At 43.5% G+C, this 70,722-nt stretch overlaps 4 protein-coding genes across 17 annotated transcripts in view; 2 read left to right on the top strand and 2 right to left on the bottom strand.

Annotated features, from left to right (window-relative positions):
- Positions 1-6,418: 6,418 nt before the first annotated feature.
- On the top strand, positions 6,419-26,817 carry RNF139 (ring finger protein 139). Its single transcript, XM_070748266.1, has 3 exons — positions 6,419-6,491; positions 6,639-6,860; positions 24,298-26,817. Exons 2-3 carry the CDS (start codon positions 6,677-6,679, stop codon positions 26,130-26,132), a joined length of 2,019 nt encoding a protein of 672 aa, XP_070604367.1. The 5' UTR covers positions 6,419-6,491; positions 6,639-6,676; the 3' UTR covers positions 26,133-26,817.
- A 67-nt stretch (positions 26,818-26,884) lies between these two features.
- TATDN1 (TatD DNase domain containing 1) lies at positions 26,885-44,164 on the bottom strand. 5 transcript variants are annotated; one of them, XM_070748270.1, is made up of 12 exons: positions 44,045-44,164; positions 42,104-42,169; positions 40,074-40,123; positions 39,849-39,912; positions 37,924-38,054; positions 37,792-37,834; positions 36,837-36,922; positions 36,697-36,737; positions 35,026-35,102; positions 33,775-33,845; positions 28,101-28,227; positions 26,885-27,035 (listed from the first exon to the last, which is right to left on the bottom strand). In XM_070748270.1, the coding sequence occupies exons 7-12, from the start codon at positions 36,874-36,876 to the stop codon at positions 26,933-26,935; spliced, it is 459 nt and encodes a 152-aa protein (XP_070604371.1). In that variant the 5' UTR covers positions 36,877-36,922; positions 37,792-37,834; positions 37,924-38,054; positions 39,849-39,912; positions 40,074-40,123; positions 42,104-42,169; positions 44,045-44,164; the 3' UTR covers positions 26,885-26,932. The 5 variants fall into 5 exon arrangements, with proteins under 5 accessions (XP_070604371.1, XP_070604368.1, XP_070604372.1 ...); XM_070748267.1 differs by having other exon boundaries at positions 37,924-38,067; positions 44,045-44,158; XM_070748271.1 differs by lacking the exon at positions 44,045-44,164 and adding an exon at positions 43,266-44,007.
- Positions 44,165-45,071: 907 nt separating this feature from the next.
- NDUFB9 (NADH:ubiquinone oxidoreductase subunit B9) lies at positions 45,072-58,333 on the top strand. Its single transcript, XM_070748272.1, has 4 exons — positions 45,072-45,204; positions 49,809-50,001; positions 54,830-54,943; positions 58,077-58,333. Exons 1-4 carry the CDS (start codon positions 45,119-45,121, stop codon positions 58,206-58,208), a joined length of 525 nt encoding a protein of 174 aa, XP_070604373.1. The 5' UTR covers positions 45,072-45,118; the 3' UTR covers positions 58,209-58,333.
- A 4,390-nt stretch (positions 58,334-62,723) lies between these two features.
- Positions 62,724-70,722, bottom strand: part of MTSS1 (MTSS I-BAR domain containing 1) — a 207,913-nt gene continuing 199,914 nt past the window's right edge. For all 10 annotated transcript variants that reach the window (XM_070748282.1, XM_070748280.1, XM_070748286.1 and 7 more), the window contains 2 exons: positions 68,274-68,436; positions 62,724-66,202 (listed from right to left, as the gene is read on the bottom strand). In XM_070748282.1, the coding sequence (XP_070604383.1) occupies positions 65,523-66,202; positions 68,274-68,436 (843 nt within the window). In that variant the 3' untranslated portion in view covers positions 62,724-65,522. The remainder of the gene's footprint in view (positions 66,203-68,273; positions 68,437-70,722) is intronic.

Here is a 70,722-nt window from a genome sequence, read left to right on the forward strand (position 1 = left end):
TGGGTCACTGATTGCCCCCCCCCCCCCCCCGACATGCTCCTTGCTGAGTTGGTGGAATTAGAAATAGAATGCGCGGAGGCAGATGCGTTAACATTAAAATTAAGAAATAAAGAAGATTCTGACTATTATAAAATTTGGAATTCGTTTATGATTGGTTAGAAAAAAGGAAGAAATCTTAAAATCATAGTATAATTATAGATGAATTATCAAAATTAGAAATTTAGAATTATAAAAATAATTATTTAAATGTTTATATTTAAATCTGTATGACTTGAAATATTGTACATATGATTAATATAAGGCGGTAGTAATAATTACTGATTTAAAGACAGAAATTAATAACTGAAATAATTAGTTTGGATGCAGACTGTATTTGTTAAAAATATAAGTGAATGAAAAGGAGTGACACCTGCCTCCTTTCCTTTTGTAAGTTTATCTTTAGTGTTATTCATAGGTGTTTTGTCTTATATATATACCGTGTTTCCCCGAAAGTAAGACAGTGTCTTACTTTCTTTTTAACCCCAAAAGCCCCACTACGTCTTACTTTCGGGGTATGTCTTACATTGGGAAAAAAATTGAAAGGGTCGCGTTCCCGAAGGCATCTCCCCAGAGTCCAGAAGGGCAGCCGCGGGACAGGAGCCTCGTGAGCCCTTTTCCAAGTTCAACCTCAGGGCTCCAAGCGGTGTGCACGTGTGGAGCCACAGACGCGTGTCGGGGAAGCGTGTGTCTGGAGGGGAGGAGCCTCTCTGCGCAGTTGGGCAGCCCCACCTGCCTGCCGGAAAGGAGGCGGGCGAAGGAGGGCGCAGCTCCAGCCGCTCGCCTCGGAGCTGGTCGGCCTCGCTGGCCGCTTGCAGCCGAGCCTCGGCAGGACTCGGTTGCTGGGACGAGTGCCTTCGCTGCAAGCCGCCGCCCGCTCGGCTCGCTTCGGACCAGCGCCGTCCTTCGCTTTGCCAAGCCGGGGAAGAGGTGGTGGCGCCGCGGCGAGGCGAAGGCGAGGGGCGCGCGGGGAGCTTGGAAGCGACGTCATCGGGCTCCCCCCGGCAATACCCCCGTGTTTCCCCGAAAGTAAGACATATGTCTTACTTTCGGGGTACGGCTTATATTAGCCGACCCCCCTGAAACCCTCAATACGTCTTACAATCGGGGGTGTCTTACTATCGGGGAAACAGGGGTATATATATTTTCTTTGTTGTGGTGGTGGTGGTCATTTTTTCCGTTTTTATGATTGTTTGTAAATATGTTTGTTTTCTTTGTAAATCTTTTTAAAATTTCAATAAAAAACATTTTTAAAAAAAGAAATAGGATGCCACCATGAACTCATTCAATTCAGTGACTCACAAGATGTCAGAGCAGGGTTTGGTTATTACCCAGACGGGGTGGAACGCAGTGGGGTAGCAAAAATGGAGCTCCACCCCAGAGCACCCAATTTGCACTGAAAAATGTTGAAAGAAAATGCATAAGAAGTGTGGAAGTAAAAATTTTGGTAGCCCTTCACTGTGTCAGAGGCAGTCATTTTGGGGCTTGCGAAGCTAGACAAGTGCATTCCCAAATGGGAAGATGGCTACAGAAAACTAATTTTGAGTATTGGGCCGCTACCTCCATCAGAGAAGCCACCCAGCCCAAGAGGGCCAAGGAGTGAACTATGGCAAGCAGTTAGTGGAAGTAGCCTGCAGTGCTGCACTCTAACCCAGGGATGGGCAATTAATTTTGCCATAGGGCCGCATGAGAAATTGGGATGGTTTTAGAGGGCTGGACTAATATAATTAACTCAGTTCTACCCAATACTGTATATTATTGTGTAGAACTGAGTTAATTATATTATAATTATAAATATTATATTATATTTATTATATTATATTATACTATACTATATTACATTACATTACATTATATATTATACAGTACAGTGATACCTCATCTTACAAACGCCTCGTCATACAAACTTTTCAAGATACAAACCTGGGGTTTAAGATTTTTTTGCCTCTTCTTACAAACTATTTTCACCTTACAAACCCACCGCCGCCGCTGGGATGCCCCGCCTCTGGACTTCTGTTGCCAGCAAAGCACCTATTTTTGCGCTGCTGGGATTCCCCTGACGCTCCCCTCCATGGGAGACCCCACCTACGGACTTCCGTGTTTTTGTGATGCTGCAGGGGAATCCCAGCAGAGGAATCCCAGCAGCGCAAAAACGGGCCCTTCGCTGGCAACGGAAGTCCGGAGGTGGGGTTTCCCAGCGAGGGGAGCCTCAGTGAAATCGCAGCATCGCAAGCACACAGAGGTCCGGAGGTGGGGTTTTGAGGACTTCAGTGTTTTTGCGATGCTGCTGATGCTCCCTTTGCTGGGAAACCCCACCTCCGGACTTCCGTTGCCAGTGAAGCGCTCGTTTTTGCGATGCTGGGATTCCCCTGCAGCATCACAAAAACACAGAAGTCCGGAGGTGGGGTTTCCCATGCAGGGGAGCCTCAGGGGAATCCCAGCAGCGCAAAAACAGGCGCTTCGGCTGGCAAAAGGGGTGAGTTTTGGGCTTGCATGCATTAATTGCTTTTCCATTGATTCCTATGGGAAACATTGTTTTGTCTTACAAACTTTTCACCTTAAGAACCTTGTCCTGGAACCAATTAAGTTTGTAAGACAAGGTATCACTGTATATTATATATTATATTATATATATATAAATATATATTATATATTAAATCTTTAACACCCAGTTCTTATCTAGAAAACTTGGACCAACCTCTGCGGGCCGGTCATAGACAGCGGGTGGGCCGCATCCGGCCCTCGGGCCGCATTTTGCCTAGATCTGCTCTAACCACTGTGCCACCTAGTGGTGTACATACACCACTGGGTGGCACAGTATGTACATTTTCTTATAGGCAAGACCTTTCCAATTGGCTTTGCAGAAAAAAACCATAGAGACGTCTGTACTGATTTCTGAGAAAACAGCAGCACCAGGAGGGCATACAAAATTCCAGTTACGTTGTGATTCACACAATGGACAATAGTCACTGCATGCTAGGCAAAGAGCTCTAAGGCAGTGATTTTCAACCTTTTTTGAGCCGCGGCACATTTTTTACATTTACAAAACCATGGGGCACATTGAGAGGGGGTGGGTGGGTGGGCTAAAAAAGTTTGGACAAAAAATTATCTCTTCCTTTCGCTCTATTTCTCCCTCCCTCTTTCTCTCCCTTCCTCTTTTCTCTCTCTCTCTCTCCATCCCTATTTCTTTCTCTCTTCCTTCTTTCCTCTTTTTTGCTCTATTTCTCTCTCCCTCCCTCTATGTCTTTCTTTCTTCCACCTTCCCTCCCTCTCTTTCTCTCTCTCTCTCTCTTGCTTTCTTTCTTGCTCTCTCTTGCTCTTTCTTTCTTTCCCTCTTATTCTCTTTCTCTCTCTCTTGCTTTCTCTCTCTCTTTCTTTCTCTGTCTTTCTCTCTTGTTTTATTTCTCTCTCTCTTGCGTTCTTTCTCTGTCTTTCTTTCTCTCTTGTTTTCTTTCTCTCTCTCTTGCGTTCTTTCTCTCTCTTTCTTTCTCTCTTGTTTTCTTTCTCTCTTGTTTTCTTTCTCTCTCTCTTGCGTTCTTTCTGTCTTTCTTTCTCTCTTGTTTTCTTTCTCTCTCTTGCTTGCTTTCTCTCTCTCTTTCTCTTTCTTTCTTTCTCTCTCTCTTGTTTTCTTTCTCTCTCTGAGCTTCGCGGCACACCTGACCATGTCTCGCGGCACACTAGTGTGCCACGGCACACTGGTTGAAAAACACTGCTCTAAGGTACTTTGCTAAAACCAGACTGACTAGAGGAGATGGAAAATGAAACAGGAACTCCTCTTCCTTTTTATTGCGGTGCAACAAATCACAACACCAATTTGCGCTCCTGTGCCAAAATCCCAGAGTAATTTCTAAACAGGCTGTGCCTTCTAGACTTTGTTTTGGAACCATGGCAACTTTAAGATGTGTGAACAGCAACTCCTGAAATTTCCCAGCCACTGGGAATTTCTAAATGTGTTGCCTAGTTTCAAAGATGAGTTTTTTGAGGATATGCTTTTGCTTGTATTTTTACCAGCTTGATACGAGAGTCGCCCAGAAAGTAATGCACCACATTTTCCCCTCAGCTTCCAGTAACGGTACGAATGTGAAACTTTAGATATATATTATTTGAATTGTCAGGAGTGTGTGTGTAAATTTTGTGTTTCTTCAGACAGTTAGTGTAGCTGCAGCAGTGTTTGAAAATGGTGTTCATAAGTGTACGTTACAAGCAGCGTGTCGTCATTGAATTTCTCACTTGGGAGAAAGAAACTGTTGGGAACATTCACAAACGTTTGTGTACAGTTTATGGAGAATCTGCAGTTGACAGAAGTATGGTTAGTCACTGGGCACAGAGGGTGAGGCCATTACAGGTGATTCGCACAGTGCAGAAATGGCTTCATGACCAGAACAAGGAGTGGTACCGACAGGACATTCATGCCCCTGTGTCTCACTGGAAGAAGGCCATAGAACGGGACAGAGATTACGTGGAAAAATAGGGAGTGTAGAAGAAACATCATTCTTTTTTATGTGTAAGTTTCATTGTGTTCAATAAATAATTGTTGAAGAAAAAAATGTGGTGCATTATTTTCTGGGTTATATATATGCTGTATATGCTCTCTCAGTTGTAAGAAAAATAGTTTCATGTGAATTGGCCAGCAACAGTTGCACTCTTGTTTACCACAAACAACTGTGCAAGATATCCTCTGTATAGTCTATAAGTGGAAATGTCAAGACAAATGACAGATTCTATTCTGTTCTAAATTCTGGACAGTTTTGGTTGTAAGTTAAAGACTACATGTACATCTTTATCTTTCTTTTATGTACACTGAGAGCATATGTACCAAAGACAAATTCCTTGTGTATGTCCAATTACACTTGGCCAATAAAGAATTCTATTCTATTTTATTCTATTCTATTCTATTCATATACAGTATCTACAAGGGTTATTTGGAAAATAAGGCACGTAGCTCTCACCAGGAAGGTTCGTGTGGGAAGTAGATATTACTATTGTGTAGTAGGAAGCCAGCGGAAGAGAACAAGCAGTGCCAGTGGTCAGTAGATCATTGACTGGCGTTGTGGTGACAGTTACAGAGGAGCATCCTCATTCTGTTTCCCTCCAAGGGCAAAGTGCGCTACCTGAATGCTAAGGGTACGAACGCTGCTGCGATTCATTGTGAAATAATTTCAGTTTATGGAGGACATAATGTCAACACAGCATGTCACAAAATGGGAATGGAAGGATGGAAATTCATGGAAACGCTTTTCTGATGACGATGTGAAAATTAAAGTTATGAACTGGCTGAAAAAGGTGGCGCGAGACTTATAGAATAGAATTTTATTGGCAAAGTGTGATTGGACACACAAGAAATTTGTCTTGGTACATAACACAGGCATCAAAAAGCCTCATCCCACGGATGACAGAACTGAATGGTGATTATGCGGAAAAATAATGTAATACCAATGCTAATCCATGTAACTTTTATTACAATATATTCATTCATTCACCTGGATAGGCCTGGGGCCGCGAATTATAACATCTTATCATGTCTGACTGCAACTGTTCTGTATAATTGCGGATTTGAGTGGTTAATTCTTTTTTGGTTTATTGTGGTTTTTTAAAAAAAATGTTCTTATTACTAATCATTTGACTTGTTTATTGTATGTACTACTGTATTTTTATTGAGAGCCGCCTTGAGTCCCAATGGGATTGGGTGGCATAGAAGTCAATTAAATTAAATTAAATTCTTTGTAATCTTACTTTCTGGATAACTCTCATATATGTATATGTATTAGGGCAATTCCATTAGGTTTCTTTCGAGGTGCCTTAGAGGTTCACAAATAACAGAGGGAAAACCTTCCATTCTGCGCCCATTTGTTGCCCTGCAAATGGAACGGGGGAAGCGACCGGAGCACCTCCACCCGAGAGTAAGCCTTAAGGTTCCCCCGAATGTGTGAGGAAAGCTTTTAAGGCGGGTTCGGGCGGAGCACGCTCAGCAACAGCCGGACCGAGAAGGAAAACAACGACCACCACTGAATAAATATTTCGTTATCCTGAAAAGTCCGTTTGAGAGAAGCATAGGCCAAGTTGGCTACTCTATGACACGTGAACTTCAACTCCCAGAATTCCTGAGCTAGCGCGACTGGGCCAGGAATTCTGGGAGTTGACGTCCACAAGTTCAGCCAAATTTGCCTATCGCTGGTTTAAGACATCCCTGCTGCTGCTCCGCCTCCTCCTCCCCCCCGCCTCTCGGGAAAGAGGGTGGGGCCTGTGTTTTGTGACGAGGCCCCGCCCCTCCCCGCACCGCAGGGGCGTCTCTGGGACGCCGCCGGCGACGTCATTAGCGCCGCCGCCGCAGGTGGCGCACGCTGGCTGGTCAGGGTGGGCGCGAGGCGGAGGCGGAGGCGGGAGAAGAGGAGAGGAGAGGAAGAGCAGAACCGGGCGCAATGGCGGCGCCGGCGTCGGCCACCCCACGCGCCACGGCGACCACGCGGCTGGGACCCCACGCGGCTGGCGGGGAAGCCGAAGCCGGAAGCAGCAGAGGCAGCAGCGGCCGCTAAGAAGCAGCAGCCGTCGCGTTCTCCACCGCCGCCGCCGTCATCCCCTTTCTCTCCCGTTTCCCCCGCCAGCCGCCCAGAGACGGACAGGAGGCGGCGGGGACTCGGGGATGGCGGCCCCGGGCCCCCTTCAGCCGCCGCCGGAGCTGCTGGGCCCGCGACTGCGGGCCGCCACGGAGGTGGTGCTGCGGGTGCCCACCCTCTTCTTCATCGACATCATCTTCAACTCGCCTCCGGTCTTCCCCGGGGATTCCTTCTGGGCCGGCCTCCTGGGAGGGCTCCTGCGACTGCTGGGTAAGCTTCTGGGAGTGGGACTCACCCTGAATTCCTCCCCCCATCTGTCCTCCCCCACCCCCCACCCCCCACGCACCCCTCAACTTCCACCCTCCCGTGGGTGAAAGTGGCCCACTCTCGCTGGCCCCTCTCCCCTTCTTCACTGGGGCAGAGGAGTGGGAGCGAAACACCTCCCACTTCCCTCCCCACTTCTCCCCCTCCTCCTCACTTTTTCCCTCCCCACTTCCCTCTTCTCCCCACCTTTACCCCTTCCCTCTTCCCTTCTCCATCTTCCCTCCCCACTTCTCTTCTCCTCCTCCCCATTTCTCCCCTCCCCACCTTTCTTCTCCCCACTTTTCCCCTACCCACTTCTCCCCTCTTCCCATCTCCGTCTCCCCTCCCCACTTCTCTTCTCCCCTCCCCACTTCTCTCTCCCTCTCTATTTCTTCTCTCCCTCTCCCCACTTCCCTTCTCCCCCTCCCCACTTTTTCCCTCCTGCTCCCCACTTCTCTTCTCTCCTCCCCACTTCTCCCACTTCCCTTCTCCCCCTTCGCTCTTCTTCCTCTCCCCATTTCTCCCCTGCCCACTTTTTCCCTCCCCCTCCCCACTTCTCTCCCCCACCCCAGGCACCTTTGGTCTGGCTGGCACCAGCATCCCCTCCCCTTTCTCCCCCCCACCCCTCCTTATATTTCCCCATTGCCAGCAACTCCCTATAAATAGGTATTGAAAAAGGCAATGGACAAACAAGCCTGCAGAGACTGTCAAGGGTTTTCAGCCTTTTGTGTTTGTGAATGTCAAGGGCGCTCAAAGGATGACAACCCCAGGAAGCCTCATCTGTGACACGTTAGTTGTGTTTAAACCACCTTTTCTTAAGCCAAATCCGCCTTCGGATCTCCCTATAAATCACACTTTGGTTTGGTTTTTCTTTTGCTTGAATCTAGGGTCATGGGTTAGGCCCCAAAACTCTTTTGTGTTGAGTCTCGGTAATGGGTAGTAGGAAGGAGGAAGTAGAGGAAATTATAAATCTCATGGCATTTTTGTACCATCTTGGAAGCTTTGTGACCCAAGAGCTTCGAAATGAATTTGTGGGGTAAAATGATGCTTTGCTTGGTTGGTTATTTGGCTCCTGATCTTGGTTAGGAGAGTGGTGTGAATGATTAGTTGCCCCTTATGAACTATGAGCGGATGGCTATTTTCTTGAAAGGGTTGGGAGAGAAATAGGATCTATCTGCAAAGCCTTTGTAAGAGACATGAGTAAGGAAAAATGGATGCAGCTTCTGTTGATAATTCAATTTAATAGGCCTCATGCAAGAGATGTTGGATAACAATTTTTTCTGAAGTGGTGTGGGGTTTCCTGCCTAAGCAGGGGGTTGGACTAGAAAACCTCCAAAGTCCCTTCCAACTATTATTATTGTTGTTGTTATTAATACAACAGAGGAAACGAGATCACTATTTCGTAATTCATCACCAGTCGGGCGCTTCCCAAGCGCCTAGGACTGCGTGATGTAGCGGCGAATTATGTGTGTAAAGCGGCCTTTTGCAATTGACAGATGGAGATTTTGTCAATTCTGATGGTTTTCAAATGCCTGCTGAGATCCTTGGCCCTGCGACCAGCGTGCCAAGTACCACTGGGACCACTTTCACTGGCTTATGTCAGAGTCGTTGCAGGTCGATTTTTAGATCTTCGTATTTCACTAATTTCTCTAGCTGCTTCTCCTCAATTCTGCTGTCCCCTGGGATTGCGATGTCGATGATCCATGCTTTCTTTTTCTCCACAATCAGGATGTCTGGTGTGTTATGCTTCAGAATTCGGTCAGTCTGAAGTCGGAAGTCCCACAGTAGTTTTGCTTGAAAAAGTGGTCAAAAATGAGCAAGCAAAACTACTGTGGGACTTCCGACTTCAGACTGACCGAATTCTGAAGCATAACACACCAGACATCCTGATTGTGGAGAAGGAGAAAGTATTATTATTATTATTATTATTATTATTATTAATATTATTATTATTATTATTATTATTATAGAATTTCTGAAGGTAAATACAAGAAGCTTCTCGTTTCATCCTTTTTTAAATTTTTAATTAATTTAATTTGATCTGATTGAGTGGATATTTGAGAACTGGTATCCTTGTTTCTTGGAAGGCAAAGATTGTGGATAGTTACATAAGGAAATAAAATAGAAAGGCATAATTGTTTACTCCACAAAATATTCTTGCTCTGCTTGAATTAAGAGGTTGACTTTTTCTCAGAAGCCCCAGAGGGGAGGATCAAAAGTAATGGGTGGCAGCTTCTTATATCAAACTTATAATTAGGGGGGGAAATTTTGTCAGTGAGAACAATTAATCAGCGGAATAGTTTGCCTCCCAGAGTTGTGGGTATTCTATCAATGGAGGATTTCAAAAAGAGACAGGATAACCATTTGACCCTCATGATTCAAGATCTCCTGCTTTGTGTAGGAGCTTAGTTCAGAAGATCCTTTCCAGCTCTACAGTTTTCTAAATAGGCCGTGTAGTGAATTAAGTAGAATCAAACTATTGTTTGTCTTTTACAAACTATCCAAGCTATTTGTCTTTTACAAACTATACAAGCTACATAGTACCATCTATGGCAGGGATGGCGAACCTTTTTTCCTTCGAGTGCTAAAAGAGCGTGCATATGCACAATTGCACATGCACGAGTGCCCATGTCCATAATTCAATGCCTGGGGAGGATGAAAACTGCATCCCCTGCTCCCCGGATGCCCTCTGGAGGCTGGAAACAGCCTGTTTCCCAACTTCTGGTGGGCCCAGTAGGCCCGTGTTTCACCCTCCCCAGGCTCCAAAGGCTTCCCTGGAGCCAGGGAAGGGTAAAAACGTCCTCCCCAGGCTCTCTGGAACCCGGAAGCGCCCTCCCAGAACCTCTCTGCGAGCCAAAAACCAGCTGGCCGGCACACACATGCACGTTGGAGTTGAGCGAGGGCAACGGCTTGGGTGCCAGCAGTTATGGCTCCATGTGGCACCTGTGCCATAGGTTCGGCATCACTGATTTATGGCATTGTCACTTAAGTAACATGTGCAGTGGGTTGCAGTTGTGTTTGAATGTAAACCCTGTGTCAATGAGAGGTCTTATTGCAAAACCTAAGCATGTTTTGCTAACCTCTGAAATGAAGGGGGAAGGGCTGAAGCATGACTAGCTTTCTCTGAATTTAGATCATGATCCATAAACTAACCGTGGCAAGTTTTGTTGCTGAAACTTCAACTTGGGGTGGAGGGGGCAAATAAATGGTACTAAGAGCCAGTCCTTAAAGTTAACGGCTATTGCAAGTGCCGGCAAAATCAAATTATCAAAACCTGGCAGCCCACCCGCACTTAACAATCATAGGGATAGTTGTTGCTGTTGTTGTTGTTGTTGTTGTTATTATTATTATTATTATTATTATTATTATTATTATTATTATTAATTAGATTTGTATGCCTCCCCTCTCCGTAGACTCGGGGGTGGTTCACAACAGTAATAGTACAATATATAACAAATCTAACAATTAAAAGTCACTAAAAACCCCTTATTAAAAAGAAACAGACACGCAAACATACCATGCATAAACTGTATAGGCCTGGGGGAGATGTCTCAGTTCCTCCATGCCTGGCGGCAGAGGTGGGTTTTAAGAAGTTTACGAAAGGCAAGGAGGGTGGGGGCAGTTCTAATCTCCGGGGGGAGCTGGTTCCAGAGGGTCGGGGCTGCCACAGAGAAGGCTCTTCCCCTGGGTCCCGCGAGACAACATTGTTTAGTCGATGGGACCCGGAGAAGGCCAACTCTGTGGGACCTAATTGGTCGCTGGGATTCGTGTGGCAGAAGGCGGTCTCGGAGATATTCTGGCCCGATGCCATGAAGGGCTTTATAGGTCATGACCAACACTTTGAATTGTGCCCGGAAACTGATCGGCAGCCAATGCAGACTGCGGAGTGTTGGTGTAAAATGGGCAAATCTTGGGAAGCCCATGATTGCTCTTGCAGCTGCATTTTTTTACGTTCCTCCACCACCCCATACCCATAGATGGGCTGCAAAGGTGGAACTGTGACGTGTGCTCGCCCCCCTGACTCTGAGTGCTAGCGGAGTCCAGCGCAATTATGCTACTGCACCTGGGCAGGTAGCGAAATTGTGCGCAGATACGCAGGTGCACCTGTGGCGTGTCCACACGTAGTTTCGCTACCTGCCCAGGTCCAGTAGTATAATTGTGCTGGACTCCGCTAGCACTAAGAGCCATGGAGACAAGCCCACATCACTGTTCCACCTTAGCATCTCACCTCTGCCCCTACCTATTTCACCTCCAACGCTTCTGACCGCCCTGTTGCCCCCAGCTGAGTTTCATTATTTTCCTCTACCGTTGATGTTGTACCTGGTTTGGACCTTCACAAGCCAGCTGCTGCTGCTCAAGGACTTCTTGAGGCCGACACCCAGAGCCTTCTCCAGGTCTCACATGGCCTTCTTACTTGCTTCGGAAGATACAGGCAACCTCACAAGGAGGGTGTGTATGACTAGGAGAAGGCATGCAAGACTTGGAGAAGGCTTTAGGCTGGGCTCATCCCAACAGCAGCAGGAGGATGAAGAAGATGGCAGGGTAGCGGAGGTGGCTGGCCGTGGTACAGGCTGGACTTAATCCCTGGATAGTTCAATGGATTTGCAGCTGGCTGAAGCGTAGACATCAGAGAGTTATTGTTAATGGCGAGTATTCTGAGCAGAGTCAGGTTACAAGCGGTGTGCCACAAGGGTCTGTTCTGGGTCCTATTCTTTTTAATATGTTTGTGAGTGACATAGAGGAAGGTTTGTTAGGAAAGGTTTGCCTATTTGCCGATGACTCTAAAGTGTGCAATAGGGTTGATATTCCTGGAGGCGTCTGTAATATAGTAAATGATTTAGCTTTACTAGATAAATGGTCAAAGCAATGGAAACTGCAGTTTAATGTTTCCAAATGTAAAATAATGCACTTGGGGAAAAGGAATCCTCAATCTGAGTATTGTATTGGCAGTTCTGTGTTAGAAAATACTTCAAAAGAAAAGGATTTAGGGGTAGTGATTTCTGACACTCTCAAAATGGGTGAACAGTGCAGTCAGGCGGTAGGGAAAGCAAGTAGGATGCTTGACTGCATAGCTAGAGGTATAACAAGCAGGAAGAGGGAGATTATGATACCGCTATATAGAATGCTGGTGAGACCAAATTTGGAATACTGTGTTCAGTTCTGGAGACCTCACCTACAAAAAGATATTGACAAAATTGAACGGGTCCAAAGACGAGCTACAATAATGGTGGAAGGTCTTAAGCGTAAAACGTATCAGGAAAGACTTAATGAACTCAATCTGTATAGTCTGGAGGACAGAAGGAAAAGGGGGAACATGATCGAAACATTTAAATATATTAAAGGGTTAAATAAGGTTCAGGAGGGAAGTGTTTTTAATAGGAAAGTGAACACAAGAACAAGGGGACACAATCTGAAGTTAGTTGGGGGAAAGATCAAAAGCAACATGAGAAAATATTATTTTACTGAAAGAGTAGTAGATCCTTGGAACAAACTTCCAGCAGACGTGATAGGTAAATCCACAGTAACTGAATTTAAACATGCTTGGGATAAACATATATCCATCCTAAGATAAAATACAGAAAATAGTATAAGGGCAGATTAGATGGACCATGAGGTCTTTTTCTGCCGTCAGACTTCTATGTTTCTATGTTTCTATGAACCACTGGTGGTGCTCGTGGCGGCAGGGTTGAAGTAGAGGGTCAGTAACAGTGGCAGGTAAGAGTGTTGGACCTTTAATTTATTTATTTTATTAATTAGATTTCTATGCCATCCTTCTGAGACTCAGGGCGGCTTAAAGACAAATACAATATGCGAGAAATCTAAAATTTAAAATACTCAGAAAGCATTAAATCTAAAAGCATGTAAAAAAACCTAACAAATGTCATATTCTATAACCCCAATTCATTTAAACACCAATCATTCATATCACATTTCATACTAGCATACATTATCAATTCAATCATCGGCTGTGGTTGGTGTTAAAATTCAATGACCCCAGGCCTGTCGGCAGAGGTGCATTTTTAAGGCTTTACAAAAGACTGGGAAAATTTACTTGAACCCCAGCATTGCAAGTACCACAATCACTGTAAAGAATGCCAAACGGGCAGAGATGGCCTTAACTGTGGCTCAAGGCTGGGACAGCTCCAAACTGGGGATGGGTTGGATCAGGTCGGGTCTTCACCTAATGACTGGATGGGATTCCCTTACAACAACGAGTCCACGAGAGGGGCGGCATACAAATCCAATAAATAAATAAATAAACAATGGGGACTGCTATGATTGCAACCCCAGGGCGCTCCACCCCCATTGCTGTGGTTGTGTAATGTTGTGCTGCATTGCTTAGCAATGGAAATTCCACTCCCAATTATTATCAATTGAAGGCTGCTGCATCTAATTATAGATGTTTCAGCAGCTTTGATTGAGATGGGTCATCCCTGGACTTATTTATTTGTTATTTATTTATTAATTTGACTTCTATGCTGCCCAATATCGCAGCACTCGGGGCGTCTTACGACAGTATAAAACAATGTAATACAATAATAGAAGATGTATTAATACAAAGCACATTAAAATAATAAAAACAATAAAATCCTATTATAAACCCAGAACAATCCAATCAAACCAACAAACAAACATACATGCGGCCCTATCAGGATAGGGAGTCACTTCTCACAGTCACTCACGCCCTTATCACCTTGAGGTTCAATGCTCTCTACATGGGGCTGCCTCTGAAGAGTATTCGGAGACTACAAATTGTGCAAAATGCAGCCGCGCAAGCTATAGTGGGGCTACCAAGATCTTCCCACATATTAACATCATTCCGTGAGCTGCACTGGTTGCCAATTGGTCTCCGGATGCAATTCAAAGTGCTGGTTATGACCTATAAAGCCCTACATGGCTTAGAACCAGACTACCTTCGGGACCGTCCTCTGCCTCATGTATCCCAGCGGCCAGTTAGGTCCCACAGAGTCGGCCTTCTCCAGGTCCCGTCGGCAAGATAATGTTGACTGGCGGGGCCTAGGGGAAGAGCCTTCTCTGTGGCGCCCCGGCCCTCTGGAACAAACTCCGTCCGGAGATACGTACCGCCCCCTCCCTCCTGATCTTTCGTAAAGCTTTGAAAACCTACATCTGCTGCCGGGCATGGGGGCCGTGAGTGATGAGACTGTCTCCAGCCGATATGATATATGATTGAATTGGATGAATGTGTGTGATTGTACATGGGGTTTTAAAAATATTTTTTAGTAAATTTCTGTAATAGAAACATAGAAAAATAGAAGTCTGATGGCAGAAAAAGACCTCATGGTCCATCTTAGTCTGCCCTTATACTATTTTCTGTATTCTATCTTAGGATGGATATAGGTTTTTCCCAGGCATGTTTAAATTCAGTTACTGTGGATTTATCTACCATGTCTGCTGGAAATTTGTTCCAAGGATCTACTACTCTTTCAGTAAAATAATATTTTCTCATGTTGCTTTTGATCACTGCCCTACTGTTCGAATTCTTTCTCAAATATGTTTTTAATCTTTTATATTTATTTAGATTTCTTACATATTGTTGTATTTAATTTGTACGCTGCCGCCTCAAGAAGGGCAGCATAGAAATCTAATAAATAAATACCTAAGCTATCAACACATTTAATTAGTTGTAAAATGCATTAATCAGTCGTAAAAGACACTACTGAATTAAATTGGGAATGTTTGGGTTCCACTAGTTGACGGTTCAAAGTCACGATCGACCCCCACCCCACCAAAAAGATACTTGCAAACCTTGATGTTCCAATGGCCACCCCTGGTCAGCGATCATTCGATTGCATTTTGGATTATTGCAGCCTCTCATGATCACGTGACCACAATTTATAACTTTTTTTCCTTCAAAAATTGACATTTATTCCTGACTTCTGACAAAACTGTCCCTTGCAAACATTAGGTTTGCTTACAACCACTGTTGCAACAAAAAAGATTGCAAAATCAAGTTGCTCTCATGATGATTCGTTTTATCATACCACTATGGCTGTAATTGCCAGCCTCCATGGTGGTCTTAAGCCAAATCCTACCTGGGTACCACCCTTTTTTGGGAATTAATGAAATGTTCTGCAACACTGACTCATGAGACAAGCCTGGATAAATTCCATGTAGATTTTGTTCAGTCCATATTGAGATTATTTGAATTGGCATTCACAAGGCAGAAATATTGTGCAATGCAACAATACTTGGTAGTATCCGTTCTCACCTTTACCAGGAAATCAAAATTGCAGCACCTTTCATACTCTAGTGCAGTATTTCCCAACCTTGGCCCCTTGAAGATATTTGGACTCTAACTCCCAGAATTCCCCAGCCAGCGAATGCTGGCTGTGGAATTCTGGGAGTTGAAGTCCAGATATCTTCAAGAGGCCAAGGTTGGGAAACACTGGTCTAGTGTTCGAATTCTTTCCCAAATGTTTTTAAAACATAAACCGTGTTCTTGTAGTTTTGATAGATAGGGAAGGCAAGTTTAAAGCAAAAACTTTTGAAATGCTTCCTTCTGAGGCAAGATCCAGATTTTCAACTGCAATTATGTATTAGGAAATCGTGTTCTCTTCAAAGCTTATAGGAAATCTGAGTATGTTGTCAAGTGTTTTGCGTTGCAAAACTCTTGTAGAAATATATTCTTCCTGCTTAATCCTGAACCAGTTTATGATTGCCATGTTCTTCTTTCTCTTTTAGCCCTTTTTAAAAAAGATTTGTCTTTTATGTAAAATCTGTATAAAATCCTCAGTAACCATAAATTAAAAAAAAACATGTAAGTGAAAGTTATTTTAACTGAGAAGTGCTAGCTTCCTTTATTTTCCAACCTTTATATTCTATGTTCTGTTATAGTTTTATTAATGTATGACTAAATTGACTTACGAACTGCAAGATAAGGACATGGAGGACTTTCACAAAAGCTGGGACAGATGGTATATCTGGGTTGCAAAAAATAAATTAAAATAAAATAAAGTAAAATGAAAAGAAATTAGAAACCCCAAATCCAAATTTAGAAACAATAAATTTAAATATCATCAACAAACATTAACAAACTATAGCACCACTATACCATTGAAGAAAGAAGGATATATGATTGATACAATAATATGGAGATTATAAGATTGTACTTATGTACTAAATGTATAACAACTGTAAAAAGGAAGATTTTCCTTTGTAAATTAGACGTAAGCTGCACATAGAAACATAGAAACATAGAAGACTGACGGCAGAAAAAGACCTCATGGTCCATCTAGTTGCCCTTATACTATTTCCTGTATTTTATCTTACAATGGATATATGTTTATCCCAGGCATGTTTAAATTCGGTTACTGTGGATTTACCGACCACGTCTGCTGGAAGTTTGTTCCAAGGATCTACTACTCTTTCAGTAAAATAATATTTTCTCATGTTGCCCTTGATCTTTCCCCCAACTAACCTCAGATTGTGTCCCCTTGTTCTTGTGTTCACTTTCCTATTAAAAACACTTTCCTCCTGAACCCTATTTAACCCTTTGACATATTTAAATGTTTCGATCATGTCCCCCCTTTTCCTTCTGTCTTCCAGACTATACAGATTGAGTTCATTTAGTCTTGCCTGATACGTTTTATACTTAAGACCTTCCACCATTCTTGTAGCCCGTCTTTGGACCCGTTCAATTTTGTCAATATCTTTTTGTAGGTGAGGTCTCCAGAACTGAACACAGTACTCCAAATGTGGTCTCACCAGCGCTCTGTATAAGGGGATCACAATCTCCCTCTTCCTGCTTGTTATACCTCTAGCTATGCAGCCAAGCATCCTACTTGCCTTTCCTACCGCCTGACCACTCTGCTCACCCATTTTGAGACTGTCAGAAATCACTACCCCTAGATCCTTCTCTTCTGAAGTTTTTGCTAACACAGAATTGCCAATGCAATACTCAGATTGAGGATTCCTTTTCCCCAAGTGCATTATTTTACATTTGGAAACATTAAACTGCAGTTTCCATTGCTTTGACCATTTATCTAGTAAAGCTAAATCATTTACCATATTACAGACCCCTCCAGGAATATCAACCCAATTGCACACTTTAGAGTCATCGGCAAATAGGCAAACCTTCCCTACCAGACCTTCCCCTATGTCACTCACACTATTCTTTGAGTAGTGCCAATTGTAAATAATGATACCAAATATGCTATACATAAAGCAGAATGCTTTTTTTTTCTTATCCTCCTTTCCTCTTCCCTTTTTTCTTTCTTCTCTCCTTTTTCCATATCTGTTTTATGTGTATATATCGTATATGTTGTCTTTTGTTGTGTAATTTTATTGTAAATATTTAATAAAACTTTTTTCAAACAAAGAAGTACAGAGATAAAAGACTAATCAAAACTTAGGAAAACATATAAAAAAAGAAGTTGAAAGAGATAAAAAAAGAAAATTATGAAAAATGTGCTAAAAGATTACTGCCACTTCCCTCCCCCTAGATAAAACAGCTTCTCTAATATTTTTTAAAGAATATCTTCTTTTCATAGCTCATCCCTTTTCAATAATCACATTATAAAAACTCAGGCAATATTAATCCGTAAAAGTCCAGCAACAAAAATAGTATATATATTTTAATCTTAAATAAATCCATGTTACCATCTAATTTATCACTTTCTTTTAAGAAATTGTTGGAAGAGTAAAAATCCCTATCATACACCAAAACACACACTTATTTTAACCAGGTTACATAATCACCCCAGCCGCCTCTCACCTACCTGCAACTTTAAATAAAGAGATGAAGAAACCTTTTTACTAGCATTATTGGTTGGGCTGCAATTGATTAAGCCTGGTCTCTCCAGGAAGCCAGCAAGAACTAATAATGAAACATGAAAGGAATCCCCTCAAGATAGGGGGGAATATTTGATCACAATGCTGCACCCTGATACCAGATCCCCCATAAAATTCCAAACCAAGGAAGAATATCTCTGATCACACACAAACATATGAAGAACAAAATATTATTTCACTGTAAAGAGTAGTAGATCCTTGGAACAAACTTCCAGCAGACGTGGTTGGTAAATCCACAATAACTGAATTTAAACATGCCTGGGATAAACATATATCCATCGTAAGATAAAATACAGGAAATAGTAGAAGGGCAGACTAGATGGACCATGAGGTCTTTTTCTGCTGTCAGTCTTCTATGTTTCTATGAACAGTTACAGCAACTGGGCATGGCTGGTCTATTGATAAGAAGGACCAAGGGAGACATGATAGCAGTGTTTTAATCCTTGAGGGGCTGCCACAAAGGGGAGGGAGGCTCATGTTATTTTCCAAGGCACCAGAAAGTCAGAAAAAGGAATAATAGATGGAAACTCACCAAGGAGAGATTCAACCAGGAAATAAGGAGACAATTTCTGACAGTGAGAGCGATCAACCAGTGGAACAGCTTACCTGCGGAGGTTGCGAGAGCTCCAACAATTGAGCCTTCTCAACTGTTCTCAGAAATGGTGTAGGGACTCCTGCTTTGGAGGATGAGGTTGGACTAGATGACCTACAAGGTCCCTTCCAACTCTGTTACTGTTACCCCGCAGGACAAGAAACCACTTTCTCCCCTACCCCCACGACTCCACACATCCCCAGGGCAGGAATTCCTCAATTTATCCATTTAACATACTTCATATCAAAGTCTATTTACTTCACGATCAAAATTCATTGTTACTATAAGTAGTACCACTCTCAGTGTTCTACTTCGCGAGCCCACTTTTCAACAGCTGAATTGTGAGTTTTGTGTTTCTGCTGTCAAAATAAATGCTACCGCAGTTTTTCTTTATTTTATTTATTTATTTATTTATTTATTTATTTATTTATTATATTTGTATGCCGCCCCTATCTGAAGACTTGGGGCGGCTCACAGCAGTAACAGAAACAATATAACAGTGAAACAAATCTAATATTAAAATAAAACATATCTAAAACCCCAGCAATTTAAAACCGTACGAAAGACAAGGAGGTGGGGGCCGTTCTAATCCCTGGGGGGAGTTGATTCCAGAGGGCTGGGGCCGCCACAGAGAAGGCTCCTCCCCTGGGGCCCGCCAAACAACATTGTTTGGTCGACGGGATCCGGAGAAGGCCAACTCTGTGGGACCTTATCGGTCGCTGGGATTCGTGCGGTAGAAGTTCCTTATTAATGGGCGATTATCATTTTAAAAGGTTATTAATTTATATATGAAAATTGACATAGAAGAGATATGGAGAAACTTTGAAATTTTACAGCCTAATCATCTTGAGACAGCTTAAAAGAGGTTTTAGCTAATAACATTTTTTGTACAACGTAAGAAACTGAGCAGCTAATTTTTATCCAGATGTCAAAAGTTAAGGAATTGATCTTTGCATAATACAATTTGTAAAATTGAACTGTTGTAAAGCAACTCGATGTGTTTGGTATTTTTTCAACTGTACTGTGAATGGAGAGAAAAATAAAAAATTATTTGCCAATAAATAAGCCCTTCATGGCATCGGGCCAGAATACATCCGAGTCCGCCTGCTGCCGCACGAATCCCAGCGAACGGTTAGGTCACACAGAGTCGGTCTTCTTCGGGTCCCGTCAACTAAACAATGTCGTCTGGCGGGACCCAGGGGAAAAGCCTTCTCTGCGGCGGCCCCAAGCCTCTGGAACCAGCTCCCCCCGGAGATCAGAATTGCCCCCACCCTCCTTGCCTTTCATAAGTTCCTTAAAACCCACCTCTGTCGTCAGGCTTGGGGGAACTGAACTACCCTTTTCCCCCTAGGCCTATACAATTTATGCATGGTATGTTTGTGTGTATGTTTGGTTTTAATAAGGGTTCTTTAATTATTTTAAACATTAGATTTGTTACATGCTGTTTATTACTGTTGTTAGCCGCCCCGAGTCTACGGAGAGGGGCGGCATACAAATCTAATAAATAAATATATTTATATATAAATATATAAATATAAATAAATAAATAAATGCTGCCACCATTTCAAGCTGGCATCTTTGGCTCATTTACCCAGCTATGGAATGGATCACATTTTTCTTCTAACAAAATCAAGAGGATGACATTTCTTTCTCCCCCTCCCCCCATTATAAAAAGATTTTTAAAGCTGTGAGGTCCTTATTCTCTCCTATCTTGTTTTCTTGTAGAAATTTCATTATCAAACTTGATAACTTCACTGATGATGTTACCTAGTTTGGTAATGAAACATCAGGCAACAGACAACCAAATTCTGAGAGTACCAAGGATTCCCTGATCCTGAACTGCAAATAATTCTCTCCTACTGATCTTTAAAGCGTCATTGTTTTCAGTTGCTCAGAAACATGTCCCATTAATAACTACAAGGAATCGCAGCATATCTATATTAACCCTGGTCAGGTAATTTCACTGTGTAATCATTCTGTTTACTTTTTAAAAGCCTTGATCTTTAACCTTTACCTAAAATTCCAGCAATTGTTTTCTTATACTTTTCTCCTCTTCTTTCAGGAACAGCTTCAGTAGTTTAACGTGTCCCTTTTGTAAATGCAAGATAAGAAAGCTTTCCAAACCATTTATTATTTTTATCCTCTTTTGATTACAGTATGCAGACATCAGCTGGCTTCATTTGTAAATCCCCTGTGTCATCCTTTTCCATTTCACTTTTATATTCTGGCATTTTAAAATCCATTTTTAGATCCACAGCATCTTTTTCCATGTTAACTTTTGCGATCTGGGACATTTTAAAAAACCCACATTCAAATCAGCTCAGTCTCGGTTTATCAAATAAAATTTGTTCTTCTGTATCCTCTATATACCTTTATATAAGGCAATCTTGTAAGTACTTTCTGAATATATTGTTCGCAAACAGCTTTAATTTCTTCTGCAGTTAAGTAGTGGTGCTCTGTTGTATGAATGGGTCACTTTTTCTTTAATTATATTTAATTTTCTCTGGTTCCTTCTGGTTGATCTTCAGAGTCTCCTCTTATGATCTGTTTGTTTTCCAGCCAGGAAAAGAAATACAGGAATATTTCTTACAGTGAATTTCAAAGTCTTCTGAAGATCAACTAGAAAGAACTAGAGAAAATTAAATATATTTTTTTAAATTAAATGCCCCTGAGAAAATATTCATTCCGGTCTGCCTAGTCCCTTAACTTTCCACATTCTAGTCCTCTTTTGCTGTTTTACAAAAATTAAATATTTTTTAAATCCTTAGACTTACAAAGAGCTGCTTTCATCCTGGGTAAAAGGAGATTTTCCCCACACTATGGGGGAAATATAAATAGGAAGGGACCTTGGAGGTCTTCTAGTCCAGCCCCTTGCCTATGGTAGGAGAGCCTATACCATTATGGATAAATGGCTGACCAGTCTGTTCTTGAAAACCTTCAGCAATGGAGCTCCCACAACTTCTCGAGGCAAGCTGTTCATTGATAAATTGTTGTCACCCTCAGGAAATTTCTTTAGGTCTACGTTGCATCCCTCTTTGATAAGCTTTCACCTATTTACTTCTTGTCCTTATCCAAAGACGGGCTACAAGAATGGTGGAAAGTCTTAAGCGTAAAACTTATTAGGAAAGACTTAATGAACTCAATCTGTATGGTCTGGACTGGAGGACAGAAGGAAAAGGGGGGGACATGATCGAAACATTTAAATATGTTAAAGGGTTAAATAAGGTTCAGGAGGGAAGTGTTTTTAATAGGAAAGTGAACACAAGAACAAGGGGACACAATCTGAAGTTAGTTGGGGGAAAGATCAGAAGCAACGTGAGAAAATATTATTTGACTGAAAGAGGATTGATTGATTGATTTGATTTGATTTGTATGCCGCCCCTCTCCGTAGACTCGAGGCGGCTAACAACAATAATAAAAACAGCATATGACAAATCTAATATTTAAAATAACTAAAAACCCTTATTAAGAACCAAACATACACACAGACATACCATGAATAAATTGTATAGGCCTAGGGGGAAAGGAATATCTCAATTCCCCCATGCTTGATGACAGAGGTGGGTTTTAAGGAGCTTACGAAAGGCGAGGAGGGTGGGGGCAATTCTGATCTCTGGGGGGAGCTGGTTCCAGAGGATCGGGGCCGCCACAGAGAAGGTTCTTCCCCTGGGGCCCGCCAAACAACATTGTTTAGTTGACGGGACCCGGAGAAGGCCCACTCTGTGGGATGTAACTGGTCGCTGGGATTCGTGCGGCAGAAGGCGGTCCCGGAGATATTCTAGTCCGATAGTAGATGCTTGGAACAAACTTCCAGCAGACGTGGTTGGTAAATCCACAGTAACTGAATTTAAACATGCCTTGGATAAACATACTGTATATCCATCTTAAGATAAAATACAGAAAATAGTATAAGGGCAGACTAGATGGACCATGAGGTCTTTTTCTGCCGTCGATCCTCTATGTTTTTATGTGCTCTTCTCTGTGACAGCTATTCCTCCACTACTGGAAGAGTATCTTGTCACCCCCTAATCCATGTCTTCGTTAGACTAGACCCGTGGTGGCGAATTTATGGCACGCAAGCCTTGCTCTAGCTTAGCTCCAGTGCACACCAACCAGCTGGTTTTTGACATGCGCAGAGGCTCTGGGAGGGCGTTTTCGGCCTCTGGAGCTTGGTGAGGATGAAAAATGGGCCTATCGGGCTGACTGGAAGTTGGGAAACGGGCAATTTCCAGCTTTTGCAGGGCCTTTGGGGGGAGTGAGAGGCCGTTTTCACCCTCCCCAGCTCCAGGGAAACCTCTGGAGCCTTCGGAGGGCGAAAAATGGGCCTACTAGAAGTTGGGAAATGAGGGAGCGGGGGCAGAGAATCGGTTGCGCATGCACTGGGCAAGGCAGCAGGAGGGATCAAATGCGCAGGGGCAGGGCATGTGGGGGGCACTGAACTACAGGTGTGGGCACATGTGTGTGCGCAATACTGCGTGTGCGCGCTTGCTTTCATCTCCCGAAGAAAAAAAGATTTGCCAGCACTGGACTAGACATACCTAGTTCCCTCAATTGTTCATCATATTATATGGAAGGTTCTTAACTTCTAGTAAATAGGTAATGTTGTTGTTGTTGTTGTTGTTATTATTATTATTATTATTATTATTATTATTATTATTATTATTATTTATTAGATTTCTATGCCGTCCCTCTCCAAAGACTCGGGGCGGCTCACAACAGTAATACAAAAACAATATAACAGTGAGATAAATCTAATATTAAAATAAAACATATCTAAAACCCCAACAATTTAAAACCATACAACACATACATAGCAAACATAAAATATAAAAGCCTGGGGGAGGATGTCTCAGTTCCCCCATGCCTGGCGATAAAGGTGGGTCTTGAGTAATTTGCGAAAGACAAGGAGGGTGGGGGCCGTTCTAATCTCTGGGGGGAGTTGATTCCAGAGGCCCGGGGCCGCCACAGAGAAGGCTCTTCCCCTGGGGCCCGCCAAACGACATTGTTTGGTCGACGTGACCCGGAGAAGGCCAACTCTGTGGGACCTTATCGGCCGCTGGGATTCGTGCGGTAGAAGGCGGTTCCGGATGTATTCTGGTCCAATGTGTAACGAACAGGGTCCTAAATTAGTTAAGGAAGGAAGTATCCGAAGACTCTGGACTGTGGACTGTGGCCTAGGCAAGGTGCTTCCCTCCCCTGCTCCCAGAACCAAAGGCAGCTATTGTACAAACATTTTGCAAGGAGATTTTGCATGGAGTAAATTCTTGTGTCTGATCCTCCTCTTCTCTTTGATTTTGGGAAGTAGTTCAATCAGATTACAAAAGGAAATGCTTTAGTAATTTGGCATACCTGATGGCCTACTGAATGCATATAAAAGATGTTGTAATTTATAGACATAATCAAGCTGGGTGTCCCACAAAAATTTGTAGAATCTGTTAACCGTAGTAGGCAATTAACAGGATGCACTATGAATCACAATATAATTACTGCCTTGGACAATTCATTCCAGTTTCCTATTTACCTTTCTGTAGAATCATAAGGTGTACTGTGTTGTGTGTAATGCATATTATAGCAGCCTGTCATTGAGTGATTTGTACAAAACCTTCGGCAGTTGTCTCTTTTAAAATCTGTTTAATTTAAGCATCATCTAACCCCCAATTCACTCTAGGTGGCTCAGTTTGGCCAGAGAGAGGTCCCAGATTCAAACTGCTGAACCGTTTTCTTCTCTTTTCATTTTTACCGCAGCAATTGGACTTGTTAGATCGGGCTATCGCAGCGGAATACGTGTAATTACTGTACTTAACAGCTGCCGTCCTCTTGTTGTTCAATCAGTATCATAGCTTGGGAGAGAGCGCATACATAATTTAAAATTCTGGTCTGTTGGGATTTGCTTCCCTGTTTGTTCAAAGCGAATTAAGCGTTCACTAACTGAATAATTACTGTTGAAATAAGTGCACGTAAGCTTAACTATTACTTTCTTTTTTTTTCTCCCCCCTGTAGGAATCTTGGTGTCCAGCATTGTCCTGATTCTGTCGCAACGGTCGCTTTTCAAGTTTTACATGATCAGCTGTGCTTTCCTGCTAGCTGCAACGTCAGTGTTGGTGAACTATTACGCTTTTTTGCACATAAACTTCCACAGTGCCTATTACGCAACACCTTTTGGAGTCCAGCTCCTTCCTCATAAAGGACCTTCCTTGTGGATGGCGCTTTCTGTCCTTCAGCTTGCCTTTGGGATCGGCTACGTCGCTCTTTTAAACATCGAGCCCGTATATTCTCAGCTGATCATCTTGGATTTATTGCTTCCCATCGTAGGCTTGATCTTCGACTTACCTTTACACTACAAGCAGGTTTTAGTGTTCGCCTCAGGTTCCATTTTGACGTTACACAGCTTGGTTATTTTATTTACTAAAATGAAATGGGTCTACTACTCCACCAGGTACGTCTATCTTCTCATTAGGCACATGTATCGCATTTACGGATTGCAGCTGCTGCTGGAAGACACCTGGAAAAGGATCCACTTTCCAGATGTGCTGCGGATTTTCTGGCTGTCGAGGCTGGCCATTCAAGCCGTCGTGCTGCTGTACGTTATTAAAGCCACCGAAACGGACCCGAGCGTGAAGTTCTACATGATTTCTTGGGACAATTTCTGGGAGTTACTTTGCAGCCTTATCATCAGTGGATGCGATTCCACGTTGACCGTGTTAGGCATGAGCGCTGTGATTTCATCCGTGGCTCATTATTTAGGGCTGGGTATTTTGGCCTTTATTGGGTCCACAGATGAAGACGATAGGCGGCTCGGTTTTGTGGCGCCGGTCTTATTTTTTATTTTAGCTCTCCAGACTGGCTTAAGTGGGCTAAAGCCAGAAGAGAGACTGGTCCGCTTAAGTCGAAACATGTGCCTTTTGCTGACGGCAGTCCTGCATTTTATCCACGGGATGACCGACCCTGTACTCATGTCGCTGAGTGCCTCCCATGTCTCCTCACTTCGCAGACATTTCCCCGTGCTTTTCGTCTCCGCTTGCCTCTTCCTCCTCCCGATTTTGCTCAGCTACGTCCTCTGGCATCACTATGCACTAAATACATGGCTGTTTGCTGTGACGGCCTTCTGCGTGGAACTCTGCCTCAAGGTCATCGTCTCTATCACTGTGTACATACTGTTTATGATCGACGGCTATTACAATGTTTTATGGGAGAAGCTGGACGATTATGTCTACTACGTTAGATCCTCGGGCAATATCATTGAATTTATCTTTGGAGTAATAATGTTCGGCAATGGTGCTTACACCATGGTCTTTGAATCAGGAAGCAAAATCCGAGCTTGTATGATGTGCTTGCATGCCTATTTCAACATTTACCTGCAAGCCAAGAACGGCTGGAAAACTTTCATCAATCGTAGGACGGCTGTCAAGAAGATCAACTCCCTTCCGGAGGTCAAAGGGGAGCGGTTGCAGGACATAGACGACGTGTGCGCCATCTGCTACCATGAATTTACCACGTCTGCCCGCATTACGCCGTGTAACCATTACTTCCACGCCCTTTGCCTACGGAAATGGCTCTACATCCAGGAGACCTGTCCGATGTGCCATCAAAAAGTTGACATTGATGAGAAGGAGAACTCCAATCTTTCAAACAACAATGCCTTCGTAGACCCCGATGAAAATGACCCTGATGAAAATCCCGCCGGGGAAGGAGGAGGAGGAGGAGGAGAAGAAGAAGAAGCGGATGCTGTTGAAGACGAAGTCAACGATGAGAGTACGGAGACCGAAGAAGAGACAGAGAGTTCGACTCAGTCCAGTACCACGCTAACCGAACAGCCCTCTGAACATCAGTCCTGACCTTGTGCTCGAGTTAAACTGGCAGATCTCCAAACCCCGCGGGGTGTTTGTGGAGTTAGGCATTGGAATAAAAGCTTCACTTCGTCAGCTAAGCACAAGAACGCAATGTCCAAAATTGTTGAATCTGTGAATGAGTTGTCATTTTACTGTGATGTGCTACTGTAAATATGGCTGGTATTAATACTGGTCTCTTTTGCGACCACTTTAAAACTTTATGTACATTATTGTACATGGAATAAAATGTTTTCAACTATTTTTTTAAGAAGTCGAACAAAACACTCCTTAATTAATATAAAATTACGGTGTGTACATTATATCCAAAACCTTTCACCTTTTGATAGTTTAAAAGCCAGGGGCTTTTAAGATAAGAATTGAATGCCATATGAAGAGGGACATTTCAATCCCTCTTCACTTCAATCTTCTGTTTAAAACCATTTTAGTTTGACTGCTAAAAATGAAAACCTAGGTTTCCATAAAAGATACCATTCCTTCTAGTATTTATTTATAGAGAAAAAAAAATGTAACTTGGGAAATGAAGGAAATACATTTATTTATGGAACTTTGTTATAATCTTTTTAAGCAGAAATCTGATTATTGTCAGTTACACAATGAGATTATCTGAATTCCTTGAAAAGAAAAACATTACTAAAATGCCAATAAATTCATAATAAAGGCGATTTCCACACACGTGTGTTTTTAACTATACCATCCTGTATGGCAAACCTACTTTAAAATAATGATTTCAGAATTAGTGAGTAGACTTAGATTTCATTTTATTTTATGAAGAGAATTAACTGGATTTACATATCTGGAAAGAAAGTTTTAATAGTGTTGTTATACATAATATTGGCCAGTTCCAATGGCTCCTCTTCACGCACTGTTGCTAGTATTTCCAGTATCTGGCTGCAACGAAATGAACAAAAGTGTTATAGAAAAAAGAGAAATTTATAGAAATTCATGACAACATGAAAGATATGTAAGCCATATTTGTGATGTAAAAAAAAATAGCAGTTTTGGAGTGGCATTCACTAAATGCCACACTAAACAATAATCTAACGAACAACAATGAATCTACTACCCTAACTTGAATTCTTCTCGATTTTCCTGTTACTGGAAAAACAGGCTGGACGTTTTGGTTATGATTGATCAGTTTTTATCACGGAAGCCCAGAATGGTGGGTAATAGTGGTTAATTTAAAAGTACAGTGTTCCCTCGATTTTTGCGGGTTCGAACTTCGCAGAACGTCTATACCACGGTTTTTCAAAAATCTTAATTAAAAAATACTTTGCGGTTTTTCCCCCTATACCCCGATTTTTCCTGCCCGATGATGTCATATGTCATTGCCAAACTTTTGTCTGCCTTTAAAAAACTTTTTTTTAAATAAACTTTAATAAATAAACATGGTGGGTAATAATCTAAATGGTAGCTAAGGGAATGGGAAATTGTAATTTGGGGGTTTAAAGAGTTAAGGGAAGGTTTGGGATACTGTTCATAGCCAAAAATAGTGTATTTACTTCCGCATCTCTACTTCGCGGAAATTCGACTTTGGCGGGCGGTCTCGGAACGCATCCCCCACAAAAATCGAGGGAACACTATGTTTTATCAAGCCGTTTGAAGCAAATTTAAGGTTAGCCTGAATTTGTGGGATCGATACAATAGCAGATTACTTCTCACTGCCATCTTGTTTGGCCATTGTTAAATTGCAAACACAGGTGCTATCTACATATGTTCCAACATAATAAATCTCACGTTATGTTGCACTGAAGAAATGGAAGTTGAAATACATTTTATAAAAGTAGTATATTCTTCCGCTGTGACCTAGATACAGTTCAATGCCAGCAAGTCCCATTTAAAGCTCTGTAATTTGAGCCTGTCATGGCTAACTCATTAGATCAGCTTCAAGGGGACTTAGTCATGACTAATCTCTGCTGGACTGAATCTCTGACAGCAACAGCAAACACTACTTACATTATATGGCAAAGTTCATTTCTGTCCTTTAGGCAGTGTCCCTCTTCCCATTTCTTTTTGGTTGGAAATGTGGTTTTTACAAATTTTGAGCCTGCGTGGGTGTTTTTCACTCCACACCAGGGAGCATCTAATCGGAGAATAATAATAATAAAAAAGTGGTAGTTTTAGAACTAATTTCAGAAACCTAAACCCTTGTGTCTTACATTCCTGCTTGCCTAGAATGTAAAAGCAACATGAGAAAATATTATTTCACTGAAAGAGTAGTAGATCCTTGGAACGAACTTCCAGCAGACGTGGTAGATAAATCCACAGTAACTGAATTTAAACATGCCTGGGATAAACATATATCCATCCTAAGATAAAATACAGAAAATAGTATAAGGGCAGACTAGATGGACCATGAGGTCTTTTTCTGCCGTCAGACTTCTATGCTTCTATGTCTCATTTCCTCATTTATTTATTTATTTGGATTTTCAGGCCGTCCTTCTCCAGGGGACTCAGGGCGGCTTACAACATAAAACGAATACAAATTAGACAGTTATAAAAATCCAACCATAAAAGCTACATTTGAAAATCCAAACATTTAAAACCTAATCGTAAAAACCCAAAACATTTAAAACCAGTCAACCGACTTCATCCCATCACAGTCATACTATTCAACCAGGGCAAAAGGTCAGCGCTCAACGGCTCCAGGCCTGCCTGGACAGGTGTGTTTTTAAAACCTTTTGAAAGGTCAGGAGGGTGGGGGCAGTGCGAATTTCCGGGAGGGAGTTGGTTCCAAAGGACAGGAGCCGCCACAGAGAAGGCCCTTCCTCTAGGCCCCACCAGGCGACATTTCTTGGCTGACAGGACCTGGAGAAGGCCAACTCTGGGATCTGACCGGCCGCTGGGATACATGAGATAGGAGACAGTCCCAATTATATATACAGTATATACAGTACACTGCTCAAATAAATAAAGGGAACACTCAACACATTCTAGATCTGAATGAATGCAATATTCTCATTGAATACTTCGTTCTGTACAAAGTTGAATGTGCTGACAACGTGAAGTTGAGTGTCAATCAGTGTTGCTTCCTAAGTGGACAGTTTGATTTCACAGAAGTTTGATTTACTTGGAGTTATATTCTGTTGTTTAAGTGTTCCCTTTATTTATTTTTTTGAGCAGTATATATTTCAAATGACACTTTGGAAATAAATTAAAAAATTCTCATTTGTATTTCTTAAAAATTGTTACAGGCAGTAAACTCAGGTAGTTCCAGATTCAAGACCAGAATTGAGCCTAAAATTTTCTGTTGTTAAGTGAGACATTTGTTAAGTGAGTTTTGCCCCATTTTACAACCTTTCCTGCCAGTTAAAACACTGCAGTTGTTACATTACTGACACAGTTAAGAGAATCTGGCTTCCCTTGTCAGAAGGTCGTAAAAGGTGATCAGATGACCCCCTGGGATACTGCAACTGTGAATTGTCATTAAATGAATAGTTGTAAGTTGAGCTGTATACAAGTGGATTTTACTAGTAACTGCTATTGCAGACTGAATATAAAACAGCAACATCAATACAATTATTCCAAAGACACGACACTCCTTCATAGGGTGGCATGTTCAAACCCTGCTTTAATGAAGCATTTGGGGGCAAAGATGCCTGTTAAAACTTGGTGACATCCAAATGAAAATGTGCCTTATTTATCTAAAGCCCGTTAAATGAAGGTTTTACCATATCTAATTTTGGTGACCGATACTTGAAGAGATTGGTTGAAATACTGTGTTAACAAGTTTCCAGTGAAACCTGTCTGACTCTTATTACCCATCCTTTTTGGAACAGTCTTTAATTAGAATTTTGTGTCCTTAGAATGCAAAATAAATAAGAAGGCACTCCTATTTGGTAAAGCTTGTTCCACCAACTTATTTAAAATGTATTACGTACGTAAACAGTCCCTATGGGGAGGGGAAAAGATTACCAAACACAAAGTTTGATATATTTTTCTGCTCTTGCCTAGCTTACAGCTTGTATGTAAGAAGGGCTGCATATAGCTAGTTTATTGATGGAAAGATTTAAATCCCACCAGATCATTATGAAGCTATAGAGCCGCGGTGTAGTTAGAATGCAATACAGTAGTCCCTCGCTATATTGCGCTTCACCTACTGCGGCTTCACTTCATCGCGGGTTTTCAAAAAATATTAATGAGAAAAATAATTTGCGGACCTTTGCTGGTTCGCGGGTTTCTGAGGAAATCGATCGGCAGATTTAAACAGCCCGCTGAACTCGATCGGCGGGTTTTTCAAAAAAAATATATCTAAAATTTTGTAAGAGTGTGGGAAGGGTTTATAAACACTTAAAACAATGAAAGCTTACCAAACAATTACAATATAAATACTTAAATAAGTACTATCAGTTGATAAATTCCCCATCGCGGATTTCACCTATCGCGACTGGGTCTGGAACGTAACACCAGCGATAGGTGAGGGACTACTGTACTGCAGTCTACTTCTGCTGACTGCCTGCAATTTGGCAGTTCAAATCTCACCAGGCTCAAGGTTGACTCAGCCTTCCATCCTTCCCAAGTGGGTAAAATGAGGACCCAGATGGTTGGGGGCATGATGCTGACTCTGTAAACCCCTTAGAGCAGTGTTTCCCAACCTTGGCAACTTGAAGATATCTGGACTTCAATTCCCAGAATTCCCCAGCCAGCATTTGCTGGCTGGGGAATTCTGGGAATTGAAGTCCAAATATCTTGAAGTTGTCAAAGTTGGGAAACACTGCCTTAGAGGGTTGTAAAAGCACTGAAAAGCGGTATATACGTCTAAGGGCTATTGCTATTAAACCTTTGTTTCATTTACTTTGGGGAAAGAGTAAGTAGCACACAAGGGTAACCCTGTTCTACCAGTATTATGCTCTTCCTCAAAAGCCGCCTTCATAGATTGCTGTCAAAACAAGCACAGTGATGTCATGGTACAAAGTTTGCACTTGTATATTTGCATCATGAGCCTCGGAGGTGCAGTGGCTAGAACGCAGTACTGCAAGCTATTCTGCTGATCACCTGCAGTTTGGCAGATCGAATCTCAGTAGGCTCAAGGTTGACTCAGCCTTCCATCTTTCCAAGGTCAGTAAAATGAGGACCCAGATTATTGGAAGCAATATGCTTACTTTCTGTAAACTGCTTAGGGCTATAAAGCACTGTGAAGCAGTATATAAATCTAAATGCTATTGCTATCACAAAACGGATGCAACAATTTACGCATGGGGTTGTACTTGCAGGATGAGACAGGTTTTGCCACTTGTCTCCCCCCAAAATGTTACTTTTCAGATACCTTGGCAATGCAAAATCTCAACTTCAGCCTTGTTTAGGGGATTATGAAAGTTATGGTGTAATATAAAGGGTATCAGGCTGGATTTTGCTGATAACAGAAATGTATAATCCAATATTTGACAAGTATCTGGCAAAATGCCAGGCTTGGGAGCAGAACTATTTGGAGTTCCTATTCTGCATCATGCCGTATGAGGCTGGTGCAACAGTTTTCTGGAAGTGTCTGGGGCACTTTTTTCTTTTAAAAAAAATATTTTTTATTACAATACAAAGATTTAAAAAGAGCAGATACATAGTATTTTACATATTACAGTGGTCCCCCGAGTTTCGCGATCTCGATCATTGCGAAACGCTATATCGCGATTTTTCAACCCGGAAGTAAAAACACCATCTGCGCATGCGCGCCCTTTTTTCTATGGCCACGCATGCGTAGATGGCGCCGGGCAGATCAGCTGCTGGGCGGCTTCCCTGGGTCTTCCCCCTCTTGCTGGCGGGAGGGCGAGTGGCAGGCATCAGCGAGGAGTTTGCGTGGGCGGCGGGGAAACCCCAGCGCCGCTTCCCAGCTGAGTCCTGAAGCCAAACGCGGAAGTTCGCTTCAGGACTCAGCTGGGAAGCGGCGCGAGCGAACGGCGTGGGCGGGCGAATGGCGGGCGCGCGGGTAGGCAGGCGGCGGACAAGCGGAGGGCGGACAAGCGGTGGGCGCGGCAGCAGCGAGGAGTTTGCATGGGCGACGGGGAAACCCCAATCTTCGGCTCCTCGCTGCTGCGGCGGAAGTAAAAACACCATCTGCGCATGCGCAGATGGTGTTTTTACTTCCGCACCGCTACTTCGCGAAAACCCGATCATCGCGAGGGGTCCTGGGTCATTTCAGAGGAGAATTATTTGTATGGTTGTTGTGCTTAAATTCTAAGATACTTTATACAAAGCTGCCCCTAGTTCCCCCTCCCTCCCTGTTGAACTGTTGACCTAACAGTTCTATTTTTTCCTTTTGATATCAATATGCAGCTTATTGGCATCAGCGGTTGTCACACATTTGTTCTATCGTACAATTAATCTAAAGTCAGATTGGATTGATCTTGATTTTGTGTCTTGGAATGATTTTAAAAACATCTTGTTTATTTACTACCATTATTGTTATTGTTTTTGGGTTTTTTTTCCCCTTGTCTCTACCCAGTCATAATTTTTTTTCCAGATTTCATAATATTTTGATTCTTCTTTATTTTTGAGTTTTTGGGTTAATCTGTCCATTTCTGCACAGTCATATATATTTTTTTATCATTTCTCTTTCTGATGGTGTTTCTTCTTTTTTCCAATTTTGTGCTATTGTAATTCTTATTGCAGTAATCATATGCTGTATCAGATAATAATAGTCTTTTTTAAGTTTTTGATTTATTATGCCTAGAAGAAAGGTCTCTGGTTTTAATTTCAGTGTAATTGTGGTAATATCGAAAATCCATCCTTGGAGCTTTTTCCATGTCTTTTTTATATGGGGACATGTCCACCATAAATGAAAAAAGGTCCCATTTTTATTGTTACACCTCCAACAATTTGGAGCACATTTTTATCTACCAGGCTTCACTTCCAGAAACCCACCAAACTGTCCACAGAGCCAGAACAGGAATGGAAAATTCTAGGTTTCTTTGGAATATTTTATTGCTAAATCTGTGTTTTGCACATAGGACCAAAGAACTGCCAGGCTCATGATACAAATATACGAGTGCAAACTTTGCACCGTGACCTCAACAGGCTTGTTTTGACAGCAATCTGTGAAGGCAGCTTTTGAAGAAGAGCATAATATTGACATACAGTGTTTCTCAGCCTTTCTAGTGCCGCCACCTCTTAATACAGTTCCTCATGTTGTGGTGACCCCCAACCATAAGTAGCACCAATTCTCCCAACAGAGGTTTAAGCTTATTGGCAGGAAGGTCAGAGGGACACTCCCACTGTAAATGCCTGATTGGTTGGATTGTAAAAATATGTTCCAAGGCACCAGAATAAAATCTTTAGTTCCTAACACCATGGGAAATTTGTCTTTTCCCATGGTCGTTCAACCCCCACAGGGTCCCGACCACCAGGTTGAGAACCACTGCTCTAGATCATGGTTGTCCAAAATGGCTTTTCCAAAAGTCAAGTGGACTGTCTTTTTTTCTTTGAAAACATTTCACTTCTCCTCCAAGAAGCTTCTTGAATAAGAGAAACTTAAAAAAACAAAAAACAAATTGCCTTTTGGAAAAGCAGCTTTGCATTAGTCTGGCATGATTATCCGGAGAACTAATTCATCAATAAAATGATTGCAACCCAATATATATATATCTCAGATCTGAAAGAGTTTTGAAAACGATAAATTAGCGGAAGCAAAGCGACTTACCTGTCTCTATCATTAACCTTTCACTGGGAATTGACTTCACCGTTTCTAGGTTGGCTTCAGTTTTCAGAGAACTGGAAATAATTTTAGACCTTTGTTAAATAAAATTGTCTATCACTTACTATGGTTGGGGAGTTCATAAAAAAGAAATGGCTCCCAAAATTCTATTAATAATTTTTGGTTTTATAAACCGGCATTCAGTATGCTCCAATATTGTGCTTCTAATCCCATCGACATTAGACTGATTTACCCACTCCAAATAAAAACTAGGAGAGCAACAATGCATGAAATGTAAATTTAATTGAAGTTGAATTCTACTGCATCTGGATACACTCTAAGCTCTAAGGCTTCTAAAGTCACATAGTTTTATAATTCACTTTCCATTTTCTATATTTTTAAGGGTGTGTGTGAGATAGAGGCGGATAACTTCGTATTCAAAATTATTTCTAACTCTTTGGTGAACAGGAGAATCTTTCAAGCTCTTGAACTGGATACTTTATCTGGGAATTGCAGATAAAGGATTTTTCTGAGCTAAGACTAGTATGGCTGATAGAGATATGGATTGTTGTATATTATTGACCGTTCTCTTTTTTAAATTCTTAGTTATGAGTGTAACATTACAGTGCTTTAGAAAGCTAATGCAGCCCATCAAATACAACCAAGACAGCCTACTAACATCTTTTGTTCTTGTTTCCTGTCCCAAGTTTCAAAAAAAATACGCTCTTTATATTTTTCATATCTCTGGCAAGACAAACTGCAGCATTTTTTCAGAACATAAGATGCACTCCTCCCAAAAGAGTGGAAATATTGGTGCGTCTTATATACTGAATACAGCCCTGTCCGTGTCCCATTTTTGCAAAAAGGGACCTGTTTTCATAAAAATAGAGTGCAAAGAGGGCTTGGGAGGCCTGCAGAGTGCTCCTAGTGGCCGTGGAGGACAAAAACTTTTCTTACTTGCCTCTTCGAAATCTTGGTGCATCTTATACACGAATGCGTCTTATTGTTTGGAAAATATAGTACATCCAGGTGAACAACTCTGGCAACTTTACAACCTGTGGACTTCAAATCCCAGAATTCCTGAACCATCTGGCTCAGGAATTCTGGGAGTTGGAAATCCACAGGTCGTAAAGTTACCCATCACTGCACTACGTGGTTAATGATCTACCTTTTACTTTAAAAAAAAAAGTCACAAAAAATACCTACCAAACTAAAAAGGAATGATTGACAGATGACTTAATGCTTAAAATAACTTACCAACCGTTAATCCCTATATAAAGATCCAGATCTATTAGAGTTGCCGCTTCTTCTTTGGTGCCATCAAAAGAGTGAACCTATAAAAAATTGAAGCACAATATATATTTATATATATATATCTAATAAGAGACGGAATATTACACGAGGCAAAACCCGAACTCAGAACAATCTACATATATATATATATATATCTCATAAGAGACGGAACATAAATATTAATGTGGGCAGTCCTCAATGTATGACCATGATGGACTCTGCCTGTCACAATCATTGTGATAGTCATAAAGCGGGTCACCCCATAACCTGATCAGATCTTAATGATCATTTTTGGTGGCAGATTCTGCCGAAACCTGGAAATGCTGATCACGTGACTAGGGGTTGCTTAAGCACCTGAAATGTAATCATGTGACTGCGGGAAGGAGGGATGGCCATCGGAACTTCAGATCTCAGTATCCCTGAAGAAGTCTGTCTTAACTTCGAATGTCACTAAGGGAGTGGGGCATAAGCTGAGTACTATCCACACTCAAGTCAATATAGTTCCCTTTAATTATTTTTGTTGATCTTCCTGGATGTCAGATCTGGCAGCTGTAAATGCAGGAAAAATGTGAGAAAAATCTAGCAATTCCGCCTGGGAAGGTGACATGCCTGTTGCCTTTTTTTACAGCTTCATCATTCTTTGTGTTACCCTACCAGATGCAGCTATCCCAGTCTATCTGAGTTCAACTTCTAAACATGGCCAGCAAGGTCTAAGGTCAACCAGTTCATAGAATAGAATAGAATAGAATTTTATTGGCCAAGTGTGATTGGACACACAAGGAATTTGTCTTGGTGCATATGCTCTCAGCGTACATAAAATAAAATATACATTTGTCAAGAATCATGTGGTACAACACTTAATGATTGTCATAGGGGTCAAATAAGCAATGAAGAAGCAATATTAATAAAAATCTTAGGATATACGCAACAAGTTACAGTCATACAGTCAACATGGGAGGAAATGGGTGATAGGAATGATGAGAAAAACTAGTAGAATAGAAGTGCAGATTTAGTAGAAAGTCTGACAGTGTTGAGGGAATTATTTGTTTAGTAGAGTGATGGCGTTCGTGAAAAAACTGTTCTTGTGTCTAGTTGTCTTGGTGTGCAGTGCTCTGTAGCGACGTTTGGAGAGACACTTGCCAAATTTAAAATAAAAAATGATAGCAATAGCATTTAGACTTATATACCGCTTCATAGTGCTTTTACAGCCCTCTCTAAGCAGTTTACAGAATCAGCCTATTGCCCCCAACAATCTGGGTCCTCATTTTACCCACTCTGGAAGGATGGAAGGCTGAGTCAACCTTGAGCCGGTGGTGAGATTTAAACTGCTAAACTACATCTAGCAGTTTGCTGAAGTAGCCTGCTGTGCTGCACTCTAACCACTGCGCCACCCCTGTTCTGAGGTTCAGGGTTAGGGTTAGGATTCACAGAAACCCAATTCATAACGAAAAGAAAAACTTGGCTTGATGATCCAAACTGCTATTTTTTCCCCACTAGAGTTATAGAAGGCGAGGTTTGGGTGAAGAACGCAGACGCAAAGATAAATCTCTAACTTATTTGTACTGCAAATATAGCAATAGATTTTAAATCACAAAAAGATGTAGCACTGGAAAATATTAATTGCATTGAACCTACCACTCCTCCCGTACACCTCTCTCTATTTCGTCTCATTATATCTATGGGGAAAAAAAGAATTTTATTTTAGAATCTTAAAAGAGCTTTCGTTCCCCTTAAAAGTATTCATTTGTTTGTTCTAATTTTGTAACAAAACTCACCTAGGAATTCTGGGTGCGAATTCCTACAGTGCAAAAACATTGGCAATTTGGTTTGCTCAGATAGATCAAACTGTTTTTCAAAATACCTGAAAGAAAATAAAAATGGTATTTATCAGTCACGGAATCCATAGTGTTTGTAAGGCTGCTCAATTCTAACAATATGATTCTGGATGACAAGTCAATACATCACCTGTATGGGCGAACCCCCACCCCCAACGACCTGTTTGTATGTATGTATGTATGTATGTATGTATGTATGTATGTATGTATGTATGTATGCATGCATGCATGCATGCATCATTTATTTATTACATTTGTATGCTGCCCCTCTCCGTAGACTCAGGGCGGTTCACAGCAGTGATAAAATAATATACCATAACAAATCTAACATTGAAGTCCAAAATAACAGTTTACATTAAAAAGCTAAAAAAAAGCCCATTATATAAAAAGCATACAGACGAACATACCATATGTAAAACTACATAGGCAAGGGGAGATGTCTCAGCTCCCCCATGCCTGACGGCAGAGGTGGGTTTTAAAAAGTTTACGAAAGGCAAGGAGGGTGGGGGCAGTCCTAATCTCTGGGGGGAGCTGGTTCCAGAGGGTCGGGGCCGCCACAGAGAAGGCTCTTCCCCTGGATCCCGCCAGCCGACATTGTTTAGTCGACGGGACCTGGAGAAGGCCAACTCTGTGGGACCTAACCGGTCACTGGGATTCGTGCGGCAGAAGGTGGTCTCGCAGATATTCTGGTCCGGTGCCATGAAGGGCTTTGGTGCTAGAAGACTCAGCAGGCTTTAGGGAAGCCTGATAGCACCAAAACGAGGGGTGAAAAAGTTGACCTGCTCTTTGCTTTTCCTTCAGCTTAAAATAGGCTGAAGAACAGTACACAACACGGAGGTTAAAAAGACAGGGTGGATAGTACAACGTATTTGAAACAATAAATTACATTTCTTACTTGAGTTGGATGTCTTTGGGGCAGAATTCTAATCTGTCGAAATCTGGAAAGGGGAAAACAAGACAGTGAAAGAGGACTTCTAAAGCCTGCCATGAACGAACAATGCACTTAGGTCGGGGAGTTAATACCTACCCAAGCCACACTCCCCAATTGCGACCACTTTCCCTTTGTTCTTCTCAGCTAAATCTCGCAACTCCTCTAAGTACAGGTCAGGATTACCCTGATTGAATTCTCCACAGCGAGTGGGATGGCAGCCGACGGTACTGTAAAACATTTCTGAAATCAGACCACATGAGAGGGTTGATGTAACCGATGCAGACTCTATTTAAGCATAAAGGGGAAACAATCTCCTGCTCTGTCTGCACACCCAGATAGTCCTCGACTTAGAACCACCATTTCTGTTGCTTAAGTGAGTTTTGTGTCGGGTTTTGTTCCATTTGACTTTTTTTGCCACTGTTGTAAAGGGAACCACTGCCGTTGTTAAATTACTTACTTACTTACTTACTTACTTACTTACTTACTTACTTACTTACTTACTTACTTACTTACTTACTTACTTATTTATTAATTAGATTTGTATGCCGCCCCTCTCCGTAGACTCGGGGCAGCTAACAACAATAAAAAGACAATGTAAACAAATCTAATATTAAAAATAATCTAAAAAACCCCAATTTAAAGAACCAAACATACATACTAACATACCATGTATAAATTCTATAAGCCTAGGGGGAAGGGAAAATTTCAATTCCCCCATGCCTGACAACAGAGGTGGGTTTTGACGAGCTTACGAAAGGCAAGGAGGTTGAAAGGGACCTTGCAGGTCATCAAGTCCAACCCCCTACTTAAGCAGGAAATCCTACAGCACCCCAGCCAAATGACAGTCTAATCTCCCCTTGAAAATGTCCAAAGTTGGGGAGTTTACAACCTCCGCTGGCAGGCCATTCCATTGGTTGATCGCTCTGACCGTCAGGAAGTTCTTCCTTATTTCTAGGTTGAATCTCTCCTTGGTCAGCCTCCAACCATTGTTGGTCTGGCCCTCTGGTGCCCTGGAAAATAGCGTGAACGCCCTCCCCTCCATGGCAACCCCTTAAGTACCTGTAGACTGCTATCATGTCCCCCCTGGCCTTTCTTTTCTGTAGGCTATCCATGCCCAGTTCCAGCAATCTCTCTTCATAAGTCTTGGTTTCTAGTCCCCTAATCATTTTGGGTTTCATTTTTCTTTTCTGCACCTTCTCCAGAGTTTCTATGTCTCTTTTGAAGTGTGGTGACCAGAACTGGATGCAGTACTCCAGATGTGGTCTGACCAGGGTGTTATAGAGTGGTATTAATACCTCTCTGGTCTCTGAGCTTAGGATTGTGTTGGCCTTTTTAGCCGCTGTTGCACATTGCTGGCTCGTATTTAGCTGATTATCCACCAAGACTCCGAGATCCCTTTCACAGTCACTACTGCTAAGTAGGGTTCCTCCCAGACTATATGCGTGTCTAGGGTTTATTTTACCTAGGTGAATAACTTTATTCTTCTCGACATTGAACATCATTTTGTTAGTTTGGGCCGACAGCATTAATCTATCTAGGTCTTTCTGTATTTATTATTATCATTAATATGGATGTTAAGTGAATTTGGCTTCTCTGTTGACTTTGCTTGCCTGAAGGTTGCAAAATGCGATCAGGTAAGCCCCCCCCCCCCCCCCAAATTTGCAATGGTCATGAAGGTGAACCAATTTTCTTTTTTTTAAAAAAATATTTATTTTTTAAAAATACAGTAAAAACATCATTGATCACTTTTTTCATTGTCGTTTTAACTCTGAAGGTCACTAAATGAATAGTTGTTAAGTCAATAACCACCTGTGTTTGCCATCTCCCTATTTCTCTCTTCCCACACCGAGCCCTTGCTTTCATTATGTGACCACTACATCCTCCACATATTCTTTTCTTACTGGCCCAATTTGCAGGTGCCCAAAAAGTTTCACTTCCCTTTTAAGCAAACAGGGAAAAGTGTGGGATATTTCAAGCATCCCACTTAAAGGGGGTGGTGCCTGATTTAAGGAAAGAAATACCATTGGTTTGGGCCAGCTTCAAGGCATCTTTGCTGTCTTGTAAATTTCCACCCGTGATGATGAGCTGAAATAAAGAAGAAGAAAAAAGATGTCAAGGCTAATTTCCCAACACCAAGTTTAACCTTCTTTGGAGAGCAGGGGAATAAATTGAAAGTCAACAGCAAGGAAAAGGGACAGTTCAGACAATAAAAATGAATATATCTGAAAACATTCAATGTCAGTTACCTTTTGAACCCCAATTTTCATTGCTCTGTCTATTACATCCAAGAAATCATCTGCAAATATATACATTATTATTATTATTATTATTATTATTATTATTATTATTATTATTATTATTATTTATTGGATTTGTATGCCACCCCTCTCTGTAGACTCGGGGCGGCTAACAACAATAATATAAAACATCATGTAAATCCAATACTAAAACAATTAAAAAACCCTTATTTGTGAAACCAAACATACATACAAACAAACATACCATGCATAAATTGTAAAGGCCTAGGGGGAAAGAATATCTCAGTTCCCCCATGCCTGACGGCAGAGGTGGGTTTTAAGGAGCTTACGCGCATATATAAATGTTAAATTTAAAATCCATATTTTTAAAACACAGTGATGCTCAAACTTATAAACCGTTCACAATTTCTATTTCCCAGTACAGTGGTATCTCTACTAACAAACTCATTCGTTCTGTGACCAGGTTCCTAAGTAGAAAAGTTTGTAAGAAGAAGCAATTTTTGTCATAGGAATCAATGTAAAAGCAAATAAGGCGTGCGATTGGGGAAACCACAGGGAGGGTGGAGGCCCTGTTTCCTCCCAGAAGATTCCTAGAGAGGCCCCATGGAGGCTTCTCCCCACCTTTTCCGGCCCTGTTTCCTCCCAGAAGATTCCTAGAGAGGCCCCACAGAGGGTTCTCCCTGCCTTTTCCGGTTACAGTTTCGGAGGCTCGGGTTTGTAAGTGGAAAATGGTTCTTGAGAAGAGGCAAAAAAATCTTGAACACCCGGTTCTTATCTAGAAAGTTCGTAAGTAGAGGCGTTTGTAGGTAGAGTTACCACTGTATGTGTATTTTTGTTGTTCAAAGCTTCGTAAGAATACACATTGCAATCGTCTTATGCCATCTGAATTAAACAGTAAAACCAAATTTAATTTAATTTAATTTATTTGGTTTATAAGCCACCCATCTCCAGATAGACTCTGGGTGGCGTACAGCAATAAAAAAAAACAAAATACAATAATTTAAAAACCCAGTATTAAAAGACATTCATCCATATATCATTCATCACTTCTGGATGGAGCAGGGTGCTATTGCTCAACGACTCTAGGCCTGCCGGCAATGTTTTTAAGGCCTTTTGGAAGGTCAGGAGGGTGATGGCAGTGTGAATCTCTGGGGGGAGTTGGTTCGAGAGCCGGAGCCGCCACAGAGAAGGCCTTTCTCCGTGGTCTAACCAGTCGGCATTGCTTGGCTGATGGGACCGAGAGGACTCGGTGGGTTCTGATCGATTGTTGGGAAATGTGAGGCAGAAGATGGTCCCATAATTAAGAGTTGGTAGACCAAAACAGTTAGAAATTACACTGACAGTAAAGATACATTTTGATCAATTTTTTTCCCCTGCTGAGCTACATAACTGACAGAGGGATCACAAGGAATGCTGAACAAAGAAAAATGAATTGTGGCATATACCACAAAAATAGTTACAAAAACATAGAAATTCATGATTTAGTGTTAAGGGGTGTCCAACCTTCAATAATTTAGTTAAGGGTTGTCCAATCTTCAATCAGAACTTTAATCATTCAGTTCAGAGTTGTACAACCTTGACAACTTTAAAACTTCCGGATTGTCCACATGTTGGCTGGGGAATTCTAGGAGTTGAAGTCCACAAGTCTTAAAAGTTGCCAAGGCTGGACACTCCTTAATGAGTTGATGAAACAAAAGCAGATTGTTCTCTGGAGGCACTAATACAAAAGCTAACACTTAAATATTTTGGACATCTAATTGGTCAGTGGAGAAGACCATGAAGTTTGGGGGGAAATGGAAAGCGTTTGAAAAAGCAACTGATAGTATAGAAAGTTCTTTCTCATCAGTGATCAAATGAATGAATATCAAACAAAATACATGGAGGCTTCTTTCTTAGAGGTTTCTTTCCTTTTCAGGGCTCAGAGAAAATACAGCATGAAAAGCTCTACTTATAGATATTATTCTGCATCTATATACCCCAACATATGGTGTTGGGAATAAACCAATAAAAAGCTTTACCTTTGTGTTTTTGAGTGCCTCTGTATATACCTCTGAACATAGGATCGGTTAAGTTAACACCAATATCTAGTTAAAAGAAGAAGAAAAAAGCAACAATTAGTTGCTAATTGGTTGAGGGCAGGTATATCATTTTGCTCCCTGTGGCAAAGATCATCTTTGTTTTCCAGCATTTTCTCAAGGCATCTCTCACTGCAACTCAGCATTGACGGAAGAGACCCTTCCTTAAAACCCTATTGGCTTGATTCCTATGATCTCCTTCAAGGTCCAGAAAAAAACGACTATTATCGTTAACTCTTGTACCTCATGATTCTTGATGAATGTATCTTTTCTTTTTATGTACACTGAGAGCATGTACACCAAAGACAATGACCCTTTGGGTGAAGAAATATTTCCATTTATTTGTCCTCACTTTCTTACCCATGAGCTTTAGGGCAGTGATTTTCAACCTTTTTTGAGCCGTGGCACATTTTTTACATTTTAAAATCCTGGGGCACACTCTCCTTTTTTTTTTTTGATCCCTGTCTCCTCCCCACCCTTGTGTGTGTGTTTGTATACACACTTTTGAACCATTTCCAAAAACAGGTGAGGGCTGGGGGTTTTTCTCTCTTATTCTTTGGGTGCTTTTTATCATATGCTTTAAATCAAGAATCACTTCTCTCTCTCTTTTGTTTCTCTCTCTTTCCTCTCATTCTCTGTCTCAATCATTTTCTCATTTCTCCTTTTTTTCTTCCCCTTTTTGCTCATTTCTCTCTCCCTCCCTTCCTCTCCTTTTCTCTCTCTCGCTTTCTTTCTCTCTTGATTTCTCTCTCTCTTGCTTTTTTTCTCTGACACTTGCTTTCTCTCTCTTTTCTTTCTCTCTTGCTTTCTCTCTCACTCTCTCTATATATATATATCTTTCTCTCTTTCTTTCTTTTTCTTTCTCTCTCTCTCTCACACACACTCTCTCTCTCTGCAAAAAGTTGCGAGACCGGAACCTGAGCTTCCTTCTTCGCGGCACACCTTACGATATCTCACGGCACACTAGTGTGCCACGGCACACTGGTTGAAAAACACTGCTTTAGGGAGTGCCCCCTCGTCCTAGTATTGTGTGATAGAGAAAATAATTTTTCTCTATCCACCTTTTCTATCCCATGCATGATTTTATACACTTTGACCAAGTCACCTTTTAAACGCCGAGGCTGAAGAGACCAAGGCGTTGCAACCTGGTTTCATAAGGGAGGTGGCTCCATTTCCTTGATCCTTCTTGTTGCCCTTTTTTGCACCTTTTCCAGTTCCATTATATCCTTCTTGAGGTGTGGTGACCAGAACTGTTGCTTGAGAGCCCAATCTCATGACAGATTTGAAACACAGGGCACCCTGCAGCCAAGAAGGCTCCATACACATTTGCACTATTCAGTGAGGATACAGATAAACCTTCACGTGTTTCAACTACCCTCTAAAAAGCATGCAAATGAGCAGCTATCTGCAAGGAATATAAATCCTTCCACTCTCCACCATCCTGTTAGGACTGAAGAGGCTTCTTGGATGAGAAGTGAAACGTCTTCAAAGAAAAAAAGAAAAGTCCAGCTGCTTCTTGAAAAAGCTCCTTTGGGACAACCCTTTATCAGGGGTAGACAAAATAGGCTCGTCTATGACATATGGACTTCAACTCCCAGAATTCCTGAGCTAGCATGACTGGCTCAGGAATTCTGGGAAATGAAGTCCACAAGTCATAGAAGAGCCAACTTTGCCTACCACTGCCCGAGATGACTGAGAATCTCAACAGACCAAGCTGGGACCATTAAGAGGGAGGGGATCTCCAAGGGCTGTCACCCTGCGCCTGTAAAACGGCTATTCTCCCCCCCTAGTGCCTGCCCGTCTTATTCCCACGGCCACCCAACCCCGCATTCTGGCCCAGGACGCCCGAAGGCCGCGCCGAGTTGCCAGGGCAACCGCCCTCACCAATGAACTTGAAGCGACTCATGATGACAGCGACAGGAACCCGCGCGCACCTTCCTCGCCCGCCCCAAAGAGACAGAGGAAGAGGAGTCGTTAGGCGCCGCCCTTCACTTCCGGTTGTCTAGGGACTGCGACTCTCTCTTACCCACCCACCCAGCCGTAGGAAACGGAATGCTCGGAAACAGAACGTTCCGGTGAAGGAAGTGCCCGCCTTATTAGGATGCTTTGGTGGCATTCTTGCCGCCAGGTTACCAACGAGTTGGTTTTGGTCTGAGAAGCAATGCTCAATGCAAAAGCAATTAAAAAAAAACAGATTCTAAATCTTATAATAACTATATATATCTATCCTAGATCTGAATGAATGAAATATTCTCATTGAATACTTTGTTCTGTACAAAGTTGAATGTGCACAACAGCAAGTGAAATTGATTGTCAATCAGTGTTGCTTCCTAAGTGGACAATCAATTTCACCTGCTGTTGTGCACATTCAACTTTGAACAGAACAAAGTATTCAATGAGAATATTTCATTCATTCAGATCTAGGATGTGCTATTTGTGTGTTCCCTTTATTTTTTTGAGCAGTATATTTCGGTATACTATATCATACTATATACGATGTTATATTTAAATATGTTACGATATAAATTTTCCACCACTTATTCTATTCTCTCTGAAGTCGCATAATTGCCGGCAGAGAGTCCCCTCTAATTATTATCTCTATGAGTCCACATCAAGCGGACAACGTCATGTCCTCCCCAGGAGGAGGAACGAGGAGGTGGGAAGAGGATTGTTCGTAGAGATAGGAAATTGAGATTTATACACAGAAAAAGATGGTTATAGATTACCGAGGGTTAGAAAGAAATGGCCTCCTCGAGACCTTTTCTTCGCAGCCTTCGATTGGGCCCATTCGTTATCTATTGCGGTTTCGGTCACTCTACACTTTTCCTCTCTCTCTCTCTCTCTAGAGACCGGAAGTCCTCCCGGTTCCCGTCAGTCCCTGCGGCGCAAAACAATCTCTCGCTCTCTCTCGCTGCCCCTCCCCCCCCCAATCTGAAAGTCGACCGGGGCGCAGCCAAGATGGCGGGCTACCTGTCGCATCGGCAGAAGGTGCTGCGGCTCTACAAGCGAACCATGCGGCACCTCGAGTCCTATTGTATCTATCGGTGAGTTCCGGGCCTCTTCGGCTCCTTCCCGCAGCTCCTTTTAAGGAGGCTCCGCTCCCTGTGCTTGTCTTCGCAGGAGGACTCCCAGCCCCATCATCCCCAACGCAGCCTCCAGCTCTGTGCTTTAAAATTCGGAAGGGGTGGGAGGAGTCCCAGTCTGCATATTGTTGCATGTAAAATCACATCTGTTCTTTTCCATAAGGAGTCTTCCAGCTGTCAGTGCAGCATCATGTGAAGAAGTGACATTTCAAGGAGGGAATTCCACTCATCTTCACTCATCTGGCAGTTCTGTGTTAGCAAAAACTTCAGAAGAGAAGGAAATAATAATAATAATAATAATAATAATAATAATATTTAAGATTTAATATTTATTAGATTTGTATGCCGCCCCTCTCCGAAGATGATGATAATAATAATAATAATAATTTAATAATAATAATAATAATAATAATAGTTTATTTATAGTGCCCTTTTCACAAAGGGCATAACAGCATGTTAGCAATAGCACTTTTTAACAGAGCCAGCATATTGCCCCCACAACCCGGGTCCTACACTCTCTATTATTGTTATTGTTATTAGATTTTTATGCTGCTCTTCTCCCAAAAACTCGGGGTGGCTCACAGAATAAATATAGAAACAAAGCATGCAAGACAAACCTAATACATTTTAAAAACCCTACAGCTATTAGTTGTATTATTGTTCTTCTTCTTGTTGTTGTTGTTATGAGAAGGATTTAGGAGTACTGGTTTCTGACAGTCTCAAAATGGGTGAACAGTGTGGTCTGGCGGTAGGGAAAGCAAGTAAAATGCTTGGCTGCATAGCTAGAGGTATAACAAGCAGGAAGAGAGAGATTGTGATCCCACTGTATAGAGCGCTGGTTAGAACCCATGTGGAATACTGTGTTCAGTTCGGGAGACCTCACCTACAAAAAGGTATTGATCAAACTGAACGGGTCCAAAGACAAGCTACAAAAATGGTGGAAGGTCTTAAGCGTAAAACTTATCAGGAAAGACTTAATGAACTCAATCTGTATAGTCTGTAGGACAGAAGGGAAAGGGGGGACATGATCGAAATATTTAAATATGTTAAAGGGTTAAATAAGGTTCAGGAGGGAAGTGTTTTTAATAGGAAAGTGAACACAAGAACAAGGGGACACAATCTGAAGTTAGGTGAGTTGGGGGAAAGATCAGAAGCAACGTGAGAAAATACTATTTTACTGAAAGAGTAGTAGAGGCTTGGAAAAAACTTCCAGCAGACGTGGTTGGTAAATCCACAGTAACTGAATTTAAACATGCCTGGGATAAACATACAGTATATGTTTATCCGTAAGGGTATAAAGTACGGGAAATAGTATAAGGGCAGACTAGATGGACCATGAGGTCTTTTTCTGCCGTCAATCTTCTGTGTTTCTATGTTGCAATAACACATGATTCTTTTTGTGTCTCATGCCAAAACAGTTGAACTACAAATATATCAGCAATTGCTTATAAGGTCCATAATAGAGAAAATCAAGAATTGGAGGGCTTGCCTCTATTTAATATTATTGCAAGAAGGATCATGTTAATTTTATAATAGATCATGTTTGGGACATGAAAATGTGTATTTTCAGTGTGCGTACATATTTTTATGTTAATTTTTGAATGGTTTTTTGTCATTTTTTGGTAGCACCTGTTAGTTTTATGTGTGAATCCGGCTTTATGTAAAACTCATGGGGAAAAACCCTGCCCTGAGTCCTTTGGGATTAGGCGGTATAGAAGTCAAAAAGAAAGAAAGAAAGAAAGAAAGAAAGCAAGCCGGGTGTGTCTGGGTCTTGTAGTCTTAACCCAGGAGGACAATTTCCAAGCTCTTGAAGAGCTGGCGCTTCTTAATTCTTGCATCGGTGGCCTCTCTTTGAGTGCTCTCTTTTGTAGGGACGCCTGCTTGAGAGGGGTGGGTGGTGGGTGTTTGACTAGATGACCTTAGAAGGTCCCCTCCAACTCTAGGAATCTAATCTTAATCTAATTTGAACGGCAGCTCTGAGGATTCGGTCAGGACGGTTGAGTGAGGACTGGGCTCGTCAATCCCACAAGGCGAAGCCATGGTGGGGATATCGCTTTGCTTGGGGGGTGGGGGGGTGGACTAGATGACCTTAAAAATCCCTTACAACTCTAGTAATCTAATCTTAATCTAATTTGCACAGCAGCTCTGGGGATTCGGTCAGGGAGGCTGGATATATAATCTATTTAAAATATAATGTAATTAATGGATTTATTATATCTGGGTATAAATCATGTAACTTGAGTCACCATAGTACAGTGGTTGGCAACTTTAAGACTTGTGGACTTCAACTCCCAGAATTCTCCAGCCAGCTATGCTATGTTATGCTGGCTGGAGAATCCTGGGAGCTGAAGTCCACAAGTCTTAAATTTCCCAAGTTTGGGAACCACTGCTATAGTACAATATCTTATTTAGGGCCCTCTAGTGGCCATTCCACGTCATTTTATTTTAGTTTATATTAAATTTGTTTGTTTGTTTAGATTTCTTTGCCGCCCTTCTCAACCGACTCAGGGTGGCTTACAACATAATAAATACAAATACAACACGTGTAGAAATCCAGTATTAAAAATGAAGAAAATTCTAAAACCCCATTTTCTTAAAAATACAATCGTCCACACTTAACATAGTTTCCCCACTTAACACGTTTTAAAGGAGTGTGTTCTTGCTGTGTTTTTTATCCCACTTATATTTATGTTCCCACCTGCTATTTTCCCCACAAGAACAACCTTTTGAGATGTGTGGAGCTTGAGTGACTGGTCCAAATGTAGCAATCCAGTTTTGAAGAAGTGAGTGGCAAACCTCTTCCATGTACTCTTGACATGATAGCAGTATTTGAAGGACTATCACAGGGCAGAGGGGGTCTTAATAATAATAATAACAACAGTTGGAAGGGACCTGGGGGGTTTTCTAGTCCCTACACTAGTTTAGACAAATGGTTATCCAACATCATCTTAAAAACATCCACTGTTAGAGAATCCACAACTTCTGGAGGCAAGCCCGTCCACTGATCAATTGGGTCAATTTATTCTCCAAAACAGCAGGAGATAGGACAAGAAGCAATGGGTGGAAGCTCATCTGAAGGAGAGCCAACCTAGAAACAAGGAGGAATTTCCTGGCAGTGAGAACTCTTAGCAGTGGAACCATTAAGCAATGTCTTTGGGGAGTTGTTATAATTTATAATTCAATGCCTGGGGTGGGTGAAAACACCTTCCCCCACTCCCAAGGGGCTCTCTGGAGGCCAGAAACGGCCTGTTTCCCAACTTCTGGTGGGCCCGGTAGGCTCGTGTTCCGCCCTCCCCAGACTCCAAAGGCGTCCCTGGAGCTGGGGGTGGGTGGGTTTAAAAACGCCCTCCCCCAACCCCCCCAGAGGCTCTCTAGAAGCTAAAAACACCTTCCCAGAGCCTTTATGTGAGCCAAAAACTAGCTGGACGGCATCCCCATGCACATTGGAGATGAACTAGGGCAACGCCCGCGTGCCAGCAGATATGGCTCCGCGTGCCACCTGTGGCACCCGTGCCATAGGTTCGCCATCACTGCTGTAGGGTGAGGGTGGAAAAAAGTAGTACATTGCTTTCTGGGCAACCCTGGTAGAAAACCTCCAAGATCCCTTCCAGCTCTATAATCCTTACCAAGAAAACTGAGCAGGTGTTCCTTTGTAATGACCAGTTGTAGGGAAAAATAAATGAAATTCTCCATTAAGGGAGAATATGAAGTACTGTATTTTTTGCACTGTAAGACGCATTACCTCCCCTCCCCCAAAAAGTGGGTGGAAATATCTGTGCATCTTATAGGGCGAATATTGCGGTGGGAGGGAGGGGGTCGCTGCTGTCGCCATTCACCGCCACCAGGGAACATTGGAGCCTTTTGCTGCTGAGCAGCTGATCGGTGGTTGGATCGGCCTCCCGGATCTGCTGTGCAAATGCCGCCATCTAGAACAGCTGATCAGCAGTATTCCGGGAGGCTGATCAATCGCCAATCGGCCGCGAAGACTCCAGCGTTCCCTGGCAGGCGACAACAGCTCAGCTCAATTGACAGGTGATGGGCGCAATGGAGGAGTCCTGACGAGTCGTGTGCTGGCGCTGCGGGAATGTGCTGAAACTGACCAGATTGTTTGCTGCAAGGACGCTAGCCAGATGGATGTTGGGAGGCAGAGGCAGATTTATTTATTTTCTTTTCCTCCTCCTTGCCTTCTGAAAGAGTTTAAAAACTCATCTTTGTCGCCAGGCCTGAGGTTACTAGATCTTCCCCCTGACCAATGAATGTTTTTTAGTATGACTTGCTGAATGAATGTTAATGGAAGTTTTTAAAATTAGAATTTTTAAGGATTGTTTTTATGTATATTAATTGGATTGATTTACTACTATCTCTTTGTATATGCCGTGAGCTGCCCCAAGTCCTCGGAGAGGGGCGGCATACAAATCCAATAAAATAAAAAATAAATAAATAAAACTTACGTGTGTCTTATGGTCTGGTGCGTCTTGCAATATGAAAAATACGGTATTTGTCAGTTCTAAAGAGAGCAACGGTGTTCCTTTCTTGGAATAAAGACTATCTTTTAATATTCTCAGGGATAAGTATAGATACTATGCCTGTCTGATGAGAGCAAGATTTGATGAACACAAGGATGAAAAGGACATGGTTAAAGCAACCAAGCTGTTGATGGCCGCGGAAGAAGAATTTTGGGAAAACAAGCATCCCCAGCCGTACATCTTCCCAGACTCTCCAGGTGGCACAAGCTACGAGAGATACGAGTGCTATAAGGTCAGGAGGTGGCGTGGGAGGCATCACAAGTAATCGGTCCCTCAATCTGTTGCAGACATTCTCAATCCCAAGAGATATCAGTAACTCTCAGTAGTAAGTAGGACAGTGATGGCGAATCTTTTTTCCCACGGGTGCCGAAAGAGCGTGGGTATGTCCGAGTGCCCATACCTCAAATTCAATGCCTGGGAAGGGCGAAAACAGCTTCCCCTGCCCTCCGAAAGCCCTCTGGAGGCCAGGAACAGGCTGACTTCCCAACTTCTGGTAGGCCCAGTAGGCTTGTGTTTTTACCCTCCCCAGACTCCAAAGGCTTCCCTGGAGCCTGGGGGGGGGGGGTGTAAAACCGCCCTCCTTCATCCCCCTGGAGGCTCTTTGGAAGCCAAAAATGCCATTCCGGAGCCTCTGTGTGAGCCAAAAATTAGCTGGCCAGCACACACATGCAGGTTGGAGCTGAGCTAGGGCAACGGCTAGCGTGCCAGCAGATCCATGTGCCATAGCTTCGCCATCACTGAAGTAGGCGATTCCCCACAAAATGCAGAATTATTATTTAGTTCCAAGGAAGAATCCATGAATGAAGATGTTTTTGAAGATGAAGCTGTCCCAAAATACCCAGTTGGTTGTTTCCACCTCATCTTTGTTTGGGTGGTTTTACTATTGCATTGTATTGCCATTGCGTTTTTATTTTCAAACCGCAGATTTTTTTATTTTATTTTATTTTATTTTTTATTTTATTTTATTTTATTTTATTTTTTTATTTTATTTTATTTTATTTTTTTTTATTTTATTGTATTGTATTGTATTGTATTTTATTTTATTTTATTTTATTTTATTTTATTTTATTTTATTTTATTTTATTTTATTTTATTTTATTTTATTTGTATGCCGCCCCTCTCCAGAGACTCGGGGCGGCTAACAGCGACAATAAAACAGTGTACAATAGTAATTTGGTATTGATGATTAAAAATCAATTAATATAAAAACCAAACATACATACATACATACATACCATGCATAGAATTGTAAAGGCCTAGGGGGAAAGAGGATCTCAATTCCCCCATGCCTGGCGGCAGAGGTGGGTTTTAAGTTGTTTACGAAAGGCAAGGAGGGTGGGGGCAGTTCTAATCTCTGGGGGGAGTTGGTTCCAGAGGGCTGGGGCCGCCACAGAGAAGGCTCTTCCCCTGGGTCCCGCCAGGCGACATTGCTTAGTTGACGGGACCCGGAGAAGGCCCACTCTGTGGGACCTAACTGGTCGCTGGGATTCGTGCAGCAGAAGGCGGTCCCTGAGATAATCTGGTCCGGTGCCATGAAGGGCTTTATAGGTCATAACCAACACTTTGAATTGTGATCGGAAACTGATCGGCAACCAATGCAGACTGCGGAGTGTTGGTGTAACATGGGCATATTTGGGAAAGCCCATGATTGCTCTCGCAGCTGCATTCTGCACGATCTGAAGTTTCCGAACATTTTTCAAAGGTAGCCCCATGTAGAGAGCGTTACAGTAGTCAAGCCTCGAGGTGATGAGGGCATGAGTGACTGTGAGCAGTGACTCCCGGTCCAAGCAGGGTCGCAACTGGTGCACAAGGCGAACCTGGGCAAACGTCCCCCTCGCCACAGCTGAAAGATGTTTCTCTAATGTCAGCTGTGGATCGAGGAGGACGCCCAAGTTGCGAACCTTCTCTGAGGGGGCCAGTGATTCTCCCCCCAGGGTAATGGATGGACAGATGGAGTTGTCCTTGGGAGGTAAGATCCACAGCCACTCCGTCTTGTCTGGGTTGAGTTTGAGCTTGTTGACACTCATCCAGGCCCTAACATCCTCCAGGCACCGGCCCATCACTTCCACTGCTTCGTTGGCTGGACATGGGGTGGAGATGTATAACTGGGTATCATCGGCGTATTGATGATACCTCACCCTATGCCCTTGGATGATCTCACCTAGCGGTTTCATGTAGATATTAAATAGCAGGGGGGAGAGGACCGACCCCTGAGGCACCCCACAAGGGAGAGACCTAGAGGTCGACCTCTGATCCCCTACTAACACCGACTGCGACCGACCAGAGAGGTATGAGGAGAACCACTGAAGAACAGTGCCTCCCACTCCCAACCCCTCTAGTCGGTGCAGAAGGATATCATGGTCGATGGTATCGAAAGCCGCTGAGAGGTCAAGAAGCACCAGGACAGAGGACAAACCCCTATCCTGGGCCCGCCAGAGATCATCCATCAACGCGACCAAAGCAGTTTCCGTGCTGTAGCCGGGCCTGAATCCAGACTGCTGAGGACCTAGATAATCCTGTGTAAGTCTCAAAAGTTTTGGTTTGATACTGCATAGAAATATGCTACCTCAGTAATGAAGTATCCAAAATTAGAAGGAAAAGTATTATGAGCATCTAAATACTCATCACCCTTATGTTAGTCTACAAATGGGAATAACTTTTTCTTCTAAAATGTCCTCATTTTGCCGTATTAAGATGATCCAGTCATTCTCCAGAACTAAGTCTTCTAATGCAGGAAATAGTATCTTTAGCCGCCCCGAGTCTACGGAGTCTACGGAGAGGGGCAGCATACAAATCTAATAAATAATAATCATAATAATAATCATCATCATCATCATCTTTGGAATCTTATCATTTTGATTTTAAACTGTTTCTTAATACAGTGATCCCCTGGTTATTGCGTTCCCGACCATTGCGAACAGGGTAATTTGCGATTTTTCAACCCGGAAGTAAAAACACCATCTGCGCATGCGTGCCTTTTTTTTTTTCCTATGGGCACGCATGCGTAGATGGCGCCCGGCAGATCAGCTGCTGGGCGGCTTCCCTGGGTCTTCCCCCTCTTGCTGGCATCAGCAAGGAGTTTCCCCAGCGCCCACGCAAACTCCTCGCTGCCGCTCGCCCGCCCTTCGCCCGCCCACGCCGTTCGCTCCCCCTCTTGCTGGCGGGAGGGCGAGAAGCCCTCCCCAGCACCCGCTCGCCCGCCCTTCGCCCTGGCCCGGAGCAGCCGACAGAGGTAGACGGATGATCCATCGCCGCTTCTTCCCAGCGGAGAAATTCCAGCCCCCACCTGGTCCCGCCCGATCCTCCTCCCTGAGGCAGCTCGCCCTCCCATGGCCGCTTCCTCCACCCTCCATCGCAAGCCCTCGCCACCGCAGCCAACGCGCGCTGCGATCTTCAAGCCCGGCTCCTTTCGGCCCAGCATCCCGGGCCAAGCAGCTGCCTTCCGTGACTGAGCCTGGCTCGCCCGGAAGATCGTAGCGTGCGTTGGCTGCAGTGGCGGCGACGTTGCTGCCGGCTTGGCTTCCCTCGCCAGCGCAGCCAACGTGCGCTACAATCTTCCGGGCGAGCCAGGCTCAGTGACGGAAGGCAGCCGCTTGGCCCGGGATGCTGGGCCGAGAGGAGCCGGGCTTGATCCGCTGAGCCTGGCCGGCTTGGCTTCCCTCACCGGCGCAGGCAACACGCGCTGCCATCTTCCGGGCCAGCATCCCGGGCCAAGCGGCTGCCTTCCGTCACCGAGCCTGGCTCGCCCGGAAGATCGTAGCGCACGTTGGCTGCGCTGGCGAGGGAAGCCAAGCCGGCAGCAATGTCGCCGCCGCTGCAGCCAACGCGCGCTACGATCTTCCGGGCGAGCCAGGCTCAGTGACGGAAGGCAGCCGCTTGGCCCGGGATGCTGGGCCGAGAGGAGCCGGGCTTGATCCGCTGAGCCTGGCTGGCCCAGAAGATGGCAGCGCGTGTTGCCTGCGCCAGGGCGAACTTCTGCGCTTGGCTTGAGGGCTCAGTTGGGAAGGCGCGCGGGTGTTTTAAAACGTCCCCGCCGACATGGGGGGCTCGCTAGCACCCCCCCGAACCCCCAACCCGGGTTAGGGGGGGTGCTAGCGAGCCCCCCATGTCGGCGGCGACGTTTTAAAACACCCGCGCCGCCCCCAATCTTCGGCTCCTCGCTAGCGCTGCGGAAGTAAAAACACCATCTGCACATGCGCAGATGGTGTTTTTACTTCCGCAGCGCTACTTCGCGAAAACCCGCTCGTTGCGGGGGGTCCTGGAACGGAACCCTCGCAACGAGCGGGGGATCACTGTACCAGCAACTTTTAAGATGTATGAATTTCAACTCCCAGAATTTTTCAGCCAGCATGTTGGCAGAAAATTTCTGGGAGTTGAAATCCATTCATCTTATAAGTTGGTGAGGTTGAAAAACAATGGTTTAAACCAGTGGCCCCCAAACTACGGCCCGCGGGCCGCATGCGGCCCACTGAAGCCATTTATCCGGCCCGCGGGTGAGTGACACAGTGTTCCATTTAATTTTCTATGAATAAAATGCATTATTTTGTTAGTAACTAATATCAATTATCAAAAAAGTTGCAAAAGGGTTTTTTTCTAATTTTGTCATCCAGCTACATTCATTTTCTTTTAATTAAATTCCCTCCTTAATGTTCCTTCAAAAAGTACACCAATTATATTTCTAACTTATTAACCATTATGCCAAAGTGCTTCCTTCTTTCTTTATACATTTTTCTATAAACCAAGAAAATCTACAATCAGATGTTAACCAAAAAAAATTAAAAACAAAACATAAACATATATGAATTTCAGACTTCTTCCCCCCCTTGAAATAGTACATTCCCATTTTGTTTTTTACTTTAAAATAAGGTGTGTGCAGTGTGCATAGGGATTTGTTCATAGTTTTTTTTAAACAATGCTTTAAACAGACCAACGACCACAGTCTAATTCGATTAGTTATTAGATGGAGAATATACAAAATAAGTCTACATAAAAGAACAGAGAGACTATTATTCTTTTAAAGATGCAATGAATAACCTTTTGTTTACACTTCTGCCCTGCAGACACCTGAATGGATGCTAGATTTGTGGCACCCATCAGAGAAAGCCATGTACCCAGATTACTTTGCTAAGAGAGAACAGTGGAAGAAGCTGCGCCTGGAAAGTTGGGACAAGGAGGTTGGTTATCGGATTATGTTTTACAATTGCTTTTCCATGAAATAATTTTGAAGCAAGTCAACAAATCTGGAGAAAAATGGGTGCCTTAGGAGAAAAAACAGTGTTTCCCTCTTAAAAGCCTCATCAAAATGGTTGTTTCCCAAAGAACCTTAATCATTGGCATGCTATAAATTCTTTTTTCTTTTTTCTCTTCTTTCTTTTTCTTCCTTCCTTCCTTCCATCCCTCCTTTCTTTCTTTCTTTCTTTCTTTTCTTTCTTTGTCTCTTTCTTTCCTTCTCTCTCTTTCTCTTCCTTCCCTCCCTCCCTCCCCCCTTCCTCCCTCCCTTCTTTCTTTCTTTCTCTCTTCTTTCTTTCTTTCTTTCTTTCCTTCCTTCCTTCTTTCCTTCTTCCTTTCTTTCTTTCTTTCTTTCTTTCTTTCTTTCTTTCTTTCTTTCTTTCTTTCTTTCTTTCTTTCTTTCTTTCTTTCTTATATGCCGCCCAACACCTGAAGGACTCTGGGTGGCTCACAGCCAAATACAAATAATTCAATATAAAATCGCTAAAACAATTCAGAATTATTCAAAATCAACAATTAAGAAAAAATAATGCATGTCTCTAGTGACCGGATCCTCCTGGTGTGCCATCTGATCAATGACCCCAGGCCTGCCAGAAAAGCCCAGTCTTTCCGGCTTTCCGGAAGGCCAGTAGGGTGGGGGGCAGTCTGAATCTCAGGAGGCAGCTGGTTCCAAAGAGCCAGAGCTGTCACAGAGAAGGCCCTTCCCCATGGGCCCACCCACACGGTTTAGCTGATGGGACCTGGAGAAGACCAACCCAGTGTGTTCTGTGCACGGCTCCGGAGCGAAACCCCCAAATCAAAAATCCTTTACTTTATGAATAAATCAAACTCTTTATTGATATTTAGCACACATAACGAAAAGCAGATTTTAAATGACCAGGAAACAAGGAGTTATTTCTCTATGGGGCTAAATAGAGTCTACGGAGAGGGGCGGCATACAAATCTAATGAATGAATGAATGAATGAATGAATGAATGTCAACAATGTCTGGGAAAGGCACTAAACTCAGCCTTAATCAACATTCCTTAAATAACAAAAGCCATTTATCATTTAAGCATATGACTTTTGCTCACCGGAGTCCTAGCAACAAGCATCCAACAGAGAATGAGTTTTATTGAGGCAGAAATCATGGTTTTAAAGCCTTGTTCAATCACACACATCCCAGTCTCACATCTCTTCCATTGAAAGACGTTGAAACCCCACACCCAATTTCCCATGTTCCTTTGCCTTTATACTGCCTGGAAGTGACATCACACCACAAAGAGGCTAAGTCAATACACTAATATCTTTTACTATGCAACTCCTCTCGCTTTCTGAGCAGTCTTCTATAGCATGGGTCTGTCTACCCAATGACTTTCCACTGTCATATCTTCCTCGTCCTCCGAATGGGATCACTTCCCCATGGTCATATCAGCCCCCTCTAGTGGTTCCGCAGGCTCACTCCGGTCACTTTCTCCCTCACTCTCACTCTCTCCATCAGCTGGTAACCCTCCTGGCCCAAGGCATCCAGAGGGGCCTGGCTCATCCTCTTCAGAATTCTATGACTTGAGGTGGACAAGGATCACTCACAAACTCTGTGGGCCCTTATTGGTCGCTGGGAGCTATGCGGTAAGAGGCGGTATCAAAGGTAGTCTGGCCCTAAGCCATGTAGGGCTTTAAAGATAATGACCAACACCTTGAATTGTGCCCGGAGACCAATCGAGAGCCAGTGCAGCCCGGGGAGAATTGGTGTAGTGTGGGTGTACTTAGGTGCACCCATAACGGTTTGCGCAGCTGCGTTTGGGACCAGCTAGTCTCCGAACGCTCTATAAGGGTGGCCCCACGTAGAGGGCGTTGCAATAATCCAGCTGTAGTTTGATTATACAGTGGTACCTCTACTTACGAACTTAATTCGTTCCGTGACCAGGTTCTTAAGTAGAAACGTTTGTAAGAAGAAGTAATTTTTCTCATAGGAATCAATGTAAAAGCAAATAAGGGGTATGATTGGGGAAACCACAGGGAGGGTGGAGGCCCTCCCAGGAGATTCCTAGAGAGGCCCCACGGAGGCTTCTCCCCACCTTTTTCGGCCCCTTTTCCTCCCAGGAGATTCCTAGAGGCCTCATGGAGGCTTCTCCCTGCCTTTTCCGGTTACAGTTTCGGAGGCTCGGGTTTGCAAGTGAAAAATGGTTCTTGAGAAGAGGCAAAAAAATCTTGAACACCCAGTTCTTATCTAGAAAAGTTCGTAAGTAGAGGCATTCTTAGGTAGAGGTACCAGTGTATAGTTAACTGCAGAATCACTGTGGTTCGTTAAATCAGTAACAAGCTAATTTACTGTGCCTGTCAGACGGTTGCAAAAGGGGATCGCCGGATCTTGAGACACTGCAGCCGTCACAAACATGAGTCGTGAGGATGGCTGCATTGGTTGTTAAGTGTGAAAAATGGCGTGTGTGTCCCCCCCCCCCCCCCCCCCCGTGGTGGTGGTTCGGAAATTTTTTGCCTCTTCTTACGAACTTTTTTCGCCTTAAGAGCTCACCGCAGATTGCAAAATGTCGCTCCGCTGGGCGCCGCCGCCCAGCTGTCACCTTTTGAAACAGCCGGGGGGCTTCTCGGCGTTCTCCTGAACCCGAACTTTTGCCGAACTTCCAGGTTCGGCGTTCGGGAGAACACCGAGAAGTCCCCTGGCTGTTTCAGAAGGTGACAGGCGGCTGGCGGCGCTTCTCGGCGACCTCCCGAACCCGAAAAGTTTGGCAAAAGTTTGGGTTCGGGTTCGGGAGAATGCTGAGAAGCCCCCCGGCTGTTTCAAAAGGTGACAGCCGAGCGGTGGTGCCCAGCAGAGCGCCATTTTGCGATTTTCCCCCCCCCCCCCTTGCACACATTAATCGCTTTTACATTGTTTCCTATGGGAAACATTGTTTCGTCTTACGAACTTTTCGCCTTACGAACCTCCTTCCGGAACCAATTAAGTTCGTAAGACGAGGTATTACTGTACATGTAAAGTGGAAATGCTTTAAGACCTTTTTTACAATAAGCATTTCTCCCTCTGGTGTATTAAAAAGCTGCAGGTTCTGGATTGTGGTTCACCCTGTTTCTCATCAACAGGTCCAGCAGCTTGAGGAAGAAACCCCACCCGGAGGTCCCATTAGTGAAGCCCTCCCTCCCGCTCGTAAAGAGGGACATCTGCCTCCTCTCTGGTGGCAGTACGTAACTAAGCCTCGCAGATTCCCGTGTTAAGAGGTTCCTGTCTGAAACGTCGATCTAATCCCAAGAAATGGTCTTCGAGCTCCCTGCAGCCGGTCTCATTGCATTACTGTACTAGTAAAAACCCAATAAAAGTCTAATATAAGCCGAACTCTGAACCTGCCTGCCTGGTCTTTACTATATATACTGCTCAAAAAAATAAAGGGAACACTCAACACATCCTAGATCTGAATGAATGAAATATTCTCATTTAATATTTCATTTGCACAACTATTCCATTTGCACAACAGCATGTGAAATTGATTGTCAATCAGTGTTGCTTCGGAAGTGGACAGTTTGATTTCACAGAAGTTTGATTTACTTGGAGTTATATTCTGTTGTTTAAGTGTTCCCTTTATTTTTTTTGAGCAGTGTAGATTCACTGGGGAACAGCAATTTCGTTGTCTTAAATCTGTGACTTGTTTTCAACTAACTTTTGGTCTCTGGATCCAAAAATAACCAGTTTTTGTCTATCATACCAACTTTTAAAGCTACAGGACACCCTCAAAAGTCATACATATTGTGCATATAAAGGAAAGTAAAAACTTACCAAATATACTCTTTGCAAAGAATAATTTTATTCATACAAAGGCTATCATAATTACTGCAAGTTAAACTCTGTTCATACAAATAGGTTTTTTTAAAAAATCAAACGGTAATTATACGTAAAATTTTTCACTTATAGCTTTTTCTGGAGTGTTTAATCTGTGGACATTCTCGCTTGATGCTCCAACAATAGTCAGCCATCCTATGTACATCCCATCTTCCTTGGTACTCTGCCTCCATGACCTTCAAATCTTGGTGGAACCGCTCACCCCCCTCATCACTGACTGCATCAAGATTTTCCGGGAAGTTAGCAAAATGGCTATGTAAAAAATGCAATTTGATGTTCATGTTGCCAAATTTAACGATATTATAGATATAAGGTGCAGAGGAAAAACTTGACGTGGTAGAAGAAAGCCAACTAGTTTTGAAACCAGCATGTCTAATTAACTGTAAAAAAAGGCGCAAAAATCAAACTCAACAGAAATTGTGTTACAAATTGTTCCCCAGTAGCAATCTGAAACCAATGGGGAAATCAATTTTCTTACTACCAGTTCTGTGGGCGTGGCTTGGTGGGCGTGGCACGGGAGGATACTGTGAAATCTCCATTCCCTCCCCACTCCTGGGGGAAGGATACTGCAAAATCTCCTCCACCCACCCCCACCCCCATTCTTGGGCCAACCAGAGGTGATATTTGCCAGTTCTCCAAACTATTCGAAAAACTACTGTTTTTCAGAAGATCACGTGAGGAATACTACATTCAGTTGCAGTCGCTACGATGTAAAAATGATGTTGAGACTCTAGAAAGAGTGCTGAGAAGAACAACCAAGATGACTGTTCTGTCTGGGTTCCCCCAGACGTCAACACCAACTAAAAAGAGTAGCCAGACACGCTGGTAAAAAGCAAAGTCATTTTATATCTTTGAAAACAAACACAGATAACAAAAACTGTTCTTACAAACTGGAATGCTATGAAGCTTCACAGAAGAGTCATGACGGCCAGACAATACAACAAGCTTCTTGCTGGCACACACACCACTGTAGATAATAAAACCCACGCCTCCCCCAAGTTTTCAGCCTTCGAGGCCACAAGCCAGAATCAGAGACGCCAAGGATCGAAGCAAGGTCACAGGACTCCCAAAAGATAACTCTCCACAATACAGGAAGGGCAGGCCTGCCTTTTCAACCTGAGGAGAACCACACCCAAACCCAGCTGTTGCCTATTAGGGATGGAAATACCTGGCTAATTGTCCCCTTCTTTGTGCTGCCCTTCTCTGCCTCATATCTATGATGGCTTGTGCGTTCTCATCTAATGACTCCAGGCTACTCGCTGGGGAGAGCTCCCCCCCGGGGGTCTCAGGCTGTTCCCCCTCCTCCTCATCCTGACATTCCTCTTCCCCGTCTGCCTGGTCCTCCTCCTCCTCCTGTTCCTCCCCCTCCCCCTCTGAGCATGGAGCCGGCAGAGTTCCAGCCGTTCCCTGAGGAGCCTCAGACTGAATCACAACAATGACTAGGGGATTGGAGGCTAGAGCATCTAAGCAACGATTGCTTGAACTCGGTATGTCTAGTTTGATGAAAAGGAAGACTAGGGCAGACGTGATAGCAGTCTTCCAATATCTCAGGGGTTGCCACAAAGAAGGAGTCAAACTATTCTCCAAAGCACCTGAGGGTAGAACAAGAAGCAATGGGTGGAAGCTGCACAAGGAGAGAAGCAACTTAGAACTAAGGAGGAATTTCCTGACAGTTAGAACAATTAATTAGTGGAACAGCTTGGAAGTTGTGAATGCTCCAACACTGGAAGGTTTTAAGATGTTGGATAACCATCCCTCTGAAGTAGTGTAGGGTTTCCTGCCTAAGCAGGGGGTTGGACTAGAAGACCTCCAAGATCCCTTCCAACTGTTGTTATTATTACTACTTCTGTGACATACTGTAAGTGCTATTGATTCCAGCTGTAATCGGCAAGCATGGACAGACTCCATGTTCCTTGGTATCTTTTCTCCATGCCTGCAATATCCTGGTGGAATCTCTACCCATGCTCATCATACAGTACCCCACACTTCGAAGGGCAATAGTCTAAATGTGAATGTAAGAAGTGAATTTTCATTGACATGTTTTGCACCAAGTTCTTTATAGGACCTAAGCAAATACAGTGATACCTTGTCTTACAAACTTAATTGGCTCCGGGACAAGGTTCTTAAGGTGAAAAGTTTGTAAGATGAAACAATGTTTCCCATAGGAATCAATGGGAAAGCGATTAATGCATGCAAGCCCAAAATTCACCCCTTTTGCCAGCCGAAGCGCCCGTTTTTTCACTGCTGGGATTCCCCTGAGGCTCCCCTCCATGGGAAACCCCACCTCCGGACTTCTGTGTTTTTGCAATGCTGCAGAGGAATCCCAGCATTGCAAAAATGAGCGCTTCACTGGCAACGGAAGTCCGGAGGTGGGGTTTCCCAGCAAAGGGAGCATCAATGAAATCGCAGCATCGCAAAAACACTGAAGTCCTCGAAACCCCACCTCCGAACCTCTGTGTTTCTGCGATGCTGCGATTTCACCGAGGCTCCCCTTGCTGGGAAACCCCACCTCCAGACTTCCGTTGCCAGTGAAGCGCCTGTTTTTGTGCTGCTGGGATTCCCCTGCAGCGTCACAAAAACACAGAAGTCCAGAGGTGGGGTTTCCCATGGAGGGGAGCCTCAGGTGAATCCCAGCGGCGGCAGTGGGTTTGTAAGGTGAAAATAGTTTGGAAGAGGCAAAAAAATCTTAAACCCCGGGTTTGTATCTCGAAAAGTTTGTATGACGAGGGGTTTGTAAGACGAAGTATCACTGTATTCCACATTTTTCATAGTCATCTGCCTTGCTGTTCTCAAAGTGGTCTTCATTCTACCATAAACCTTTGTCCAGATTTTAGGAGGCATCAAGATCATTAGACCTTTCCCTCTCTTTGGGTAAATATACTCACCTGTGTATCATTTATTCTGAAATGTATTGAAAACGTTTCTCAGCTGGCACCTTTATCATCTGTTTTCTAAGTCATCTAATCCAGGGGTACCCAAACCTGGCCACTTTTAAGACTTGTGGACTTCAGCTCCCAGAATTCTCCACCCAACTATGTTATGCTGGCTGGAGAATTCTGGGAGTTGAACTCCACAAGTCTTAAAGTGGCCAAATTTGAAGACCTCTGTCCTGAGGACTCTTCATCCACCAATTTACTGCAATTTAGCTGGCTGGAGAATTCTGGGGGTTGAAGTCCACAAGGCTTAAAGTGGCCAAGTTTGAAGATCTCTGATCTATTCCGAATATGTAAAATTAGTGCATTTTATCTCAGAGGTCGACGATTTATTTATTGGATTTATTTATTGGATTTATTTATTTATTGGATTTGTATGCTGCCCCTCTCCGTAGACTCGGGGCGGCTAACAACAATGATAAAAACAGCATGTAACAATCCAATCCAATACTAAAATAACTAAAAAAAACCTTATTATAAAACCCAAACATACATGCAGACAAGGCCTAGGGGGGAAGATTATCTCAGTTCCCCCATGCCTGACGGCAGAGGTGGGTTTTAAGAAGTTTATGAAAGGCGAGGAGGGTGGGGGCAATTCTAATCTATGGGGGGAGTTGGTTCCAAAGGGCTGGGGCCGCCACTGAGAAGGCTCTTCCCCTGGGTCCCGCCAAACGACACTGTTTAGTTGACAGGACCCGGAGAAGGCCAACTCTGTGGGACCTAATCGGTCGCTGGGATTCGTGCAGAAGGCGGTCCCTGAGATAATCTGGTCCGGTGCCATGAAGGGCTTTATAGGTGATAACCAACACTTTGAATTGTGACCAGAAACTGATCGGCAACCAATGCAGACTGCATGCAGATTTCCCCAAATATGTAGCTCAGCAATACTTAAAAACCGCACCAACGAGATTGCACACCAATCCTTTCTCGGCTTCTACACAAAAGACACAACCCACTCCGAAACAGGTTTTATCAGCAGGTCTTTATTTGTAATATAGGCTTGAAGCATTCATTACAAGGTAGAAGAGAAGCACAGTTAACAGCTATTTTTTATTTTTATTTTTAGCAGTTCGGAAGGAAAACACTGCGTGGGGAACGGAGAGCTCAACTCTCGGTACAAACTAGCAAACTAAACCACAAGAACTTACCATTAGAAACATTTTACATTGTGACGCTGCTGTTACAATAGGCAAGGAACACAAAAGAAAGATTAAAAAGGAAAAACAAAACCTCAAAAAACAAACCAACAGAAAACTATCCAAAGTGGGGTTTTTTTGCCACATGTTAACATCGAATTTTGGCAATATTGTTATTATTTTTTTAACCGAGATTTAATTCTGGTGTTTGTTGAAAAGGTTAAGAAGGCTGCACTCTCAAATACAGCTTCGTCCAAAGTGTTTCCTTAAAAAACGTGCTTTTGTTTTTCGAGAAAAATATCTCCCGCGTGAGCTTCAGTGAAAGCAACGGGGCTGGGAATGCAAGGGTTAACAGAAACGCCCTTTTTTTAATAAAGAGGGAAAAAAGCTTTTAAAAAATCAGCTTGTCAGACTGCAACCCCCCCCCCCCCTTTTTTTTGGTCCATTTTTCTTCTCTCTCAAGTGGGTAAGAAAAATGATATTTTGGAGCATCATTTGCAAAGAGCATCTGCTCCTTTTCAGAACAAGTGGGCTAGTTTGACAGCGTTGGGGTTTTTTTTTTCTATTTTTTTATTTTTTATTTTGCAAAGGAAGAAAAAAGATTATTATTATTATTTTTTGGATCATGCCTTTTTTTTCTTTTTTCTTTTCCTTTTTGCACTTTTCGCTTCCGACGCCATAATGAAAAAGTGTTAAGCAACCACAGCTGTGTAAATGTATATAGAACACAGTGACTATAAACAGGTTTACGATACATCTCACATCCAAATGCAGTTTATGTAGTTAAAGCATAAGAAGTTTACGTAGGCAAGATGGCAGCCAATACGGATCTCCCGAGTGTCCATGGCGGAGGAGATTGCGTTTGTGTGTCTGTACGCACTCACAACTCGGCTCCTTCCACGATGAGTGGGGCGCATCGCTGCGGCCACAAACACACCCCTCTGAAGTCAAGAATTCTGCTAGCATCGCCCATGTAGAAATAAGGCAGACGGTATCCAGTTAGACTGCAGAATGTTTTTTTTTTAACAAAAACACAAAAAACAGAAAACCACAAAATTTAAAACGCCGGGAGGGAGGGGTGGTGGTGCCTGAGTTATGCACATTTCTACTGACCCCATGAAACGGAAAATACCACGGCAATGTTCATGTTAAGGAAAGAAAATCTGACTTATAAATTTATCGGCGGTGCTACCCCCTCCTCAATAATTGGGTAGGGTGGAAGAAAGAATAAAAAAGGAAATCAGTTATGAATTGTCCCTCCCGCTAGAATAAATAAAACCTAGAGTGCTCCCATCCCTTCCCAATCCCAAAATTTTGCACCCAAACTGCCGTTTCGGGGGGGGAAAAACAGTCCCCCTTAAAAGTAACACTTGCAGTTTTACTGGAATTCCCAGCTACTTGCCCATTTGTCTATGAGTTGTTTTGTTAAAAGTCCTGGGGAAGTTTTTGTGGTTTTTTTCCATTTATTTGGCTACCCAGCCTGCTGGGCGCAGCCAGTAAAAGGTATAAAGTTATAATCAAGAGCTCCCTGGTTTTCTTTTTTTTGCTCTTTATTATTATTTTTTTAAAACAATGTAGACACCCTTCTTGCCTTCACAGTGTTCTTGCTTTGTGTTGTGTTCCGTTTTGCTTCTTTCAAGGAACGACAAAAGTGAAGAGAGGAATGCAACGTTTAAAGCCGGTTGCCAAGATGGTACAAAAACGGATTGAACGATGTTTTACGATGGACCGTAAATGAAAGCATACCCCATGGTTTTTACAGAGGCGAGAAATCTTAACCGTGGTCCTTTTCACAGGGCCAACATAGGAAAAATACCTAGCAGGCAGTACCCAAAAGTCTTTGAAACACCTTACTTAAAAATGAACACTGCAATTCATTATGGCTTATTTGGACGCATTTACAATGAAACTACCTGCCAGGCTACATTTTTGTGCAAGAAATTAAGCCCCTCCCTTCCTAATCCCTAAAAATTAACCAAATACAGCTGTTTTTTTTCCTCTCTCTCTCTCCCCATTTATATATTGCTTTAATCAGCTTCCGTTTCCTGCTTTTGGGGCAGGAGAACAGCTCGCTGTATTTCAGTTAAGGAGTTTGTGTTCTTGCTAAGAACTTTGTACAAGAAAACGAACACCAGTTTGAGACTCCCACTGTGACTTGACAAGGTGCTCTTGACAAGAGGGAGAACTGCATTACCACCGCACCCACCCACCCTGCCCTTGCTAACATTTTAACTACTTGACATTTCTTATAACCATTCTTGTGTGAATGAATACACTTTACAAAGAGTTATTAAAAGGTTAAATGGGATTTTGGCACCTTGGAGGGGAGGGGGGGGAAGAAAGGAGGGACTGAGAATTTGAAAATGTGCAGGGGAAAATATAATCAGCCAGCTTTACGAAGAAGAAGAAGAAAAAAATAATAATAATAATAATAATAAGTCAGGAAGATGTTCCTTTAAGCATTTCACTTGGCCAATTCTAGCCTCCCCTCCCCGTTTCAGAGACCACTGCCATCTGTCTCTTCTAGAAAAAATCTTGATTGTACAACAAGGGACCAAGACACAAAGATGATACCATCGGGTAAGGTCCGCCTCTATTTCGCTCAACTTGGGCAGTGATTCAGCATCTAGGAAATACGGGGCGCTGAGCGATCGTTCGTGGTGGTCTTCCTCAGCTTAACGCCCCGGCGGATTGCATTCAGCATGTCTTCGCCCTGTGGGGCCTCCGCTGGGTTCTGCCCACTTGTGTGGGGCGCATTGGGTTGGCATGGGGGAGCGGTGATGCTGACGTCTTCTCTTTCGTTCTCCTCTCCCTCGTTTTCAGCCGCCGGCGGTCTCGGATTCTCTGTGCCGCTCGGCTTCTGACCGCCGGCGGGAAGGCTGGTAGTTGCTTGCCCGCTCCATGACGAGGTACATACGGTGGGGGTGCTGCCCCCCGCTCCAGCCTCGGGACTCTGCTCGGCGCTTTCTTCTGCCCCGCTCGGGAAACCAGGAAGCCCCGCTGGCACAGATGGAGTCTTAACGGGAATCACAGGGGTTTTAATGGGAATCGGTCCCGTGCCAATGGTCCCGCGCCTCACCGCTGGTTTGGTGGAAGGCGTCCGTCGGATGGTGGCCACGCCCGGTGTGACGATCACAGGGCCAAGGGTGGTTGGGAGGCCTGCCGTGGAAGCAGGACGCTTGGCATGGAACATGCGACGGTAGGACTGGCTGATGTCACTGTTCCTTGGAATAGTTGAAGACTTGTCAAATTCTTGCTGCTCAGTGTCTTGATCGCCACTCACAGAAAAGTAGTCGTAATCTGAAACTAAGAAGGCAAAAGGAGGAGTCAGAACAGCAAATCTTCAGTACTTATTTAGCAATCTCCAGTGAAGGTTCACTGCTCAAAAAATAATAATAAAAGGGACACTTAACACAATATAACTCCAAGAAAATCAAACTTCTGTGAAATCAAACTGTCCACTTAGGAAGCAACACTGATTGACAATCAATTTCACATGCTGTTGTGCACATTCAACTTTGTACAGAACAAAGCATTCCATGAAGATTGGACTTAATCCCTGGATAGTTCAGTGGATTTCAAGCTAGCTAAAGCCTAGACAATCAGAGAGTTATTGTTAATGGCGAGTATTCTGAGCAGAGACAGGTTACAAGCGGTGTGCCACAAGGGTCTGTTCTGGGTCCTATTCTTTTTAATATGTTTGTGAGTGACATAGTGGAAGGTTTGGTAGGGAAGGTTTGCCTATTTGCCGATGACTCTAAAGTGTGCAATAGGGTTGATATTCCTGGAGGGGTCTGTAATATGGTAAATGATTTAGCTTTACTAGATAAAGTAAGTGGGTTGGCACACTCCCCCATGCCAACCCACTGCGCCCCACACAAGTGGGCAGAACCCAGCATAAGCATAAAACATATCTTAAGCATAAAACGTATCAGGAAAGACTTAACGAACTCAATCTGTATAGTCTGGGGGACAGAAGGAAAAGGGGGGACATGATCGAAACATTTAAATATGTTAAAGGGTTAAATAAGGTTCAGGAGGGAAGTGTTTTTAATAGGAAAGTGAACACAAGAACAAGGGGACACAATCTGAAGTTAGTTGGGGGAAAGATCAAAAGCAACGTGAGAAAATATTATTTCACTGAAAGAGTAGTAGATCCTTGGAACAAACTTCCAGCAGACGTGGTTGGTAAATCCACATTAACTGAATTTAAACATGCCTGGGATAAACATATATCCATTGTAAGATAAAATGCAGTAGTACCTCTAGATACGAGTTTAATTCGTTCCAGAACGGAGCTCGTATGTCGATCAGTTCGTATCTGGAACAAATGGCTTTAGACTTTGTTTTTCCCCGTGGAGATAACCAGAAGCAAGGATTCTTGCGCCACCTAGTGGAAGCTCGGATTGTATCCCGAATTTGAGCTCGGGTCTGGAACAGAAATTTCGCTCCCATCGTGGCTCGTATCTTGGAATACTCGCATGTGGAGCAGCTCGTATCTAGAGGTACTACTGTACAGGGAATAATATAAGGGCAGACTAGATGGACCTTGAGGTCTTTTTCTGCCGTCAGTCTTCTATGTTTCTATGAGAATATTTCATTTATTCAGATCTAGAATGTTATTTCAGTGTTCCCTTTATTTTTTTGAGCAGTATCTACATTTTCCTTATTTTTTCCTTGGATATGATGTTTATTAAAAGGTTTAAAGAGGAAGATAAAACCTGATATAAAGTAAGAAGGATCAACGGAAAATAAAGGAAAGGGGAAGATTAAAAGTGCAAGAAAGGAAGAAAGTAAAACAAATAATAAAGATACAAAGAAGTAGCTTCTGATTTTCTTTACAGTAGTTGTAATTATAAAATTATTTCTTACTCTGATGTTACAAGTTGATTCTTCTTCTACTCCTCAACTTGCGACCACAATTCAGTTCAAAATTTATATTGTTAAGTGATGAATTTTTAAGTGAGTTTTGCCCCATTTTAGGACTTTTCTTTTTATTAATTTTTGAATAAATTTTATTGATTGCTTGGTCTGCATTTTTCATTGCTTCTCTCTATCAGTTATGCTTTCTAGAAGTTGTTTTTTCATCCCACTTGTGTTTATTGGACAGTGAGAGTGAGGGAGAGTTAGGGCCTGGGGAACCTCCAGAGACTGCAGAACCCCCAGCTGTGCTAATGGGGGAGTCAGATGAGGAGGGAAATATTGTGGATATTAGACGCTAGGGTAAGAAGAATGTGTGGGAGACAAGAATATCTCCAGCAATGTAAATCTACATTGTATAGTAATCTATAGGCAGCAGCTTGAAAGGTGAGAAAGCTGATAATAGCAAAAACCCAAGCGCTGCAAAACCTGAGACACGAAGGGTTCGGTTCCTTACCTTGTGAGGGAATTGTATCTTCCGAACAGCAAGGTGTGGTTGTCTGAGTGCTGTAGCCACTGGAACACTGCAAGGAATCCCTGCTGCTTCTCTGAATGTCCAGCTGCAGCCCTCGGGTCAGAGCGAGAGCCAACTCCTCACACGCTTCCATCTCCTCTCCTTGCTATCAACACAACAAAGGTCTCTTGTTAGATTAAGGTATCACGACGACAAGAACACTTTCCTCTCTCTTGCAAAGCCTGGCTGTCTTTTTTCCAGTTGGATTCTCATTCACAATGCGGGCTGATTGGACTTAAGCACACCCTATGCTCTACACCTGTGATGGTGAACCTGGGGCATGTGTGGAGCCGTATCGGAGGGCATGCAAGACTTTGCCATGTGGCAGCTCCAGTGTCCGCCAGCTGATTTTCGGCCTCGGGAAAGGCCGTTTCATCCTCTGGATGCTTCACACACAGCCCTTTCCTGGTACAAGCTGATACAAGCCTGTAGTCTAATGGCCAAGGCAGAGGCTCCAGGTTCAAATCACAGTAAAGGTTTGCCTACCTGATGAAGGCAAATAACCCCAAAATAGATCTATAGTAGTCTCCCTTCCTTTTCATTATCAGCAAAATATTACACACACACACACGCACACACATATACAGAATATACAGTGATCCCCCGTTTATTGCGTCCCCAACCATTGCGAACAGGGTACTTCGCTATTTTTCAACCCGGAAGTCAAAATACCATCTACGCATGCATGCCCGTGGGCACGCATGCGTAGATGGCAACCGGGAGATCAGCTGCTGGGCGGCTTCCCTGAGTCTTCCCCCTCTTGCTGGCGTCAGCAAGGAGTTTCCCCACCGCCCACGCAAACTCCTCGCTGCCGCCCGCCCTTCGCCCGCCCACGCCGTTCATTCTCGCCGCACGGGCCTGTCCACGCTGTCTCTCGGCGCTTTCCAGCTGAGTCCGGGAGCGAACTCGCTCCCCGACTCAGCTGGAAAGCCCCGAGAGACAGCGTGGACAGGCCCGTTCCTTGGCGCTGTCACTCGGGGCTTTCGTGCTGAGTCCGGGAGCGAACTCGCTCCCCGACTCAGCACGAAAGCCCCGAGAGACAGCGTGGACAGGCCCGTTCCTTGGCGCTGTCTCTCGGGGCTTTCGTGCTGAGTCTGGGAGCGAACTCGCTCCCCGACTCAGCTGGAAAGCCCCGAGAGACAGCGCCAAGGAACGGGCCTGTCCACGCTGTCTCTCGGCGCTTTCCAGCTGAGTCGGGGAGCGAGTTCGCTCCCGGACTCAGCACGAAAGCGCCGAGAGACAGCGCCCCCCGGACCCCCAACCCGGGTTTGGGGGGTGCTAGGAAGCTCCCATTGTTGGCGGAGACCTTTTAAAACACTCGCGCGGCTTCCAAACCGAGTCCTGAAGCCAAGCGCTCGCTTGGCTTCAGGACTCGGTTTGGAAGCCGCGCGAGTGTTTTAAAAGGTCTCCGCCAACAATGGGAGCTTCCTAGCACCCCCCCCGAGCCCCCAACCCGGGTTTGGGGGGTGCTAGGAAGCTCCCATTGTTGGCGGAGACCTTTTAAAACACTCGCGCGGCTTCCAAACCGAGTCCTGAAGCCAAGCGCCAAAGACGAACTTCTGCGCTTGGCTTCAGGACTCGGTTTGGAAGCCGCGCGAGTGTTTTAAAAGGTCTCCGCCAACAATGGGAGCTTCCTAGCACCCCCCCCGAGCCCCCAACCCGGGTTTGGGGGGTGCTAGGAAGCTCCCATTGTTGGCGGAGACCTTTTAAAACACTCGCGCGGCTTCCAGGACTCGGTTTGGAAGCCGCGCGAGTGTTTTAAAAGGTCTCCGCCAACAATGGGAGCTTCCTAGCACCCCCCCCCGAGCCCCCAACCCGGGTTTGGGGGGTGCTAGGAAGCTCCCATTGTTGGCGGAGACCTTTTAAAACACTCGCGCGGCTTCCAGGACTCGGTTTGGAAGCCGCGCGAGTGTTTTAAAAGGTCTCCGCCAACAATGGGAGCTTCCTAGCACCCCCCCCGAGCCCCCAACCCGGGTTTGGGGGGTGCTAGGAAGCTCCCATTGTTGGCGGAGACCTTTTAAAACACTCGCGCGGCTTCCAAACCGAGTCCTGAAGCCAAGCGCCAAAGACGAACTTCTGCGCTTGGCTTCAGGACTCGGTTTGGAAGCCGCGCGAGTGTTTTAAAAGGTCTCCGCCAACAATGGGAGCTTCCTAGCACCCCCCCGAGCCCCCAACCCGGGTTTGGGGGGTGCTAGGAAGCTCCCATTGTTGGCGGAGACCTTTTAAAACACTCGCGCGGCTTCCAGGACTCGGTTTGGAAGCCGCGCGAGTGTTTTAAAAGGTCTCCGCCAACAATGGGAGCTTCCTAGCACCCCCCCCCGAGCCCCCAACCCGGGTTTGGGGGGTGCTAGGAAGCTCCCATTGTTGGCGGAGACCTTTTAAAACACTCGCG

The sequence above is a fragment of the Erythrolamprus reginae genome, chromosome 3 (assembly GCF_031021105.1).
Source record: "Erythrolamprus reginae isolate rEryReg1 chromosome 3, rEryReg1.hap1, whole genome shotgun sequence".
NCBI lineage: Eukaryota > Metazoa > Chordata > Lepidosauria > Squamata > Dipsadidae > Erythrolamprus > Erythrolamprus reginae.

Bases quoted from the DNA above. Each gene is read 5' to 3' on its own strand.
- RNF139 (XM_070748266.1), top strand. From the start codon at position 6,677: ATGGCGGCCCCGGGCCCCCTTCAGCCGCCGCCGGAGCTGCTGGGCCCG. The intron at 6,861-24,297 runs GTAAGCTTCTGG...TCCCCCCTGTAG, and splicing joins AGGGCTCCTGCGACTGCTGG to GAATCTTGGTGTCCAGCATT.
- TATDN1 (XM_070748267.1), bottom strand. From the start codon at position 44,066: ATGAGTCGCTTCAAGTTCATTG. The intron at 42,170-44,044 runs GTGAGGGCGGTT...TCTTTTAACTAG, and splicing joins GAGTCGCTTCAAGTTCATTG to ATATTGGTGTTAACTTAACC. The intron at 36,738-36,836 runs GTGAGTTTTGTT...TTTTCCCCATAG, and splicing joins TTCGCACCCAGAATTCCTAG to ATATAATGAGACGAAATAGA.
- NDUFB9 (XM_070748272.1), top strand. From the start codon at position 45,119: ATGGCGGGCTACCTGTCGCATCGGCAGAAGGTGCTGCGGCTCTACAAG. The intron at 45,205-49,808 runs GTGAGTTCCGGG...TAATATTCTCAG, and splicing joins GAGTCCTATTGTATCTATCG to GGATAAGTATAGATACTATG. The intron at 50,002-54,829 runs GTCAGGAGGTGG...TCTGCCCTGCAG, and splicing joins AGAGATACGAGTGCTATAAG to ACACCTGAATGGATGCTAGA.